We start from the raw sequence: 72,089 nt of genomic DNA, 5'->3' as shown, positions 1-72,089 counted from the left end.
TACTAGAAATTCCACTAAAAAAAAGAAGACGAAAAAGAAGAAATTAACTGCCATCTAGTTGATTCCAAGACATAGTGATCCCATAGCGTAGAGTAGAACTGACTCGGGTTTTAATCTTCGTGGGGGTGACAAGCCTCATCCTTCTCCTTTAGAGGGGCTAGTGTATTACAACTGCCACTCTTGTCGTTGACAGTCCAATTCATAACCCACTCCTCCACCAAGGCTCCTCTGGAAATTCCACAGTACAAGAAAGTTTGGTTTCCCACTGTTTCTCATAAAAGGAATGATGATATTTTTCATGTTGCTGGATGGTGAAAATTTGCAGCTCTGTCTTAGAGGCCTGAGAATCCCCTTTCCTTGTTACTGCCCCCAGTGCTAATGCAAATGCTATGCTCCAGTCAGTGAAGGGCGGAGCTAGTGTGCACTATTATTCTCCCCAACAGGGACCACTAAGCTGCTCCTTAACTCTTCAAAGCATGTATATGAGGCAGGAGGAAGAAATGCAATGAGAACCATGCAACGAGGTAGCCTAGCTTGTTAAATTTGACAAGCTTAGGCAGCAACTCAGACTTGATTCAAGGTACCAGGGACCATTCTGCATCCTCATCCTTTAAGAGCAGCGATTCTCAACCTGTGGGTCACGACCCTTTGGGTGGTCGAATGACCCTTTCACAGGGGTCACCCGATTCATAACAGTAGCAAAATTACAGTTATGAAGTAGCAACGAAAATAATTTTATGGTTGAGGGTGTGTGAACACAACATGAGGAACCATATTAAATAAAGGTTTGTGGCATTTGGAAGGTTGAGAACCACTGCTTTAGAGGCACCATCAAATACCTGGTCAGAGTCGCCCAAGAGTCCACACTTACAAAATCAAAGCTAAAGACAGATTGCTCCTAAGTACTCAAGGCTCACCTCATGAATTTGCATTTTTCTGCCTTAGGATCCATACAGATCCTTCCTGGAGATTAGCCAGGTGAATGTCTCCCTTTCAAAGCCTATACATACCCAAATGAAAATCTATATATTTAAGTCTCATAAAACCCCCCTAATGAATGGCAACCTCATGTCAGCAGAGTGTTGAAAGCTGTGACTTTTCAGACCGGATCACCATGTCTTTCTCCCAAATCACCTCTAGGTGAGTCTGAACCTCCAACCATTTGGTTTGTAGCTGAGCAACTTCACTGTGAGCACCAACCAGGAACTCATTAAGGCCCACAGAGACTCTAAATAACAGGGATTAATGTGTTTTTGAAGCTAGGGTGTTGAGATGTTATTGTTAGGACAATTATTCTTAGACTTCAATGTGCATGACAATCACCTGAGAATCTTGTTAGAATACAGGCTCAGGTTTTAAAGTAAGGTCGCAGCCTGCCTTGCTGATAAACTCACAGGTGATGCTAATACCTCCTGCACCAAAATGACACGTGGACGAGCCTAGATCAGGCCCTGGGAAAACTGCAATGCGGTGAGAGTCGAAGAATCAGGAATTGGGGGGATTTACCCCACATCTGAGGCTCTTCGAACTAATCAATACTCTCAACATTTGGAACTCAGAGGACTGGCACTAAGGCCAAAGAAAGACTAACACAGGGTACGATTAGCAGTAAAATCGGTGACCAGGCTCCAAGTACCAAGAGCAAGGACAAGAGGCCATCACTCCAGGAAGCCTCACAGTAGCCACTCTGAACAAGGAAGTTTAAACTCCTCCAACATTAGCGCAGAAGATGACGGACCGATGAAGGGTTTCATAACACACGTTAGCTGCTCCAGTAGGAGGACAAGAGAGGAAAGGACTTGTGCATATGATTTGATTGATAAAAATATTGAACACCCAATTAAATGTGAAGTGTTATAACCAACATATATAAGTATATCATAAAACACAAGGATACATGTGTATCTAAAAATGACCCCATGTGTCTGAAATTCCACCTTAACTGGTTGTCCTGTATTCTATATGGATCTGAGCTGTTTGGAGTATAACCAAAAACGAAAGAAAAGAAATCCAAGTCACTGCTAGCCCGTCAACTCCGACTCAGAGATCCTGCAGAACAGAACGGAGGAGAACCGCCTTTGGGGGCTTCTGAGACTGTGACTGTTTATGGGAGTAGAAAGCCGTCCCTCTCCTGCCGAGCAGTTGGTAGGTTCAAACTACTGACTTTGTGGTTAGCAGTCCACTGTGTAACAACTACAGCACCAGGGTCCCTGTGTGGACTATAAAGATGTTTGAAAATCTTGATGGGACTCAATTGAGAAATCTTATAACTCATTTTGGTTTAATTGGTCTGGGGTGCAGCCTGTCCACTAGAATGGATAGAAACACCACAGGTATACCATCAGTAGCCCACACAAGTACATTGGAATTAACGTTTTCATAGAAGGATCAAAAGATGAGAGATGCAGAACATAATTTTAAATTAACGTAGACTCCAGACTTTCTAAAGGGACGAAAATGTGATGAACCCCTGACATTTTTGCACTGAGATCATTCTTAAGCCACAAACCAGAAAAAAAAAAAAACCAATCCCTCCCCTGAATTATTCTTAAAACCAAATAATATGAACAGACACACACACCGAAGACACAAACCAAGTAGCTTCCATCAAATCCATTCTGACTCCTACAGACACAGTATGGCAGAGCGGAACTGCTCTCTGGGGTTTCTGATGCTGTCAAATCTGTACGCGGGAAGAGAGCCTCCTCTTTCTGCCAGTAAGAGTTCATCACTTTTAATTTGCTGACCTTTTGGTAAGCAGCCCATCTCAAAAGCCCCTATGCTACCAACCACTCCTCTTTAACCAAACAATAGATTAGTTTAGGGATCAAACCATGTCTGCCTTTAGCATATGTTCTTTGAAGAACTATCTATAGGGGATTAAGTGGATAAAAGCAACCTGAGAAATAAACATGACACCATAGGGGGCAGTGAATTTACATTAATGGGTGTTATGGATTAAATTGTGTTCCCAAAATATAGGTGCCCATTTGGCTAGGCCATGATTCTCAGTGGCTTGACATGGATGATGTAATTTGGCTGTCATGTAATGGTGCAATTCCTCTATGATATGATGTGAGATGATCAGCTGGTCAGTCATAAGGTGATCAGGGTGGATGTAACACCCCTAACTGACCTTGCAGTTAGCAGCCCAATGCCTGACCCACAGTGTCACTTGGGCTTTTTTTATTTGAGCCAGTAGAGAGAACAATTGGTTCTTCCTTTGAGCTATCAAATAAGAAAGATTAAGTTGTCATGTGATGTGTATAAATAGTGATTTGGTGATTATTTGAAGGCAATTCATTTTCAAAGGGAACTCAGGAACTGGGGAGCAGTATAGGTGGCTGAAATCCTTAAGGGGTACAACTAGCTAACATGCTAGACAGCTAAACAAAAGGCGGTAAGCTCAGGTCCACCCAAAGGTACTTTGAAAGAAAGCCTAGTAATCTACTTGTAAGAAATCAGTCATTAAAATCCAGGGGAGTCCAGTTCTATTTTGATACACACAGGTCTACCCCGAGTCATCGTTTACTTGATGGCAAGTGGCTGATATGTGATATGTGACTGTGGAAGTTGATATGGGTTTGCTGACAGTAGTACGGTGAGTTGATTGCCACTACCTTTCTAGCCCTGAAGTCCAGGATTGGTTGAATTTTTAGGTTAAAAAGTAAATGAGTGTTGTCATTATCTATGAAGATATATACAAAGTGGGGAGGGGCAGGGGAGAGAAGTGTGCGTGCAAAATACTGATGAAATTCGAGTTTCAATTAAAGCCTCTTTTCTAGTTCATTGTACTGTGGTAATGAACCTCCGGGTTTGGGTCATACAGTCGTTATGTCAGATGCCGGGTAATATTAGGTAGTGCTCAAAGCAGACCTGCTGGATAGTATTGGACTACAGGGTGGCAGTTCAGATCCACCTGCCATTCTACAGTAGAACTATGAGGCTATCTGCTCCAGTTAAGATGTACAACCTCAGAAATTCTATGCAGGGTCAATATGAATTGGAATCAACTTGATGGCAGTGGGTTTGGGGTTTTAAAGGTTGGAGATACAACTGCTAGATTGGTAGTTCAAATCGACCCAGAGTTGATTTTAGAAGTGATCTGCTTCTGAGAGGCCACAGCCTCAGAACACCCTATACAGTTTTACTGTGTACTCATGGGGTCACTGTGTTAGTCTGGGTGGACTAGAGAAACAAATCCATGGACACACGTATGTGAATAAGAAAGAGATTTATATACAACACCAATTGAACATTGAGAAAACATCCCAGCCCAGTCCAGATCAAGCCCATAAGTCCAATATTAGCCCATATTTCCAATATCAATCTATAAAGCCCTCTTCACTAAACACATGCAGTGACGCTGAATGCAGATGATCACAGGCCAGTGGGTAGAAAGTCTTGGGGCCCAGTTTCATTAGAAACATCTCAGCGCTGGCAGGGGTCTCGCTGTAGCTTCTCCGACTTCTGAGGCCTGGTTGCGTCCATGTGGCTTGTCTGTCTTCTGCATTATCTCTCAGGGATTAGCAGAGAGAGAGAGTGTGTGTCTTCTGCCTCCAAGGAGGAAGTCCCAGATTTCCCAGAATTCTCAGAAGGCCCTGCCCACACAGAAGTCTCATTGGCTCTCTCCAGATTGACAGCCTAGACTCCACCCCTACACTCTTAATCCTTAAATTGACACCAGATTAGGCGACTGCCACAGGCACCATACAACATAATCTACTCCAAAGCAACTAACAAACTGAAGGGTGGGCGTACAGGACTTGTCTGAACTATCATTGCACCTTTTTGGTAAGTCTGTAATTATTTCATAAACCAAACACCTTACCCCAACAAATCAAATGAAAACAAACCATTGCGGGGGGGGGGGGTAGTGTGGTGTGTGTGTGTGTGTGTGTGTGTGTGTGTGTGTTTCCACAGTGAGGCACCTGTCCAGGTGGTTTATGGTCTGAGCAAGGGAAGGCAGCAATGATGTGACTAGGAAGCCTGAGGTGTGTGTGACCTCCACAGCCACCTACCTATGCCTCTCACTCATCTCTTAGATTCTGGTGAATGAGTCCTGGTGGCTGCTAACTGAAAGGTTGGCAGTTCAAATTCACCCAGCAGCTGTGAGGAGCCGTTCTACTCTATTACATGAGGACACTGTGTGCGGAAGTCAAGTTTATGGCACCCGACAACAAGGTGCCAGGGGCCAACCAAGCAGACGGGGAGGATCTTTGACTTTACAACCAGAAACAGGGCCAGCTGGCCGAACTGAAAACAAAGCTGTAAGTGCTTTCCCAAGGTAGGCTGATTTCCTCGAAGAGGAGCACGTCATTATTTTCCAGTTTTAATTAGCAATCCAATGAGCTAATAATAAAATTGAAAGCCAATACAGAATCAAGATGAGGTAACAGCATCAGCCTGCAGTGCCACTGCTAGTGGGTGTTGAGGACGTATTTTTAGAGAACGACTTAGTCTACATGTGGTAATTAGCGCCCCAAGGGCTTTGTGAGTTGTTGGTTTTTTTTTTCTCTCTCCAGGGTTGGCAAGTGGAAGGAGGCAGCGAAAATTCCCACACATCTGGGGCAAACAGATACTGCACTGTAATTTCCTGTTGGCGCCTCTGGTTTCTAGTGGAATTACTTGCTAAGTAAATGATTGTTATAAGACTATGAAGATTCGGTCAATCAAATTAACCCCCTTTGTCCACCACCTCCCTCCACCACCCCCACCCCCCATACCAACAGTTCCCTTCATTTGCCTAAACTCTGGGCCTTTTGAAAATGTGTTCAAGCTTGAAGGCTCCAGCCTTCCTCACATTGGTCAAGTGTAACCTGAGGAGGCCCCCAATTGTTTTGCTAATCAAGATTATTGCCCCATTGAGGTGTGGAGGCACAGCCTGGCTGACAAAATTTGTCAGTTTCCCATGAAAATAGTTCTGTCAGTTTGGCCAGACTTTGGCAGCTATTAACATATAAATGAAGTTTCTCCCTCCTCTGTTCCCCCGCAGCTCTTACCCTTCAGCCCCCCATCCTAATGGATGCAGAGAAAATATAAACACACACACCCCAGCCCCAGCCCCCTCACCCTCTGTGTGCTGAAATCAAACAAGCTTCTTTTCTCTGGTGCCTGAAAATCCTCAGGCTTCAGTGGTTCAAAGAGAGAAAGGGAGGGAAACTGGGAGGAGGCAGCTGAAGAAACTACATTTAAGATTTGAGACTGCCAGGCCTAGTCCCCGGAGTGATAGCAACAGGAGAAGAGCTGAGGCGCCAACCTCATAACATAAATGGCCATCTGAAAACCAGGGTAGACCTCCAAGAGAGCAGCCAGTGACAGAGGCAAAGTGGAACACAGGGTTTGATAGCTAACTGTGCTCAGGGATCAACCCCCACAGTTGACATATCTGGCTAACTGGCTGGCTGAAAGAGTGGGGGCAACTCTGAGTTATTCCCCTTGGTGCGTTTCTCACATGGGTGTTAGCTGGCTCAGCTGTAGCCTGGAGTGTTGTAGCTGTGGAGGTGCTTTCCTTCAGTTGGATCTGACTCAGAGACCCCATGTTTAAAAGAACAAAACAGAGGGGACGTTGAATACATTTTAATGGTGGTGGAATAATGTGGAGAGGGATATCAAGAATGGTTGTACAGCGCAAGAGAATAATCAGTGGTGCCGAGTCATACATGTAGAAGTTGTTGAATTGGAAAATGTTTTGTTGTATATATTTTTGCCAAAATTGAAAAAAAAAAAAACCCTACATGAATTACAAAGTGCATGGGAAGGAAAATGTTCTGGAACTGTGATAAAGGTTGTACATCTCTGCTTGATATGGTTGAACTACTGAACTCTATGATATATGGATGAAGCCTTCATAAAACTATTTTTTAAAGACAAAACACTGCCTGGACCGGTACTACCCCACAAATATTCTTCTGTTTGAGCCCATCTATGCAGCCACAATGTCAGTCCATCCTGCCCCATCACTTTACCAAGCATGATGTCCTTCTTCAGGGACTGGTCTCTTGGCAGCAAGTCCAAAGTGTACGAGACCCTCCATCCTGGCCTCTTAGGAGCTTTCCGGCACTTCTTCCAGGACACTTTTGCTTTTCTTTTGACCTGGCTTAAGCAGGTCTTTTCCCCTGCACATAAAATCAGGATTACCTCCCCCACAGCATTTCTTAGGTTTGTGTATTTGTTTTTTTAGCTGCTGTCTGTTCAGTTGTTTTCATTAGCTACTATGGAGACACTTCTATCTCATAGCAACCTTACGCACAACAAGGAATCACTGCGTGTTACTATCCTGACAAGCGTGGCTCGGTTTGAGCCCCTTTTCACAGGCACTGTGTCAACCTAGCCTCTTGGGGTCTTCCTCTATTTTACTGACACTCTGATGCCATTCACAAGGAAATGAATCCTCCTGATAACATGTTTGTTAGGGTTTTAGATCCTTTTCCGAAGTTCTTGCTTCTCCACATGGAAAGAATTCACAAAGCAGAAATATGAACGTGTGTGATAGTAAAGCTTTTAATAGTACATTGGTTCGATTCCTTGGTGGGAAATGTCCATCCTTGGCTTCGCATGAGAAAGATTTCACACTGAAGCCTAGTTTGTGATCCAAGTGGGTTTTATAAAGGCTAGAAGTTTCAGGCATTACAGTAACCTTGGGGCACTGCACACCCACATAGCGGCCTGAGTCCAGAGAGCCAGAGAACATGGCCCAGCCAGGAAGAACAGCAGCCCACCTGCAAAAGAGAGGGTGGTCTCTTCGTTCGCCAGTTCCGCAGCTGCCTTCTGGTAGGTGTGGCCAAGTACTATTTGAGCCCATTGGCTGAATTAAGCCCACCTGGCCTAGTTTGGGACACAACCAGGTGTCCTGCCTTCCTGGCTCCAGGGCCTGAATTTCTACATGCCCTTTATTGGCTTCCAACTTTCTGTAGGGGTCCCCCTAGGCATGGAGAGGAATAACCCCCTATCTTGCTACCTAACATTCTCACAGACAAGAAGGGCTGTTTCCAGAGGGAGAGTAGGGGGCGCATCACGTGGTCTTGATCCTTGTGGTGATTGGGTTTTACATCAATTTCATGGTACCTGTGTGGAGGTAGGGGTGGAGTCCAATCTGTCAATCAAGTGGTAGCTTAACACTTCCTGGGGGGTGTGGCCTTTGTATAAGAACAAGAGCAGAGATGATTTCTCTTTTTCCCCTTTGCCTGCCTGCCTGCTGGGACTACAAGTCTTCAGGGGGACCCCATGTGGACTGCTGACCCTGGGAACCAACCTCCAGGTTACCTGGTGCCCTGCCATGTTGCTCTTGGTTGGAACTTTCCCTAATTTGTTGACATAAAAGCATCATTGAGCTTGAAGGTACAATTTCCTCCTTTGAAAGCTGTCAGTAAGTCCAGAGCGCTTCAATTTTGTAGTGCAATACTGCCTGAGGTGTCTCCTTACTCCTGCAGCTAGGCTACAGTACTGCTAGTCTTTCTAAAGTTTTGGAAGTTTCTTTGGCAATACCCCGCTGTGCTCCCAGGGAGGTGCCACCCCTTGCCCCTTCAGTGAAGGCAAGTCTTGGTTATGGTGAGACACTTGGGGCCCCTCAGTCTTTGCTAGAGGGTATTTACTTCCCTAGTCTTCCTTGGCAATAGGCCAAGGTTGTTGAAGTGCTTAATTATGCCTTAACTGGTTGGGGAAATTTGGTTAAAATGACATTTTTGCATCAAACAAGTCACTCCAATGCTGAGAAAACGCGAGGTAAACTGAGTGGAGCCAGTGGAAGAGTGCAAAACTGGAACTACAAAGACGTATTGGCTCCTGGTTACTGGCATTGCTTAATAGTAAGGATATGTTCATGACTGGCATTAATATAGGTCTGGTAGGGGGAGATTGGCTGCTGGGAAAGAGGTAGACTGGTTTAAGGAAAAGGGAATTTCTGGTGGGAAAATGTCATCCAAGCTTTTCTGGCCTAAGGCAACCCCCTGATAGGAGATAGACATTTGTTAGGTAAATCTTGCTTAAAGCTTTTTATACTGGTCAGGGCCTATAGGTTATACATAACTGTAGATCAATAGGGACAGTCAGCAAACCTGGCTGAATTATAAGAAATAGGTGGTAGAAATGACAAGCTCAAAGGGGACTAAGGTGTGATCCTCTGGGAGCACTTCTCTGTAGCAACATACGAAGACCATCCTCTGGTTCACATGTATGTTCATCTTGGCCTGCTTGGGCTGGGTCCAGGGGACCAATACTGATGGCCTCCATAGCTTTACTCAGAAATGGGGACTCTAGGTCCTTTTTCCTGGAACAGCAGTAGGGATAGATAGAAATGCTAAACATGTCCCTTCCTGGCCGGTTGGAGCTAGGATTTAGGCATCCATCTTTGCAAATTTTTACAAGAACTAGGTCTCCACAGGACTCAAGGGAGGTCGGTTTGCTCTTCTTGGGCCCGGGAAAGACCACAGACAGAATGTCTCCTGACATTGGTTGACTCTGGCAATATTGTTGTAATTAAGAATTCTTGGGCATCGACCACTGGCTGTTTCATGAGGAAGAGTTGTCCAGATGGGAACCCATGGGAGCTCAAACATGTAGGGAGGGTACCTTGGAGTAATTCTGAGGTGGAGTGCCACTGTTAGTGAGTCCTTCCAGTTATTTGGGTTGCTTGTGTCAATTTTCTAAAGGTCAGTTTTAAGTATTGATTAATTCTTTATATTTGTCCTGAGGATTTGTTTCCATGCATATTGGAGATGGTAGGCTATACCTAAATTCTTGGGTGATTTACGAACTGAAAGAAGACCCATTGTTACTTTGTAGTGTTTATGGAAGCCCAAATCAAGGGATTATGTCATGGAATAACCTTTTAGCCATTTCAGAGTCCCTTTGCAATGGTGCGATAGGCTTTGGCTCACCTGGTGAAGGTGTCTATGAACACTAGAAAATATATGAATGCTGGCCTAGATGGAACTTGAGTACTACCTGCCAATCTCCCCTCGTCTACAGCGCCTTGTAATGGACAGGTTAGGTGATGTAACTTTTGAGTGCCCCTTGAGAACGGTCAGTCTAGTAAATTGAACAGTAAGAGGCCACTGAAGTTAAGCCCACGCTAGGAGGCACAAAATTGTCGAGCAAGCGGAGTTTAAGAGGGTTTGCAGCTGAGACATGTAGATTATGAAAAGCTTTTGCTACTTTCCACTGTGACCTAGGTGGCAACAGGAACTTGCTGTTCTTTCCAGTTGAAGGCTGAATTCTTGAGTTTTAGTCGGTTCTACTTCTTTGGGGAAGTAATCTGGTAGGGGCAACTAGTTTTGAGAAACCAAGCCATTGATGGCAATCAATAAGATCTGTGTTGATTACAGCCTGTTGAGCTGCCCTGTCAGCTGTTCAGTTGCCTGGGAAACCTGAGTTGCCTTTTGGGTGTCCATGGCAATGCATGACCTCTAATTCAATAGACTTCTGGACAGTCTCTAGGAGCTCGTTAATTTGACTCTCGTACTTAATGGGACTACCTTGGCTGGTCAAACACTACTGTTTTCCCAAGAGTTTAGAATGCACTTGAAGGACAAGGGACCTACATTAGAATTTATGTATAGTGTTAGTTTTTTCCCCCCTTTGGCTACATCAAGGCCTGAGGAGCCCTTGTGGTATAGTGGTTATATGTTGGGCTTCTAATTGTAAGGTCAGGGGTTCAAAATCACCCGTTACTCCTTGGGAGAAAGATGAGACTTTCTATTACTGTAAAGAGTCACAGTCACCGAAACCACAGGTTTCTACTTTGACCTATAGGGTAGCTATGAGCCTGTGTTGATTCAGTAGCAGTGAGTTTCAGTTTGAGCCAAGGCTAGAGTCAATGCTCTGAGGTCAGCTAGTTGAGCTGAAGCTGCCTGGGGGCCTTGATGAGTTGATGGAGTGAAACTATGCTGTACCCAGCTCCTGACACTCCATTGTTTAAAAAGCCGCTGTCATCTGAAAAGCAAAAACATCTGCTTGGAAAAGTGATTGGTCTTTTGAGATCTGGCCAGGGGAGATTGTTAATAGAAAGTAGTTCAAAACAGGAATGAAGGGCTCCAATTCATTCTTAAGGTTGGGGAGTAATGTAGCTGAATTAAGTTTGCAACAAGATTTGACCTAACAATGGGATTTTCTCTAAGAACAATGTGTTAATTTCACAGGCAATTATAATGTTTTGCCTGTAGGACTTTAGAGATCCTGTGGTTGGCCAGGACCTCTAAAGTTACCTTCTATGGTAAATTTAACTACCTCTTGGACCAGGAGTGCTATGGAGCAATCACATGTAGGCAAGGTGGTCAGCTGGCCAAGGGATGATCTAGTCTTTTTGCTAAGTATACTACTGGTTGAGGTTGGGCGTCTTGATTTTGGATAAATACTCATGCCCTTTCTTTCACAGCCATACAGGAAAACATTTATTTGGAAGAGGTTGGAGACCCAGTGATGAGGCTTGAAGCAGAAGAGACTAAAGTTGGTGTACTGTATTCTTTTGTTCTGACTTGATGGCAGTGAGCTTGGATTATTTTGAGGAGTCCATACTAGAGAAACTTATTAATAAAAGGCTATAATATTTTGAGGGTTTATGGCTTCAAGGGTTGCTGCTGTCAGGGAACTTAGGTATGATCCTTCAGGAACATTTTTACAGGAGCTGAATATTTAACTTGGCTAGGAACCCCCATCTCATCGACTTCCGGATCTATTGTACTTTCCCACTGTTCTTGAGTTGGGTTTAGTGTATCCTCTGAAGTGAGGAACAGTTTGAAGGCTATGAAACAAGGGCTATGTGATATTCTGGGTATATTAGAGAAACAAATCCACAGAAACTCATGTATAAGAGAAAGTTTTATATAAAGGGTAAAAGCACATGAAGTAAACATCCCAACCCAGTACTGCCCAAGCCCACAAGTTCACCATTAGCCCATAAGTCTGACACCAATCCACAAAATCCTCCTCCATCTCACAAAACACATGCAATGATGCCAACTTCAGAAGGAAAGCAAAATCGGTGAGCGTGTAAACATCTCAGCCCTGGCAGGGGTCTCCACATGGCTGCTCCAGCACCCAGGGCTGCATCAGGGTAGAGCCATGTGGCTTCTCCTCAGGGACGTCTTTCAGGAAGTGAGCCTTGCCAACTGAAGCAGGGAACTGGCTAAGGCAGCTACACTCTGGTGCAGAGAGCAAGAGACGTGAGAACAAGAAAGGGGAGGCTCACGGAGCCATTTATCTCTCCGCCCTTCAATTAACCCCACATGTGTTTATCGGCCAGGTTGGCACAATAAACTTAAACTAGCTCAGGCTAGAATAAACCCCTATGACTATGTGTTTGTAATTTTGACAATATGTGTTGGCCTAGGAGTATGGGTGGACATTGAAGTAAAGGTTGTCCCACAATCACCCTAAGGGTTAGGTAAAATGTTTGACTATAGACTTCTCTGATACTCCCATGATGTGTTTTTGGGAAAGGAGTCTGGGGAAGGAGGTCAGAACACAAAGGTGGCCTCAATATCCAGGAGGAAACTCATGGTCTACTTTCCATACTCATGCCCACCCCAGGCTCCAGACTGATAACAGCAGTTTCTTGTTGGTGACTCCTCTGAGCTGGGCTGCCTCAGTCTCGGGGTAGCAGTTGGATACTCTCTGGTGAACCACGCCACTCTTTGGTCTTTTCCATAGGACAGAGGATTGACCAGTGGCCAGATTGTTTCTAGTAATAGCACAGTCCTAGTGGAGGCCTATTCTTATGCGGACATACATGACTCTTTGTGTAGACAAATGCTATTTAGTTATGGCTGCCAGGACCTGGGCATGCCTAGTCATTTTCCATTTCTTCCTTTCCTGAACCCACTCTTCTTATTCACTGTCTCCATTGTAGAAAGTAGGGTTGATAATGGTAACCATCTCGTCTATAGTGACTCTGACAGATGCCTAGACTAACTTTTGAAGCCTTTTTTCTGGCTATCCAATATAGCCTTGGTGAGGAACTTATTGTTTAATATGAATCACCCTTCATATGAGTTCAAATCTAAAGTGGTATGCTTAATTAGGGCTTCTCTCACCCTTCTAAGAAGTTTATAGGGCTTTCAATTGGTTTCTGGTTGATAGCCATTATTTTGGAGTACTAGATAATAGACATTTTGCCATCCTGACTTCAGTCCAGCATTGATAGACACTAATAAGTACTCCTATGCCTGCTTTTCCATAGAATCACTATAATCCCAGGAAGGGTCCGTTGGAGACACAGTGCTTTCTCCTACTGAATGTTTCTCATTCATCATGTGTAAGCTATCTGAAAATGTCTTGGCTTCGATTAGTACCCTCTCTTTCTCAAAACCTGTAACGACGTGTCACAAAATTACCATTACATCCTTCCAGACCAGGTTATGGTTAGGGGTAAATTGCTGGAAGGTATCTATGTATTATTCTGGGTTATATGTTTAGCTGCCTAAGTCACTTTTAATCTAATTTTCACCAGAGTGAAAAGTATATGAATCATTCAGGGACCAAATTCTTAAGCTGACTTTACTAGCGGTAGTGCTCTGGAGGGACCCTTTGCATTGCAGGTCATCTTGAGGTTTGGTTTTATTTGTGCAATCTGAGCTCTGTGGGTATAGAGTAAGATGAAGAATTCTCAGCCCCAGTCTCTGGCCCCATTATAAGTGTGTGTTACATTTAGAAAAGAGGTCTTTATTGTCCTTTAAGAAGATCAATGCTTGGTCATATTTTCCTAGCCTCTTGCAGAAAAGATCGAACTGCATCCAAGTAGGGATGCAGAGAGTGCCATGCCGTGGTCAGGATTTCCTGGTTCCGATTCCACACTGCAACAAGTCGTGCAGAAGAGCACTAATGGCTGCTTCGTTAGCATTTGAGGGTCAATTCCAAACCAGTTAGACAGGATGCAAAGCAAAGTGGTCACCTCAGGAATGGATTCATTATTGTCCATCTGTAAAACAACCAGCGGTAGGTTTGAGACCCCAGTGACTCAAAGTCTTCACCAGAGGCTCCAGTGCCTCAGGGTGTGAGGGCCTTACACAGATATCTCTCTCCTCAGGAGTGGGGACCCAGGGTTAGGTCTTTTGCCAAACCCAGATTGTATTTTCGAAAGCAAGCCAGGTATTTGGTGACCCCATTCATGAGAGATGTAATACAATTTCTGGATTTTCTGCCTGACATGGAACAATCTAGACAAGTCAATTTTTACCTGGCGTGGAACTCAAGATTTATAAGAACTTCTTTCAGCGAAATCGGTAATGGTCTCTTATTGGGGAAATTGGGATCCTCAGTTAGGTACTTGTTAATCCCGTAAAGTTGGAAACCAGAATAGAAATATCCCACTGAATGGGGCCATTTTCTGTGCAGTGAGGAAGGAAGCACAGGCAGGCCTCGAGAAGCCTCTTAAGTGTGCTTCGAAATGGCAGGGTCAACAATTTTCCCCAAACCTGACTTCCAAAATGCTGCTGGGTTAACATTTACTTGGCGAAAGGGAAAAGGGCCTGAGCCCGTCTTTACAGCCACGGTGTCAATCCACCTCCTTGAGGGCTGTGCTAGCCTAGGATGACTAGAGAAACAAATCCAGTGACACTCAGATACGTATAAGAAGGAGCTTTATATCAAGACATTATATACCAAGAAAGCAGTCCAACTCGGTCCAACTAAGTCCATAAGTCCAATACTAGTCTGAGTCCCTCTTCAGACTCACAAAGTCACATGCAATGATCTAGAATGTGAGAAGATCACAGCCCATGGTCAGTGGCGAGTCCTGTAGAACCATGGTCAATGTAAACATGGCAGGGTTTAGGCAGTTCTTAGGATCAGTGGCACAGAGAGAGGGGAAGAGTCCCCCTCCTTATAAGAAAGCCACACACCTAAGGAGACAGCATCATGCTGTGACCTGATTGACAGGTTGGATTCCACCCCTACACTTTTCTACATCTTTAAGTTAACATAAAATTATCTAACGACCACAAATGACTTCCTCTTTTTTGCTGCCCCTACACTTTGCCAAGCATGATGTCCTTCTCCAGGCCTGGTCACTCCTACAAATAGACCTAAAGTATATAAGACACAATCTAGCCATTCTTGCCTCTTAAGGAGCACACTGGCTATACTTTTCCCAAGAAAGATCAGGGTGACTTTTTAACAGTTCATGGTACTTTTCAATGTTCTTCAAATGCATTGATTTTCCTTCAGTCTTCCTTTTATATGGAATCTGATAGAAGCTAAATTCTAGACTGAGGGTTGCTTGAACTGAAAGCATTGAGTACTCTGTTGCACAAAATCTCTTTATTTATTTTCTTTTTCTTAATTTTTTTTCAAAACTTTTATAGGGAGCTAATACAGATATATCATTCTATAGTTCAATCACACCAAGGAGTATTTTACAATTGCTGCCACAATCAGTTTCAAAACTTTCTCTTCTTTGTTGAACTCCTTGCCATCAACTCCCTTTTACCCTCACCCACAGCCCCACCTCCAACACACACAACCACTACTGTCCCCCCAGCAACACTTATTCTACATTCTGTCCCTATAGGTTAATCAGTCCTAGCGTTCATGTAGTGAAAAACAGGAAAACGTCTGACAAAAATTAAAGACATCATCCCCAATGTCAGAACCCAGCTGAGATAAACCCCAATATGAACAAACAAAAAAAATACAGAAAATGTTGAAAACCAGATCAGGCTTAATGTGCATCAGAAGTCAGATGAACTGACAAAGTTTTAACTATTCAGGTCATGTTTCTCATTTTGACCTTCTAGAGTCACCTCTGTAGTGTGCTTTATTTGGTAACCACTTTTGCCCATCCCTCTATTATAGATAGAGGAAAATCACCAGAGGCTTATTTGCTATGTAGAGCCCATGAATGTATTTTCAGCTTCCATATCCTTTTGCAAACCAGATTCTCACAATTTAGGCTCTGATACTATTCCCTCCTTTGACTTCAGATGATATGATTTACAGTCCTTCGGTGAGCATCCATGGGGTGTTCATCAATGGACATTTCACTTAGATGGCTGCTTGTTTGGAATCAAGCCTTTAAGACCCCAGATGTTATTTTATCTGACAGCCAGGCACCATCTAAGTTCTTCACCACACTTTGCTATTAGCACACACATCTTCTGTGATCTCTTCCTGAGAGTGAGTATTGAGCCGGGCCACCATGTAAGGACTAACTGTTCTTAAATTAGAGATAGGATTAAGTGCAGGCCCCTAGCCCATTCCTGGTTCTAGGTTTCTGTTGTTGTTTCACATTTAAAGTGAGGGTGGGTTTTGGTTTTGTTTACATTTTATTTATTTATTTTTCAACACAGTTTTATTGGCAGGTAATTTAAGTATCAATTGAATTAATGAATTCAATAATTCAGTCATCTCAAGGAGAATGATACAATCACCCCCACATCCATTTTAGAGCATCCCTGCTTCCCCACCCCCATGGTTAAATCAACTTTAAGATGATTAATGCCATCATCATCCATTCTAGTCTTACCCCTCCCGTTTTCATTAGGTACTCTCAAAATCCCCTTTCCCTCCCTATCCCCCTCTCCTTGTATTCCTTATATCCCCTTATACCAGTTATTATGATTATGCATCCACTCCTCCTGTGCTTCACAGCTGGGAGAGCCAAAACAATAAAAACAAAACTGTGCTTAGGTGGTAAGGGTAAAAGCATAATAGTGTACAGATAAAAAGTACTAATAGCATAAGCAGGAAAAGTATCCCAACAATATTCAAAAAGCGAGGGAAGAAATTGCTGTCATGGAACCAGTGAGATATACTTGCACCCAGAACAAATTCAGATCACTTCTGTACGGTGGTCAACTGGCCAAGTGTCAAGTTCGATCCAGGATAATCAAGATTAGAATGTCTCTGGCTGACTGAGCCTCTTGCCTGTGGCTAGAGTGGATCTGCCAGTGGCTCGGTCTGACTAGATACTCTGCAAATAGGTTTTGGGTAGTCCTCCCCAAATTGAGTGTTTATAATTTTCTTCTAATGTTTTTCTCCTCACCATATTCGAGTTTCATAATTTTCATCTTTGGGTCATACAAGCTCCTTCCATGTGGACTTAGTTGACTACTCATTCAGATGGCTGCTTGTTTGAATACAAGCCTTTATGACCCCAAACACTTTCTGATTGATAGCTGGCCACCATCTGCTTCCTTCACCACCCTTTGCTGTGCGCCCTTATCTTCAGTGGTCATTTCATGAAGGTGAGTATTGAGCAGGGCAATGATGTAAGAACTGCTTATTCTTGAGATAGAGCTAGTATTTAATATAAGCCTAAAACCCATTCATGGATCTATGCCTTTGCTTTATTTATTTTTATTTTGCTATAATTTCGGGGCCAATACAAATGTCATATCATTCCATAGTTCAATCATGTCAAGCATCATTTTATAATTCCTTGCATAATCATACATGTTTTCCAAACATACTTTTCCTTCCCAGACTTCTTGACATCAACTCCCTCTTCTCATTAGACCACCCTTCCTCCAAACCCTTGTTATATTTTCTTTCCCTGTAGGCTCAACATCCCTGGGTTTCAGTTACCAAAAAATAATAAATAACACAGCTTCAAGAGGGTGAGCCCCAATAGTGATGCACCTCAGAGACACTCTCATGTAAATAATCACAAGCAGAATATAACAGAATGGCTTTCACAGGGTTGCTGGGATAATACACATTTTAATACAGTGTACTTGGCATTGAAGTACCAAGACGTAGTTTGTTTGCCAACCAACAGTACACTGCTCTTGGTACAATGGTCTTTTTCTACCTCAGACATCATGAGTTTTCCGGCTTAATGTACAGTTCACCCTGCGGAGTTCCCATTTGGGGTCTCATTGATGCAGCCTCTGGAGCATGACATGCACCCTGACGGTCAGGATTCAGTGTCCCAGTGTTCTGCAGCACCCAGACTGGTTCCATCGTTACCCTCAGATGCCCTAGGTCAATGCCCCCACACTGTACACCACTAAAGACCCTCACTACCTAATTATCCCAAGAGCATGCTCAGTCTTTCCTCCCCCAACTTGGCCATCAGCCCTCCCCCCAACAGACATGTACCTGTGTTTACCCAAGCTTGACCTTACCCTCTCCCCAATCCTGCACTTCCGCTCCCATCAGTAAGCCTCATCCCTCTGACAGGACCATCTCCTTCTCTGGGAACCTTCACCGCAGGTCCACATGGCTACCACTCAACAGATAGCATACCACTCCTTGGCCCCCTCCAGACCATTTGATCCCAGCTGTCTTGGATGCTGTCCAGCCAAGTGACCAGCATTTTACTTTCCTGGAGCGGATGGATGATGCGCAGTTCATTGGCACTGGTCTGCCTCTTTACCAGGCTCCCCCACCTTTATGGCCTGCAAGCTTGCGCTTGCATCCATTCTGCTGCTTATGCCTACCACAGTGGACTCATACAGTATTTGCCCTTTTGTGTTTGGCTAACTTCACTCAGCGTAATGTCTTCCAGATCCCTTACAGTTGAGGTATTTCATCGCTGTTTTGGGGGGATGCATTGTATTACATTGTGTGTATGTAACAGGGTTTTTATCCACTCCTCTATTGATGGGAATTTAGGCTGTTTCCAGTTTCTTGCTATTGTGAACGGTGCTGCGATGAAAATGGGGGAGCAAACACCAGTTCATGATCTGTTGCTTATTTCTTTGGGGTAAATGCCCATCAATTGCCATCTGTTTTAGGTATCACTATCTCAGCTTCCACAGTGGCTGTACACATTTACACATCCACCAGAAGTGGATATGAGTACCTATCTCACCACCCCCTCTCCAATTTTTTTTGTTCTCAGTGTTTGTAAATTGGGCTACAGTAATGGGTGTTAGGAGGTAACTTTGCTGTGTTGAATTGCATTTCCAGAATGGCTAATGACCTGGAACATTTCCTCTTGTGTTAGTCATTTGAGTGTCATCCTTGTGAATCATCGGTTCAGTTCTTTGCCCATCTTCTCAGGGGGCTATTAGTTTTTTTCTTGTTATGCCCTTGTAAAAGTCTGTAGAGCTTAGTAATTGGTCTGTTGTCTGTTATGCCAATGTGAAATATATTTTTGCAATCTGTGGGCTCTCTTTTAACCCTTTTAATAAATCTTTCAATGTACACAGGCATTTTATTTTTAATAGGTCGCATTCATCTATTTTATCTTCCGTGGAGTGTGTTTCCTTTGGTAATCTAGGTCTTTGTTAATCAGTGGTTTCTGTGCATGGAGCGAGATACTGGTCTTCTTTCGTTCTTCTGCATGTGGATATCCAGCTCTTCCAGCACAATTTATTGATGAGGGCGTCTTCTTCCCATTTAATGTTGTGGGGTTTTTTTGCCTTTGTCAAAAATCAATTGTCTGTATGTGGATGTTTTTATTTCTGGGTTTTCTGTCCTGATTTATTGGTCAGACATTTATCATTACACCAATACCAGGCTGTTTGACAACTGTGGTTGTATAGTAGGTTTTGAGATCAGGCAGTTTAAGGCCACCTACTTTGTTTCACTTCTTGGTTAGTTGTTCTTCACCTATCCTGGGTCTCTTCCCTTTCCATATGAGATTGTTAATCCATTTTCATTTATTTGAAAAATCCTGCTGGAATTTGGATCAAGATTGCCTTATATTTGTAGATTGCTTTAGGTAGGATTTACATTTTCACTATATTGAGTCTTCGGATCAATGAATGCGGAATATTCTTTGATTTTTGTACATCACTTTGGGGCTCTTGTAGTAATGTTCTGTAGTTTTCTTTATATGGTTTTTTGGTTTGTTTGGGGGGATTAGGTTTTATTCCTAGGTATTTCAGCATTTACATAGCTATTGTAAATGGTATTGATTCCTTGATATATTTTTCTGTATCCCCATCACTGGTATAGGAATTCAGTTGAATTTTGCTGGTTAATCTTGTATCCTGCTACTCTAATAAACAATTCTATTGTTTCCAGCAATCCTATGTAGACCCCCACAGGATTCTCAATATATGAGAGTATGTTGTCTGCAAATAGTGAAAGTGTTACTACCCAATTATACACCCTTGATATCCTACCACTGTCTTACGGCATTTAGCTAGGATTTCCAAAAAATATTCAATAGAATTGGGGGTTAATTCTATTAATTGGGGGCATCATTGGGTTCCCTTGTTCAGTGGAAAGGCTTTCAGCTTATCTCCATTGACTGTAAAAGTAGCTGTTGCTTTTAGGTATATGGCCTTTATTGTATTAAGGATTTCCCCTTTTAATCCTATCTTCTTGAGAGTCTTTATTAGGTATGGGTGTTGGATGTAATCAAATGCTTTTTCTGCATCAGTTGATATGATCATATGGTTTCTTTTCCTCTTTTTTGTTGATGTGGTGAATTACATTAATTGGTTTTCAAATGTTGAACCACTTCTGCATCCCTCGTATGAATCCCACTTGGCCAGTATGCATTACTATTTTTCAATATGTTGTTGGATTCTATTGGCCAGGATTTGGTTGAGGATTTTTGCATCTATGCTCATGAGAGGGATCGGTCTGTCATGCTCTCTCCTTGTGCGGTCTTTGCCACATTTTGTTATCAGAGTTACGTTGGCTTCATAGAATGGGTTTGGGAGTTTGATATCCCTCTCTATGCTGGAAAGTTTGTGTAGGATTGGTGCCAATTCTTCTCGAAATATTTGTTAGAATTCTCCTGTGAAGCCATCTGGACTGGGGCTCTTTTTTGGTTGGGAGTTTCTTGATGACCTCGTATATTTCTTCTTTTGCTATCAAGCTCTTAATGTGCATATGCATTAGTTTGGGCAAAGAGTGATTTTCCAGGTATTTGTCCATGTCCTCCAAATTAAAGTATTTGTTTGAATACACTTTTGGAGTACTGCATAATTAATCTTTTTAATTCATTGGGGTCTGTTGAGATTTCCTCTGTAGCACCCCTCATTTTAGATATTAAGATCTGGTCCTTCTTTTTCTTTGTTAAGTGTGTTGATTTGTTGATCCTTTCAGAGAACTAACTTTTTGTTCTCTTGATCTTTTCTATTATCTTCTGCTTTCCAGTTTATTTATCTCTGCTCTAATTTTCATAATTTCTTTTCTTTTGCTGTTAGTAGGATTGCTCTGTTCTAGTTGCTGAAGGAGTTGAGGTAAGGTGCATACTTTTCTTTTTTCATGTATGCATATATTGCAATAAAGTGACCTCTGATAACTGCCTTTGCTGTGTCCCACAGGTTTTGGTATGTTGTATTGCCATTCTTATTGGTGTTTAGAAACGTTTTAATTTCCTCTCTAATTTGAGTTAATACTTATTGGTTTTGAGACTTTGTTATTATGTCTCCAGGTGTTTATCTTTGTTTTTTAGTTCTTTCTATTGTAAATTTTCAACTTTATAGCACTGTGGTCAGAGAGGTGGGCTGAATGACCTCTATGTGCTTTAATTTTTCTTTAGCTTGACTTGTGCCCCCGCATGGGGTCTATTTTCAAGTATGAGCCATGTGGCATTGGAGAAGAATCTGTATTTTATTTTAAATATTGGTTGGAGAGCTCTGAAAATGTCTATTAGGTCAAGTTGTTTGTACTATGCAGATCTTTGTTTTCTTATTGAGTTTCTTACCTGTTTGTCTATCTTTCTTTGAAAGCCCTATATTAAGATCACCTACTATAATTGTTGATCCAGTAATTTCTCTTTTCATCTCTTTGAGAATATTATTGATAAATTTCTTGGGTCTTTTGTTGGCCTCATATATGTTTATTATGCTTATGGGTTGTCTACTGATCCCTTGAGCCCATTCTCATCTGTTCTTATTTCACGTACATTGAAGTCTATCTTATCCGAAATTAATATTGCTACCCCTGATTTTTTTTTTAATCTTCAAATGCTTGGTAAACTTTTCACCATCCTTTGACTCAGTTTATTTTTGTCTGTGAGATTGTGATGTGTCAGTGGAAGGCAGCAAATTGCAGGATTTGGTTGTATAATTCAGTCTGTTACCCTTTGTCTTTGAATATCTGTTTAAGTCATTAACATTCAGTGTATTTAAGTCTAAATGTAGATTGCTTGCTGCCATCGTGTGCTATTGTGTTTCATATTTTCCTTTTCTTTCCTTTATAGAAAGTGTGTGTGAGGACTTTATCCCGTCTTCATATCTCCACTGGATCTATGTTTTGTATACTATTTGTTTTCAGTGTGTTCATTTCTGGGTGGTGTTACGGCCTGAAGTGGTCCAAGGTTTGTAAGCTGCAATTGTGTTTTGTTTTGTTTTTGCCTATAAAGACTGGAAAGTATTTTTTGTAATGCTGGTTTTGTTTTTGTGAATTATCTAAATGTTTCCTTACTTGTGAAAACTTTTATTTCTCCTTCAAATTTCATGGAGATTTTAAGTGGTGGGATTAACCATAGGGAGCCTTCCCTTCAGTATAGTAATTTTGAAGGATTTGGAGAGGAGGGTTATGAGAGATGAGATTTACTTGGTAAGTTAAAGGAGGTTGTGTGTTACTGAGGTCGAAGGAACAGGTTCCAGAAGTTATCATGGTTTGATTAAGGGAAGGGTATAATGAATCTACCAAAGTCCCTTAGCAACCGGGTATATTATGTAGGAAGAGAACACTCTTTCCATTATTGTGCTAATCGCAGTGAATCCCTGTATAGCTCAGAACTATCCGTTCCTTATCCATAGTCCTAGGATGTAAATGGGAACTCTCCTCCCTCAGCAGATTACTGTGGTTCCCAGCACCCCAGGCTTCCAGGAGTCTGAGAGGGCATCTGTGGGATTCCCCTGAGGCATGAGCAGCCCCAGCCTCTTCCCCACACTGGAGCTGCTAAACTGGAGGCTTGGGTGGAGTCCTAGGGGTGGGGGAGCGCAGTGTGGAGACAGAAAAAGCAGGGAGTTGCTGCTACATCAGCAAGGGAAGTAAAACGCAGGCAAGCTCTGTGAACAGCTGTGCTCTCTGTGGAATAACTGGCAAAAGAGAAGCTTGGGGTGTTGTGAGACCCAATCTCATGTCCCAGTTCCCCAACATGGCAATCTTGCTCACAAATCTGGTGATCCCACAGTGAGCTGTTCACACAGGCGATCCTACATTGGTGCCATCTTCCCAGAACTCCACAAGATCTCTTTAAAGTGTTAGTTTGAGGACTGAGGTGTGTCTGTTACAAGCCATGGCATTTTCAAATCTCTCAAATGCACGTGAAAGTTGGACATTGTATAAATAATAATAATAATAAGAATCTATGTATTTGAATTGTTGTGCTATTGAAGGATATTGTAAATTATCATGTACTTCCAAAATAGATTTTTAAAAATCTCTTGGAACAGGTATGTCCAGAATGTTCCTTTAGAGTCAAGAATAACTTCATCTTACATATTTTGGACATGTTGTCAGAAGAGACCATTACCTGTAGAAGGACACCATGCTTGCTAAAATAGAGAGGCAGTATAGAAGAGGAGTAAAATGGAAAAGACAAGATAGTTGCCACCATGGACAAGCATGGTGACAATTGTGAAGATGGCCAAAGGCCAGGAGGTGTTTCACTCTGTGTTGTGCATGGGGTCACTATGGGTCAGAACTGCTTCAAAAGCAGCTAAAACTAACAACTTTCATCATAGCCTTCTCCAAAGCAGGTGTTCACAGTTTAGGTTCTCATACAATTCTCTCCTTTGAATTTGGATTTTATTATTTACAATCCTGGCTCACACAGGCTGGCGTGCTTCTTCCATGTGAACTTAATTGATGCCTCATGTAAATGGTAACTTGTTTTAAGGCAAGGCTTTAAGATCCTGCATGCTATCTTTTCTGATAACTGGAGACCATCTGGTCTCTTCACCACATTTGCTACAGGATCCATATCTTCATGAGGGCAAGCATTGAGCAGGGCCTTGTCATAAGAACAAATTGTTCTTAGATAGGGGCTAGAGTCAAGTGGGACCCCAAAATCCACTCAGATATCTATGATTTATAGATGTCTCTGGCTCTCTTTAGAGACATTATTAATATTTTGAGATAGAGAATATTATCAATCATTTATTAATTCAGTCAATTGCCTAGAATTGAAAACACTGTTGAGAAAAGAAAATGATACAAATATAGGCTGGCTTCAGACCACAATACATGAATTGTTGACTTATACAAATTAAAATCTTAAGTGACTGGGCACTATCTACAAAATTAATGGGAGTTGGTAATAGGGAAAAAAAGTTTTCAATAACACTCATTCACAAAGGTAGAACCATGCCTACAAAATTAATATGTCATAAGAAAGGAAGGAGGGCATTGAAGTAGTAAATATGGATACTGTTCATTGGACACTCAAAATAAGGAATCTGAACAAAAGTCCAACAACTTCCAGTTCCATAACCTTGGGATAGCGGTCATCTGCTTCTCTTCACACTAGGGAATTTGAGCCTTAAGTCCATTAATGTATGTCAGTTCCTTAAATCTGCTACAAGTGAGCTTGAGGTAAAGCTCAATTCACAGACATCAAATCCATCTGTAGAGGCCTATGAAGAATGCTGTGCACCTTGAAAGTACAGAGTCTAAATTTCCAGTAGGTCTATAGCACATATCCTGAGTCATCAAAGGCTGACTAGAAACATGGTCAAAGGTGTTCAGTTAGGTGCATAATACTGGGCGTATTCTCCCATTGGATTCTATATACGTATTGTCCTCCCCACCCCCACCCCCACCCTCAGTTTGGGGTTGTTCCTGGTTTATCCAGAACAGAAATGTTATTGCCTTCTTCAATACATATATTCCCACCTACCCCACCCCCAGTCATCCTGACGTGAATTCCCAGTACTGTGTGCTTATCACTCTTGTAGGAGTATCTGATGATTTGAGATGTCCTTAGCACAATAATGTATGGCAACAAGTGAAGACTGAAGGAGAATTGATGCTTTTGAATATTGAAAGTATCACGGATTGCTGAAGGGACAAACCTATCTGTCTTGGAAGATGCGTGGCCAGAGTGAGCCTTAGAGACAAGGATGGTAAGACTTAATCTTACATCCTTTAGATATGTTACCAGGAGAAACCAGTCTCTGGAGAAGGACCTGATGTTTGGTAAAGTGAAGGGGCAGTGAAAAAGAGGAAGGCCCTCAAGGAGGTGGACTGACAGTGTGGCTACAACAAGGGGCTCAGACATGGGAACAGTTGTGAGGATGGCGCAGGACCAGGCAGCGCTTTGTTCTGTCGAGTATAATGTCAGAACGTCTCAGTGTCACTGAACAAGACGTTTTGATATTTTCTCCTTTCCTTTCCGTTGAAGTTTGTCTCTGTTTCACTTTGTTATTGTTGTTAGTTTTTCATTGTTGTTATTTTCATTTCTTTGATTTTTTTTAGGTATATGAATTTCAGGATAGGTACATTTGTAGAGACAGTCACTGGATTGATGGCTTCTTGGGGATATGGCAGGGGAGGATGGGGGAAAATTACTAGCTAATTACAATGAGTTCAAGAAAGAAGATAATGCTCTAAAATTGATTATGGTAATGATTGTACGACTTTCTTGATATGATTGAACTAGTGAATTGTATTATGTGGATTATGTGCTCTTTAAGAAGAATGGCTGTACATATTTACAAGCTCACCAGCAATATATAAGAGTTCTATATTCTCGGCACCCTCTCCAACATGTATTGTTGTCTGTTTTTCTGAATTGGGCTATTGTGGTGGGTGTAAATTGCAGTTTTGATTTCCATCACCTGAATGGCTGGTGATCTTGAGTGTTTCCTCATGTATTGGTTAGCCATTCTAGTGTCATCCTTTTTGAATCATCTATCCATGTCCTTTGCTCACCTTAGAATTGGATGTTTTTTCTTATTGAGATGTTGCAGAATTCTGTAGATTTTAGTAATTAGTCCCTTGTCACCTGTGTCATTGCTAAAGATATTTCCCAATACTTGTGTTCACATTTTTATCTTTGATGAAGTCTTTTGATGTCCATATGGTTTATTTTTAATAGGTCCCGACCATCTATATTGCCTTCCGTAGTGTGGAAGGTATGCCTACATACCTTATTATAATTATACCCTGTTTGCCATGTACTAGAGTCCTTAAGTTTGTCCAGATTTTCTTACTGATGATATTTGTAGCTCTGAAGTTTACATTTAGGCCTATAATCCATCTTGAATTTGTGTGTGTGTGTGTGTGTGTGTGTACGTGGGTGCGGTTTGGACTCTGTTTCATTCTTCTGCAGTTGAGCATCTAATGTTAACCGCGCCATTTTCTAAAGAAGTATCCCTTTTCCATTTAATGTTTATTTGGGGGGGGGGAGTAAGTTGTAGAAAATCAGTTCATGAAGGTGGACGCTATTATTTCTGGGGTTTCTACCATATTCTGCTGGTCTCTGTATCTATCGTCGCAATGTGGTAGGTTTTGAGGTCAGATAAGGCCAGCCGCTTACTTTGTTCTTCTTTTTGAGAAGTTCTTTGCTTATTATGGACTCCTTCCTTCTCTCTTTGAAGTTGATAATTAGTTTTTCCATTTCTTTAAAGAATAAAGTTTGGGGGTTAGATAAGAATTGCATTGTATTTGTAGATGACATTACACAGTATTGGCCTTTTCATAATATTAAGTATTCCTTGCCATAGCACAGGATATATTTCCATTTGTGTAGGTCTCTTGGTTCCTCATGAAAATGTTCTGTAGTTTTCATTGAACAAGTCTTTTTATCTTGGTTACGTTTATTTGAGATATTTCCTCTTGGGGGTGGCTATTGGAAAGGGTATTACTTTCTGGGTGTCTTTTTCAAAGCTCTCTTCACTGGTATTTAGAGATTTGATCAATTTCTGTTGGTTAATCTTGTATTCTGTTACTTTACCAAATCCCTCAGTTGCTTCCAACAGTCTTTCTAGGGAGTCTTTTGGGTTCTTTCTACATAAACTTTACTGTCTGCAAATAGCAAGAGCCTCGCTTCTTCTTTCCCCAACCTTATTTCTTTCATTTCTCCTTGTTGTCTAATGGTTCTGCCTAAAACTTCCAGCACAACGTGGAATCAAATTGCTAATAAAGGGCAGCCTCACCCAGTTCCCATTTTCAGGGAAATATTTTGCTTTTCTCCATTGAATGTGATATTGGCCATTGGAGTTTCACCTGTGGCCTTTATGATGTTAAGAAATTTCCCTTCCATTCCTATTTTATTGACTGTTTGGATTAGAAATGGTGTTGGATATTGTCAAATGTTTTTTTTCTAAATCTATTGATATGATGTGGAGTTGTTACTCTTTGTCTTATTTATGTGGTTGATTACACTGATTGTTTTTCCAAGTTGAACCTTTCTTGTATTCTTACTATGAAGCCCACTTGACAATGGTGGAATTTTATTATTATTATTATTATTATTATTATTATTATTATTATTATTATTGAAGGATCTTTATTGGCCAACATTTTGTTGAGAACTTTTGCATCTATGTTCCTGAGGTATAATGGTCCATAGTTTTTGTCTTTGTGGAATCTTTGCTGGTTTGGGTATCGGGTTGTGCTCACTTCCTAGAATGAATCTGTCGGCCCTGTCTATGTGCTGGAATAGTCTGTAGAATTGGTGATAGCTCTTCCCGGAATATTTGGTAGAATTGCCCCGTAAAGCCATTCGACCCTTGGTTGGAAGTTTCTTAATGACCTTCTCTATTTCTTTTTTGTTTAGGGGTCTGTTCAGATTTTCCTTTTCTGTTGACTATTATCTACATTAATCTGAGTAGAAAGTGTATTTCTAGGTGTTTTTCCATTTCGTCTAGAGAATCAAATGCATTGGGGTGCAATGTCTTATACTACTGTGACATTAGTATTTTTCCCTGTTATACCCTCTTTTTTTGCTTCCCCTCCATCCCTTCCCTCTCCCTGTTACCACCCTCAATCCTGGCCTCCTCAAATTCATCGGTCTTGTCTATTGATGTGTAAATGTTTTTTCTTTGTTGTTGTTTTTTCTTATAACCATGGTGATATTATATAGTGATCTTTGTAAGACTGAATTTGCTAAGCAAAATGTTCTCTAGTTTAGTCCATGTCTTGTGGTGTTTAAGGTATTTTTATTGATGTATAAAAGTCCATAGTATTAATGTACCAGAGCTTGTTTATCAATTTCTCTGTAGTTGAGATTTTTAGTTATTTTCATGGCTTTGTTTACTTTCCATCTTTGTTCCTACTCTATTTTGGGGTTACTTTGAGTGTTGCTTTCCATGTATTGATTTCTGTGTGGTGTTGTCCCAACTGATACTCTCAGGTTTGCCTGCTGTTCTTGATTCTGTTCATAGTTATTTAGTTAATATTCTTTGTAATGCTGGCCTTGTTTTTATAAACTCCGTTTGTTTTCCCTGATCTGAAATACCTGCATTTCTCTCTCATATTTGAGGGGTAATGTTGCTAGATATAGGATTGTCGGCAGGCTTTTTTTTCTTTCAGAATTTGCATGTGTCGCTCCATTGTTTTCTTAGTTTCTCTTTATCCTTATGAGTTTTCCTTAGGAAGCTCTCTTCTCCAGCTGCTCTCAGGGTTCTCTCTTGGTCCGTGTGGAACCCAAGCTGTTTGCCTAGGACCTGCCACGGGGCCTTTCTTGTGAGCTCTAATCTAATTGAGGCCCCCTCAACTTCTCCAATTATAATTCTGTCCTCCTTTCTGATGTTTGGGGAATTTCTTCCATGATTTCTCATATTATTTTCTCCGTAGATTTTTGTTTGTTTGTTTCTTCTTGTTCTATGATCCCATTGAGATGTAGGTGGTTTCTCTTGATAGTGTCTCATATCATTTTCAGGTTTTCTTATGATATCTCTGTTTTTTTTATTTGTTTCTCTTATTGATTTTAGTGAAAGTGATTGTTTTCAAGATCACGGATTTAATTTTTACTTTCCTTCCATTCTATTCCTCAGTTCTTTTACTATGTGCCTAATTCTGTTATCTCATTGTTTATCTTTAGAGATGTCTTTTGGCTAAAGGATTTTAGCTTTGCAATTTCTTCCACTACTCTCATGAGTGTCACACGCTTCCTTGAAAGGCTCTAAACATCTGTCTTCTGAATTCAGTTACTGATAATTCCAGGGCCTCTTCTTCAGGGTATTTCATTGTGTTCGGGTGATTTTTGGTCATTTTTTGGTTTGTTTTTCTTGATTTTGTGGGTTCAATGTGGTTGATTACTGTTTCCTCAAGATCATGGTGTGGCTATTAATGATATATGAGCTACTACATTATGTAGAGGTAATTGATTATATCAATTAACATGTGAGAAGTCTAATATGAGCTGTAAAATGTACAATGTTGAAATAAGGAAAGGGGAGAGAGATTGGTAAATGGGGACTTGGGGGTGAGGAGGAAGAAGAGAGGAAATAAAAGGACAACAGTTACAATAATTGTGTTTCTGTCTGGTTAGGCCAACTGATTTGTAAAAATAATGGGAAGTGTATTTTAATAGAGGTAGTCAGGATTAATACATTTTATGGAAATATATCTCATGAGGAAAAGAGAGCACAGTAAGAAGGTACAAAAGAGACAAACTCCTGATGTGTGGCTTGGATATTGGTGCTGAAATTCTACTGGTGAGGCACCATTAATGTGGGCATTTCTGTGCACCACTCAGGAATTAAAAAGAAAGAAAGAAAGAAAGACAGAAAAGAAAGAAAGAAAGAAAGAAAGAAAGAAAGAAAGAAAGAAAGAAAGAAGGAAGGAAAAGCCCTTTGTGTGGGGGTGTACTTGAATCTACAGGCCTGCTTGTTTTCACTTGGGGGGAATTGTGTATTCTTAGGAGGGTGTGGTTTAACCAGAAGAGGACAGCTCAATAGAAAATGGGAGTGAGCTAGAGCTAGGAAAACAGATAATAAAATTAATATAATAGAACAAAATTACAGAAACTGAAAAAATAAAATAATGTAAAAAATAAAGCCACGTGTGGGTAGAGATTCCTGCTCCTTTGTTTGTGTTGTTGTGTGTACGCGTGTGCTGTCTGGAGGAGGTGGGTGGCATAGGGGAGGGGGTAAGGCCCAGAAGACAAATCAGGAAAGGAGGAAGGGATGCAGTGGCCCAAAGTGATGAATTGAAGCTTAGGTACTCATTATATTTACACCAAGCTGCCCGTGCAATCTGTTACCCACCAGACCCCCCAGATGTCAGCAGGTAAGAAACTTGGCTAGCTGGGTTGCTTCAGGGGCCAGAAAAAATCCGATGTACTCAAGAGGAGCAGGATTCAAAGAAGCAGCTGGTGCCACTGGTCAATGACAAAGCGGAGTCTGTCTTCTGGCAATTCTACTCTTTCACTTTAAGCTCTTGTGTCTTGTGGAAGTAGTTAGATCGTTTATGTCAACTTGAACATGTAAGAAAGTGTGGGGGTAGACTCCAACATGTCAATCAGGTCACAGCCTGAGGGTGCTGCCTTGGAGGTCTGGCAAAGATAGAGAATGAATCTGTGGAGGCCAGCCTCTCTCTCTCTCTCCTTTCCCTTCCTACTTGCTGGACATCCTCTGAGCTGCTGGAGTCCTGCCATTCTTCCACTGACATTGGATCCACTTCTGCACCTACCTGCCTGTGATCTTCCTGCATTCTGCATCATTGTGTGTGGCTGGATCTGAAGGGGGGACTTATGGACTAGTATGGACGTATGAACATAAGACCATGGTGTCTGAAATGTTCTTCCACAACACCATAATTAAATGCATCCATATTCCTGCTTTCCTTCTTCCTCATTCAGCTTTCACATACCTATGATGCAATCAAAACTACAAAGGTTTGAGTCAAATGCACAGCAGACCAAAAATGACATATTTAAAAAAAATGTTTTAACACTTTCTAGAAGTCCTTTTCAGCAGATTTCCTAGACATAATATTTTATTTCATTTTGTCACTGATGTTTCCATTGGCATTGATTTTGGAGTCACGTAAAATGAAATATTTGACAATTTCTGTTTTTTTCCCCTTTTTATCATGATTTTTGTCTATTGGTGCAGTTGTGAAGAGGGTTTTATTTTATTTGTTTTACATTAAGATGTAATCCATACTTATGGCTAGGTGTCATCCTGATCTTCATCATTAAGTGCTTCAAATCTTCTTTGCTTTTAGAAAGCCAGAGTGCGTGATCTGCATCTTGCAGGTTGTCCAGCCTCTGGCATCATTTGCTCAGCATACAGATAGAGTACATATGGGAAAGCTTACAACCCTCACATACACCCTTCTAGGTTGTAAGCCAAGCTGTATCTTCTTGTTCTGTTCAAATAACCACCACTTAATCTATTTCAAGGTCCCTCATGAGTACAATGAAATGTTCTAGAGTTCCCATTCATACCAATATTATTTATATTTTTTCTCACACATGGTCAAATACCATTGCAGTCAATAAAACACAAGTAAATATTTTTCTGGTATAATATACTTTCAAACAAGATCTATTTGATATCAAAAATGATTTTCCTTGTTCTTCTTAATCAGATTTAAACTTCTGGCAGTTCCCAGCTGATGTTACTGCAATCTTTTAAAATTATCCTCAGAAGAAGTTTACTCGCAAGTTATATTAATCAGAAGAAGTTTACTCGCAAGTTATATTAATCATATTGTTTGATGATTTCCATATTTGATAACTTTTATGTTCTGGATCACATTTTTTTTGAATGGGCACAGACACATATTTCTTCCACTCATTTTCCCATGTCTTCCAATTTTTTTGTCATAAATAAGTGTGTGTTTCCAATGTTGCTTCCTATAGCGAGACTCGTAATGCTAGAAGAGATGGCCCCTTCAATGAAGTAGTCACTTTCTCTGTGTCCTTGAGCCCACCTTGATACTCTTCTTTGACACATAGGGTACTTTCAGAAGAACCAGAGGCATTGTGAATGCTCCCTTATCAGAATAACACGGACCTAAAAATGAGGTTGCCTTTTGGTTAGGTTACTGTCCTGATGTGACCACCTCATTCAAACTATAAAAGATCCCCCAGAAGGCCAGCCCTCCTTAGCAGGAACTTTCTTGTCAAGCTTACTGTAAGTCTCCAACGCCCATACAAATAAAATGATGTCTCTCAGATTGCTTCTTGGTCAGTTCTTTGGTCTCATATTTTCTTGTACACTCTGAATAGTGTCTCCCTCTCTTGGAATTAAGCCTGAACGTATCCATTTGTTGATACGTGCAGATTGGTATTCTGTACATTTCTGGAAGCTTGTGTTTTGCTAATCCTTTCAGTGGACTTTATACTTCTTCCTACAATACCATTGATTCTTGATCCCATGCCATCACTGAAAATGTTGAATGTCAACCAATTTTTTTGGTACTAAACGCTCATTGTCAGTGAGTCAATGGTAAATCACAGCTGTGCCCCTGTGGGTTTCTGGACTGTAACTGTTTATGGGAACAGAAAGTCCAGTCTTTCTCCTGGGGGGCTGCTGGTGGTTTCAAAGCCCTGACCAGGCAGATTGCAACCAAACATGTAACCACTACACCACCAGGGCCCCCTTCTTTTTGGTTTACGACTGTAATCTTTTGATGCTTCCTGCATCATTCAATATTTTGTTTACAGACTCCTTCACTCTTGCACCTCGAGACTTGAATTATTTTTTCAGTTCTTTCAGCTTGAGATATGCTGAGCACATACCTCTCTTTTAGTTTTATACTTGGCCTTTGTACATTTCATTGTAGTCGTTGACTTTGTCTTTTTGAGCCATCCTCCGTAATTCTCTGTCAGTTCTTTTACTTCGCCTTTTATTCCATTCACTTTGGCTACTCTGTTACATAGAATACTTCAGAATCTCTTTTGACATATAATTTGACCTTTTCTTTCTTTTCTGCCATTTAGCGACCTTTTACTTTCTTCATGTATGAGGCCCCTGAGGGCAACCTACAACTCAGCTTTGGTCGTTAGTGTTCAATGCACCACATCTGTCCTTGAGCCCATTCAATACTCCCTCCCACATTATGCTAACCCCACACATAATTCCCATCTCTGCCATCCTTATGAGCAGAAACTGATGGGCTCTTTGTGAGCCATAACATTTTCACTGGCTGGTTTTAGGAATTAGATCACGAGGGCAGGCCATCTTGGGCTAGGAGTTCCCCTGATCTTGTTTGGAGTCCTAGCAATAGGCAAACTTCAATTGCAAGAAATTGAACTCAAGTTTCCCACAAGGAGGAAAGAAATCTATGACTGAACAACCAATGCATCCTTGACTTTCTTTTTTTTTTTTTACAATTTATTGGGGCTGATACAATTCTTTTCACAGTTCATACATATACATACATCAATTGTATAAAGCACATCTGTACAGTCTTTGCCCTAATCATTTTTTTCTCTTTTCTTCTTTTACATTTTATTAGGGACTCCAACAACTCTTACCACAATCCATACATATACATACATCAATTGTATAAAGCACATCCATACATTCCCTGCCCCAATCATTCTCAAGGCATTTGCTCTCCACTTAAGCCCCTTGCATCAGGTCCTCTTTTTTCCCCCCCCTCCCTCCCCTTTCCCCCCTCCCTCATATGCCCTTGGTAATTTATACCTCGTTATTTTGTCATATCTTGCCCTATCCGGGGTCTCCCTTCCCCCCTTCTCTGCTGTCCCTCTCCCAGGGAAGAGGTCACATGTGGCTCCTTGTAATCAGTTCCCCCTTTCCAACCCACTCACCCTCCACTCTCCCAGCATCGTCCCTCACGCCCTTGGTCCTGAAGGTATCATCCACCCTGGATTCCCTGTACCTCCAACCCTCATATGTACCAATGTACAGCCTCTGTCCTATCCAGCCCTGCAAGGTAGAATTCGGATCATGGTAGTTGGGGGGAGGAAGCATCCAGGATCTGGGGGAAAGCTGTGTTCTTCATCGATACTACCTCACACCCTAATTAACCCATCTCCTCTCCTAAGCCCCTCTATGAGGGGATCTCCATTGGCCGACACTTGGGCCTTGGGTCTCCACTCTGCACTTCCCCCTTCATTTAATATAATATATATATACACATACATATATACATATACACATATATACACATACATACACACACTTATATCTTTTTTTTTTTTGCATGATGCCTTATAACTGGTCCCTTGGGCACCTCGTGATCGCACTGGCCGGTGTGCTTCTTCCATGTGGGCTTATTTGTTTCTGAGCGAGATGGCCGCTTGTTCACCTTCAAGCCTTTAAGACCCCAGACACTATCTCTTTTGATAGCCGGGCACCATCAGCTTTCTTCACCACATTTGCTTGTGCACCCATTTGTCTTCAGCGATCCTATCATGGAGGTGTGCAGTCAATGATATGATTTTTTGTTCTTTGATGCCTGGTAACTGATCCCTTTGGGACCACTCGATCACACAGGCTGGTGTGTTCTTCCATGTGGACTTTGTTGCTTCTGAGCTAGATGGCCGCTTGTTTATCTTCAAGCCTTTAAGACCCCAGTCACTATCTCTTTTGATAGCCGGGCACCATCAGCTTTCTTCACCCCATTTACTTGTTCACCCACTTTGGCTCCAGCCGTTGTGTCGGGAGAGTGAGCATCATAGAGTTCCAATTTAATAAAAGAAGGTATTCATGCATAGAGGGAGTGTTTGAGTAGAGGCCCAAGGTCCTTCCGCCACCTTAATACTTGACCTATAAATATCGACACAAAGATCTATTTCCCCAACCTCCTATATATATTTGCATGTACATGTCTTTGTCTAGACCTCCATGAATGCCCTTTGACTCCTAGCTCTTTCCTCCATCTCCCTTGACCTTCCTCCTGCCCTACTACCATGCTTCATCGCCACCTGGGCTAGAGTATACCTCTTCTCTAAGCAACCTTACCCTTGATCATTTCCCACCAGGCCTGCCACTCCCCCTTCTCTACCCTTTGGGGAACCATGTTTTTCCCTTGTCCCTGGGTTTGTTAACACCACTTCCTTACCCCCCCTACCCCCCACCCCAAGTCCCCCCGGAACTGTCGGTCCCATTGTTTTTCATCCAGATAGTTCATCCAGCCTGTCCTATTCAGACAGACCTGTGGAGTCACTAACATGCACGAAAACTAGACAGAGGAACACAAAGCAACAGTATACAACCAGACAACAAAACAACCAAAACAAACCACTTAAAAAGAACAGAACAAAACAGTTCACAAGAGAAAAGCTTGTAGTTAGTTCAGGGATCTTTGCTGGCCCTTAGGAGCGTTTTTCAGTCCAGTCTGTTGGGGCACCACGCCCTGGCCCCAAAGTCCACTTTCAGCATTCCCTGGGGACCTTGCCACTCCATTCCCTTGCTGTTCTGCTGCACTCCCCCAGTGATTTGCCTCGGTGTGGTGGGATCAGGTCAGGTGCAATTCCCACACTGTGTCTCCGGTGCTGTCCCCTGTATCGCCCTTAGTCACTGAGGGGCATCATGTCTCATAGTAGGGCCAGCCATGTTGTTCTCTCTGTGGACTGGCTGCGCTACTCAGGAACATCATCATCACGGCCTGGTGGGCCAGGCTGTGCTCCACTCTCTCCTCCTGCCCCTTCATCTGCTCCCGTGTGCTCTGATCAAATATGTCCATCTCCCATAGCTGCAGAGTCAATGTCGTCCTTTGGAACAAATTCTTTTCGGGGGAGGGGCAGGAATCCACTTAATTTATGGTGCTGGGGCCAGCCTCCCAGACCTCTCCACCGGTTCCCTCCTCCATGCCGGGATATTGCATTCACACCTTGCGACACTGGGTTGAAGTCTGGTCCCTCTTTCCCTGTGGAGATATAAACCATACCCTCCCCTTGGGTGGATTAATGCCCCATTTCTGTCATGCTGATTGTACTTACCTCAGGGGACTCATGTTGTACCTGTCTCTTTGGGTCTGGCTTACCTCGCTTAACATAATTCCTTCCAGCTCTTCCCATGAAATAACGTGTTTCATGTGCTCATCGGTGCTTTTTAGTGCTGCATAATACTCCATTGTGTGTATGTGCCAAAGTTTGCTAATCCACTCGTCTATCGATGGAAACTTAGGCTGTTTCCAAGTCTTTGCTATTGTGAATTGTGCCGCAATAAACATTGGAGCGCATATGACTGGTCGTGTTTTATTTGCTGCTTCAACCGGGTATATGCCCAGTAGAGGGATGGCTGGGTCGTAAGGTAGATCAATTTCCATTTTCTTTAGGTATCGCCAGATTGCTTTCCACAGTGTCTGTACAAATCTGCACGACCACCAGCAGTGGAGGAGGGTTCCTATTTCACCACAGCCCCTCCAACACTTGTTGCTCTCTGATTTACTGATCTGGGCTAGCCTCAGGGGTGTTAGGTGGTATCTCATGGTTGTTTTGATTTGCATTTCTCTTATGGCAAGGGACTTCGAGCACTTTCTCATATATTTTTGGCCATATTGATCTCCTCTCTAGTGAAAGTTCTTCTCATTTCTTTTGCCCACTTCCTTAGGGGGTTAACTTTTTCCTCTTTTTGCAGGTCATGATGGTGTTGTAGATTTTAGTAATGAGCCCTTTGTCTGACGTGTCATTACTAAAAATCTTCTCCCAGTCTGTGGGTTGCCTTGTCACCCTCTTGGCAAAGTCTTTCGAGGTGCACAGGTGTTTTATTCTTATTAGATCCCATTTGTCGATTTCCAGATCACCTGTGTGTGTCCCCTTCCCTGTTGCAGTGAGCCTATGTGCTCCCTGGGCCAGTGCTCTGAGATTAGTCCCGATTCCCTCCTTAATGGTCCTGATGGTTTGGGGTTTGACTTCTAGATCTGTGATCCACCTTGAGTGTATTCTTGTGCATGGGGTGAGGTAGACGTCTTGTTTCAACTTTCTACATGTGGATATCCATTGTTTCCAGCACCACTTATTAAAGAGGGCATCTGCTTCCCACTTGACGTTTTTGGGACCCTTGTCGAAGATCAGTTGTCTATATGCTGATGATTTTACTCCTGGGCTTTCTATTCTTTTCCACTGGTCTGAGTGTCTATCATTGTGCCAGTACCATGCTGTTTTGACCACTGTAGCTGTGTAGTAGGCATTAAAATCAGGTAGGGCGAGTCCTCCAATTGTGTCCTCCTTCTTGAGGAGTTCTCTGCTAATTCTGGGTTTCTTCCCTCTCCATATGAAGTTGGTGGTCAGTTTTTCCAATTCTTTGAAGAAGGTTGATGGTAATTGGATTGGTATAGCATTGAACTTGTAGAGTGCTTTAGGAAGAACTGTCATCTTTACTATGTTCAGCCTACCTAACCATGAGCAGGGGAGCTTCATCCATTTGTGAAGGTCACTTTTGGTTTCCTGTAATAGGGTTTTATAATTATGGTTATAAAGGTCTTTAGTATTTTTTGTTAAGTATATTCCTAGGTATTTCAGTTTGTTCTTGGCTACTGTGAAGGGTACTTCCCTCTTAATCGCCTCTTCCATGGCCCTGTCCGATGTGTATAGAAACCCTACCGACTTCTGTTTATTGATCTTGTATCCTGCTACTCTTCCGTATTCCTCTATTGCTGTAAGTATTCCAACTGTGGAGTTTTGGGGGTCTTCAATGTATAGGATCATGTCATCTGCAAATTTGACTTTCATAGTCAAGGAAAGAAGGAAGAAAATAAATCCCCCGTGGCTCTGTTTCTTTGGGATACATATGAGTGCTCGAGGGAGGAAGTATAAATCATTCATTCAGTTTGGAAGCTTGAACTTATATTTACCACAGTGCTTGAGGTATCTGAATCTGCAAGTAAACTATACTAGCCATCTAATGTTAAATTAGTTTTCAAAGGAAAATTCTTTCAAGGACCTTGTGCGTTAGAGAAGTATTCAAGATCACGCTGGTAATTGTTTTAACAGTCGGTGGTCCAGTGTCTTCCCAGAGGGAGAGCAGGGTTCAATTCCTAGCCGTCGACCCTCATGTGCAGCCACTGCCCACATGTTAGTAGAGGCTTACACATTGCTATGAGGCTAGATAATTTTCAGCGGAGCTTCCACATGAAAGATGGGAAGGCTCTCTTATGAGTGAGTCTGGGTTTAACTCCATGGCAGGTAACAACTCCTGTCTTTACAAGGCAGGGATCCACTGGAGGGGATCCTTCTATCACAATTTGTTTTTATCTCTCAGAACAAAAATTTAGATGACAGACTAGTGAGCCTCCCCACCCCTCACTTCAAATTGTTTCCATTTTCCAATTGACTGCTTCCCTGTCTGTGGAGAAAGATGCCTAGTATTTGAGGAGTCCCAGGGGAAGCTGTCCAAAAAAATGGAAATCTGGCAAAGTGGTTCCAACCTCGTGAATGTGCTGCAGAAGTGAAAGAGCTTAGACACTGTGAATCCCTCATCGTGTCCCTTAGAAACTATGAAAGGCCTGGGTCGAAATGCTTTTCTGAAGCCTAGATGCTTTAGGAATCAGAAATCATGTTCTGATTTGAGGTTTCACCTCAAATTTCACTGTAAGAATGTAGGAAAGCAATGTATATGAATTTCCACCCTTAAATCTGTAGAAGGTAGCTCTTTGCTCAAAGTAGTCTAATTGCTATGAACTCTAAACAATCATTAAGGATTCTAAAGCAAAGCTGTGAGCTTTTGGAAGCAGAGTGCCAGCCTGTCTTCTAAGACACCTCTGGGTGAGTTTGGACCACCAACTTTCAGCTCGTATTAAAGTGCTTAACCATTTGAACCATTCTGGAACTTTCAAACAAACACCCAGAAAACAAAGACATTAAATCTCCTTTCATCTGCCTATCAGTATGTATCTAACTCTCTATGAATTTATCGTATCTAATCACTTTCTATTCATAAACAAGTTTTTTTGTTTTTTACTTGCTTGGTAGAGATCTAAGTTCTTCTTTTAAAATAAATATATTTAAGTAAGAAATAAAGTTAATTTAAGGAAATATATGAAATATAGTACAGGAATATTAGTATGGGAAAAAATCAATAAATGATAGAGAATTGTTGAAATCTGAAAACACTTATAAGTGATCAGTTATTGGGAAAATTCTCAGATATAAGTCTAAAAGGCAGCCAAAGATTACCATGGAATTCTCTAGTCCCTGTTAACACTGATCACATGCTTTTCAATTTACATATTTGGAATTGGATTTATTTGGGTGATGTTAAGATATTTTGTCAGGAGGTTCTTTACGTAGTTGGAGAGAATTCGAACTAAACATTGATAATAATAATAAAGTATTGACTGTATTGGGATCAACCCCATAGCTGTGGACCCTCATTAGTGATAACAATGCAACTAAGCAGGGCTAGAATATACTGACTTTAGACTGGACACGATCTGGACCACAGCAGGGATATCCCTTCATCTTCAACAGATGGGAATGACAAACTAAAGAGATGTGAAAACTCTGCTTGGTAGGTACCCCCAACATTTGGGGACCTCATGTCCCCATAAGTAGTCCCTTTATGGGGACTACTAGACTAGAATAGCCTTCCTGTGTGATTTTGGGAGAATTACTTATCCGCTGTATGTTGCAGTTTCCACATCTCGCTCTCTCTTTTTCCCCAGAGACACAAAAGCCGCAGTTTAGAGAGATCATGTAATTCAGGCAAGGGCCCTCAGGAAGGACCTTCCAGGTCTGTTACCATTGGGGTGCCTCTGACTCAGGAGACTTCAGGCATGAAGGAGTGAAATTGCACTTTACAGATTTTCGAATGGCTAATTTTTCATGAGCAGATATCTAAGCCCCCCAACTTTTTTGAGGCACCTCTGGATGAATTCAATTTTCCATCTCTTCGGTTAGTTACCAAGTGCATTGATCACCGTCAGCAACTTTCATAAGTAATGTAAAAGTTGTATTTAGAACTTGGGTCTTTCTGCTCTGCAAGCTTGTTTTTGCTTAACCCGCCATCATAGTCTGCTGGCAGCATTTTCCCCATTAAAGAGGCTTTATGAGGGATGCTTCCATGGAGCTGGAGAACAGCCTAACCTCCAATGCTACATCAGCCTGTCTGCAGGCCAAATTTTCATCACCGGGATCATTTCCTAAAATGGTTTCAGTTTTACCAATGGGCTCGAGGCTTCGCTGGAAGTGGCCCATGTTGACAGTATTCGATAGTTAGCCTTTCCGAATGTTAATTTTCATTTCTCCCCTTTGCCAAGGTAAAAACCACTGCAGGACACAAATTACTTCTTCTTTTTCATAGATCAGCCCCAGAAAGGTCTTAGTAAAGAAGACTTCTGACACACCAGGAGCATCCTCTCCAGAACGTGTTATGAAGGTTGGCCTGTCCCCTCCTGGTCTAGCCCAACCCAGTGAAGGATGGCTTATCAACACCACGACTCAGCTCTTCCCACCATGCCAACGGGTCACTGGAACATTCTTTTTAGGAATTAAGGAGAGAATAAGTTGGTAATGTTGCCATTTTCAGATTAGATTGGCAATTTAAAATCCCTTTTGGGGGGCTTATGAGTAGGGAACTAAGGCGCTACTGACCCTGGTCATATATTTTTAGTATCCTCTTATGCATGTGGAAGATAACAATTATTCTTTATTCAGGAAAACCGCAAAAGAGTCCATATATTATAGTGCTTGTGAAGAATATTCAGAGTGCTGTGGATTCCCAGTAGAATAAATGCATCTTGTCTTAGAAGAACAAAAGTTAGAATGCTCCTTGGAAGCAAGGATGGGGAGACTTTGTCTCATTTACTTTGGACACATTATCAGGAGAGATAATTTCCTGGAAAAAGACCATCATGCTCAGTGAAGGAGAGAACCAGCTAAAAAGCGGAAGGCCGTCAAGGAGATGCATTGATACAGTAGCTGCAGCCAAGGGCTTCCATGTGACCACCATTGCGAGGCTGGTGCAGGACTGCCAGTGCTTCTTTTTTCTGTAGTGCACAAACTCGCCCTGAGTTGGAACCAATAGGCAGCCCCAATCACAATGGTGGGCTAAGAGCACCAGCGACACAGTGGGTAAAGCAATTGACTGCTAACTGAAAGGTCAGTAGTTGCCCTACTGGCTAGCTGGAGCACATCTAAACATTGTGGCAGACTGCTTCTGTAAAGATGTAAGGCCTTGGACACCCTATAGGGCAATTGTCCTCTGTACTATGGCATTGGAACCAACTCTGTGACTATGACCTGTGTTTGTGTTTAATCTTAAAGCGTAGTAGCAGGTTTTGAAATTTCTTGTTTAAGGCTGTTCCATGGGCTATTTAACATAATTCTTCCAAAAATGAACTTGTTACCTCCCTGCCTCACCCCTACTATGCTTCTCTAGCCTTTTCCTGTAAAAGACACAGCATCCATCACGTTACCCAAGCAAACATCTTGGGGCCATTTGAGCTCGTTTGTTGATTTTACCTTCTAAATTTCTCTCAAGCCAGCCCATTTCTCTCCATTCTAATATAAAATATCATTATCACTTTAATAATGCACTGTTTTACTAAGTGATTTCCTTTAGCCACTTTGAGCCTTGCCCATCTTTGCTACCTGCAGCTAGTGGAATGATCCACCCACCTCCTGCCCCAGCTACAATGAGGGATAAATGACATACGGTAAACTGTATGTATTCAAAATATACAGTTTGATAAGTTGTGACATAAACCGGAGAATAAGTAAAAATAAGTATCGCTATTAGGGTTCCAATTCATACACACATGGTTTATTCCAAACAAAAGTGGTTGAAATACTGCCTGTGAGCAGTGGAGGGTTGCAGACAAGTTCTTTCAGTAATGTATTTGTCTTATTCTTGTTAAAATAACTCCAGGAAATGGTCCAATCAAAATAGTGGTGTCTGAGTGGATCTGCTGGATCACTTCAATTGGATGCAGAATGTCCATCTCAGAAGGTTGTAATGACTGTTTGTTTGGGGGACTCCAAAGAGGTTAGTCTTGAGATTTTTCTCAGGGGACAACAGATACTTACAGTGGTTTGTGAACAAGTTGAGAAAATTGAAAACCTGATTGCCGAGAAAAAGACATCCAAGAAAGTTGGCCAAAGAACTCTTTTTTCCCCATCTCAACACCCCTGTTCATTCGTTGATGGTAACTAGGTCTGAAAAACTGCATTGAGAAACCTTATTCTGTCCAAACTATGACACTGATCTTGCCACTTGAGACTTCATTTCGTTTCCCAAATACAACAAACAGCTTAAATGAACATGATTTGAGTCCCTCAAAGATGACAAACTACTGTTTGGATGGATGTGTGAATCGAAGAGTACGGAATTCTTCAGTGAAGGCTTCTTGTCTGCAGGTGGCCACAGGGCCTAACCCAGTGTCATAGTGAAGGGTAAACTCATGGCAGTAGAGTGCCTCATCTTTCCCCCAAGCAGAGGCTGGTGAATTTGAACTTCTGACCTCGTGGTTAACAGCCCAAAGAATAAGTCACCGTACCACCCTGGCTCTTTCTCAGTGAAGGGTTAGGGAGAAGAAAGTGTTACATTCAGAAGGACGAGGAGGTACCATAAAACAAAAACAAGATGGAATTTTTTTTCAAAGCTATACATTTACCTTTTTAAAAAATCATACCTAAGGATCAGCAGACAGACGTGGAACCATTCGCAAGGATCAACGTATAACCTCCCCACCCCCACCCACCCCCCACTCACCAGGGGAATGAACAAAAGATACCAGTGAAGTGAGATAGCAGATGATGTGAGATATGAAAGCATAATGATTTCACAAGGTGGGAGGGTGGTGGAGGGAGGGAGGAAGGGACATAGAGGAGCTGATACTAAGGGTTCAAGTAGAAAGAAAATACTTTGAAAAGGATGATGGCAACATATGTACAAATGTGCTTGATGCAATTGATGTATGGATTGTTATAAGAGCCCTCAATAAAATGATTTATATATCTAAAAATTTCAGTTGCTTTGCATGCTTCTCACCATTTGACTTCTGTTTTTAAATTTTCAGACATTTTTGGTGGGTATGCTAACACACTCAGGGAGCCCTGGTGACATAGTGGGTTCCATGTTGGGCTGCTACTGTAGTTTGGTTGGGTTCTTCTCATGTATAAATGGAAGACTCCTGTCTAGAGTAGTGGGCTAACTGCTGAGCATATAACCACAAGGTCAGCAGTTCAAACTCAGTAAGAAGCATTAAGTAAAGTACAATGTGGTTGGTAACAAAGTGGGTCACACATTGGGCTTCTAGCTTCAAGATCAGAAGCTTGAAACCAGCAGCCACTACACTTTGGAGAAAGATGAAATTTTCCACTCATAAAAATGTATACCTATATGGTTGTTCTACCCTGCCCTGTAGGTGGTTTGCTCTGAGATGGGATCTATCGATGGTGAGGAGAGCTGGTGCCACAGCCGCACTGTGGTTATAATTTGATTTCGTGCTTTTTGTGTTGCTTTGTTATCATTTTTCGTTACGTGTTTATTAAAGCACTTTATCCATTTTCAATTATGTTATTTATTTTATTATGGAATTTGAGGGTTATTTATATATTCTAGATATAAGCATTCCAACTTCTTCATTTTTCCAGAGATGTTTTCAGAAACCCTACTGCTCTTTTTCTGGAAATGTTTGGTAGTACTTACCAGTGAAGCCATCTGTACGTGGAGTTACTCTGTTGGAAAAACTTTAACTACAAATTCAATTTATTTTATAGCTAAAGGCAGTCCCCGGGTTATGAACAAAATCCATTCCTAAAAGTGTATTTAAGAATTGGTAGGCCAGTCTGAAAAAGTATGACTCTTATTTGGCTCGGACTTTGGACTGTGAACTTCAAGGTCAGTGATTTCAACTAACAAGCTGCTCTTCTGGGGGGAAAAAAAATAAAATTCGGCTGTCTGCTTGTATAAAGATGCATAGTCTCAGACTATCTATGTAGGATCACTGTGAGCCAGTCTACTTGCTGGCAGCAGGTTTGTTTTTGTTGTATAGTTGAAGAAAATGCTGGAAATCTTTCTAATAACTTAAAAGCTGCACTTGCAATAAGTGACAAATTTATTGGGTCTAAGCATTGGTTCAATCATTTCAAAGTGACGGTCAGTTTATCCAACATCAAAGGGCAAGTTGACGGTTGTCCATAAATCAGTTAATCCCCATAGGACTGCATAGGACTACCTAGGACTGCCTGCATAGGACTACCTAGGTTATCTATTTCTCTTTAAATAAACTTGATAATCTGTATATTTCAGGAGATGTGTCCATTTCACCTATCTGGACAAATTTATTGTTATAAGTTGTTTATAATATTTTCTTATTGTTATTTTAATATCTGTAGAATCAATTATTATGTATCATTATTTTTCCTCATGTAGATAATCTGTGCCTTCCCTCTTCTTTTTCTTATTTACTCAGACTAAATGTTTATCAATTTTATTGATCTTCCAAAACAACAGGTTTTGGTTTCACTTATTTTCTCTATTGATTTTAGTATTGCATTTCATTTAATTATTCTTTGGTCTTTTTAATTTCCATTGTATTGCTTCTTTGTATTTAATTTGTTCTTTTTGCCCCCCTGGCTTCTTAGGAAAAAATATGAGATCATTGATGTGAGGTCTTTTGTCCCCTTCTCAAAGTGAGCATTCATTACCTTAAACAGTGAAAGCTAGAATGAAGGATAATAAAATAGACATAAAAATACATCTGAGAATGACTGGTGATGTTTAAGCATCTGAATTCAGTTATACCTGAAAAGATATACCCCTAGATCTTTCAACCATATGAGACAATACATTTTATTTAAACCTAGTTTTGATCTCATTTCCAAATTGAAGAGTCCTGTCTAAATCCACTCACTGTTCTGTAGGAGAAAGATGTGTCGGTCTGTTTCCATAAAGACATAAAGTCCTTGAAACCCCAAGGGACAGATGTACTCTGTAGAACGTGACCCAATGGCATTGAGGGTTTTTTTGTTTCATATTTTGGTGTAAAATCAAAAACCCCAGAGTAAGCAACAGGAAACCAATATTATTTAGTACCCACATGAATCAAACTTGGCAGTAGATATTTGATATTTGTATTCTCATGTAAATTTCACAATTAGCCTGAAAAAACTGATATTTATTACATTTTTAATGTCTTTTAAAAGCAAATTTTAAAATTGTGAATTAGGGCTATTTCTGTAAACAGTAACAGTCCCGGAAATCCACAGGGAGGCACTATGAGTGACTTGATGGCAGTGAGTTTTTGTTGTTGTTGTTAAATTTCAGGTCATCAATTTTTGCATCCAGTAATTAAGGTACTTATCAAGTCCCTCCAATAGCTTCCTCTATCCTTCATTCGATTTCTCTTCTCCCTCTTAAGTAATATTATCCTACCTGTGGTAGTTAGATAATAGTTTAATTTGAGAGGATTGAGTGGGGGTTTGGAGTCTACCCTGTCAATCAGGTCATAGCCAATGAGGCCTCCGTGAGGGCGTGACCTTCTCCTGAGAATTCTGGGAACTCCTATATTCCTACTTGGAGGCGGGAGACACTTTCTCCCTCTTGGCTCACTCCCTGCGAGACATCCCTGTTGAGAAAACACATGGAAAAAGGCTGATGGCAATCAGAGCCTTGGAGTTAAAGGAACCACGTGGAGACCCCTGCCAGCCCTGAGATGCTTATAACACCACTAGATCCACAAGACTTCCCACCCACTGTCCTGTGATCTTCCTGAATTCAGCGTCATTGCATGTGTTTCATCAGGCTGAAGAGGACTTTATAGATTGGTTTGGGACAAAAACGCTAGCATCGAACTTATGGACTTGATCTGGACTAGGCTGAGATGTTTTCTCAATGATCAATTGCTCTTGTATATAAAGCTCTTGTTAATACGCATATGAATGGCTATAAATTTGTTTCTCTAGTTTACCCAGGTGAACACACACCCTTCATCCAAGTTAACACCTGGTCATGCTCAGCCTGTTGCTTCACCTACTCTTCCTTGTCCTCCACTGCTTGGGAACCACCAATCTGTTTCCTGTTTCAATATAACAGGAAGACCTTTATATTGAAGTTTTCTGTATAAATAGTGGGCTTATACAATATTTCCTATTTTTTGATTGACTAATTTCATTCAGGATAATGTTTTCCAAGTCCCTCCATCTGATGCCGCCCTCCCTGCTTTCATCATTGTTTGTTAGCAGTGCATAGTATTCCATTCCCTGTATATACCAAAGGGACCTACTAGAAATAAAAAGCTTAGGCACATTAAAAGAGTAAACAGAGAACCCAGAGACTGAAGCTATTCTGGCAGTTATTCATTAAATAAAGGACTGATCTATAAAATAAACAGAAAGCTTCAGCACTTCTAAAAAAAAAAGATAAATAACCCAGCTTAAAAAAATAGGCAATGGGATTGAGCAGAGAGTTCACAGAGAAGTCATCCAGTTGGCCAACAAGTATATGAGAAAATGATTGTGATTATGAGCCTTCCAAGAGATGCAAACCAAAACAACATTGAGATAGCACCTTACACCATTGAGAGCAAAGTGAAAAACAAAAACAAAAAAACAATGAATGCTGAAGAGGGTGTGAATTGATTGTAACCTTCAATCCTGCTTGTAAGACTACAAATGTGCAACCATTGTGGAAAGTGATACGGTGTCACCTCAACAATGGGCGATGTAAGTCCCGTATGGCACAGTCATCTCTGCTGGGTATACAAAAAAGTAAGCATCCTAACTTGAACGTACATTTTATGGATTAGGAAACCCAGTGCCAGAAGAGAAACTGCCAAGATTACACAGAAGGTGAATACAGTTGGAGTTTGAACCTAGAACTTTCCAACGACAAATTTTCCCATGTCTCCCACACCTTGAAGTTGAAGAAGCCACTTAATTGCATCCCACCAGGGTGGAAGAGTCAAGGTTATCACACTTCATGATTACACATCTACGCTTGGAAAAAATGAAGAAAGCCTTCTATATTTCAAGTTTTTCTTTGTAAAATGTCCATCAGGCAGAACTCAGCATGCTCCAACCCTAGTTCTCCTCTCAACAAGATGTACAAGAGCTTCAGGCCTAGTTTCTGCTGAGTTTAGTCTAACGCATGCGTGCCAGAGTAGAACTATGTCGCATAGGGTTTCCAATGGGTGAATTTCAGAAGTAGAGCACCCTCCTGAACTGCCTTTGAGTGATTTTGTGAACCTTTCATTTAAGGGCATTAACCACTTCAACAACCAGCGTAACCATGAACTGGAATTGACTGAGTAACAGTGTATTACAGTACTTGATGCAAAATCAGTGCTCAGTTATTTTTGTTTTTATTGTTGGGTGCCATTGAGTCGCTTCTGGCTCAAAGTGAACCTATGTACAACAGAATGAAGCACTTTTGGGTGCACTGTCACCACAATTGCTGTTTTATTTGAATCCATTGTTGAAGCCACTGTTTCAATTCAACCCACTGAGCAATGATTATTATCACTCCCTCATCAATGGTACCTGTACATCAAGATTGCCCTGCTTCAGTTAGTGTTATTTTGGAAACAAAATAGTCTCCTTAGTGAGATTCTTCTGGATACCCTCCCCTTTCTTGAAAAACTGTTTTAAAACTTTTTAAAAATTATTTTGAATACAAGTATGCCACACTCATTTCTTAATCAGCAAGACTATTTTTCCTATCTGAAAAGCCAATAGCTGAGACTTGCATCTTATGAAATTCATCCACCAATTCATCTTTATCTGATGAACTGATGCCCATTACTATTCTTACTCAATAGAAAAATCTCACATAGCTAACAAGACGAATAGAAGAATTCAGTAAAGGGACCCACAGTATAGGACCCACACTCAAAAATCAGTTGGGTTTACCTACACTAACAAGGGGGAACTTCCAAAGAAAAGAAATACCATTTATATTCACTTACCAAGGACAGAGTACCATAGAATAAACCCTGAGAGGAATGTAAAGGCCTTATACAAAGAAAACTATAAAACACTATTGCAAAGAACTATAAGAAACATAAATGGGAAAATAGACCATAATCATAGTGTAGAAGGCTTATCATTGTGAAAATATTAATACCACTCAAAAACAGCCCATAGAGTCAATGCAATATCAATCTAAATTCCAATACCATTATTTAATGAAATGAAAAACTAACCACAAAATTTATATGGAAAGAGTACCCAAATAGTCAAGGAGCCATTTAAAAAGAAAAAAGAAAGAGGCACTATAATTCCCTCCATACTTCACACTTTCTTATACAGCAGTAATAAACAAAACAGTATGGAACTGGTTCAATGATAGACATATGGCCAAATCGAACAATTGAGAACCCAGAAATAAATCCATCCAGCTACTGGCAGCTAGTCATTGATATGGTTCTAAGGCAATTCAATGAGGCAGAAACAGTCTCTTAACAAATGATGCTAGCAAAAAATGGATATCTATTTGCAAAACAAAACAAAAACAACACCAGGACCCATGCCTCATACTATACATAATAACAAACTCAAAATGGACCAAAACCTACATGTTAAAATAAAACTATAAAATTTGTAGACAATAAATAACAAAACTGAGGCACCTAACTTAGGTAAAAATAGTCCATCAAACACACTGACAAAAACAGTAGAAGACACATAACTGGATCCTCCTAAAACTTAAATGCTTATACCTATGAAAAATTTCTACCAAAAGAATTTTGGGAGTCTGAAAAAAATCTCATCTCTAAAATATACAGAAAATATTAACAAAAATATTTGTCTCACAGGACAGCTTGGTCAATTGATATAGCGAAGCTCATAAAGTTTATATTCTACATATTAGTTTGATGAACTCAAAGCAAAAACAAACAAACAAAAATCTCACTGCCAGCAAGTCAATTCCAACTCATAGCAACCCTGTAGGATGAAGCAGAACTACCCCTGTAGGTTTTTGAGGCTAATTCTTTACAGGAGTAGAAAGCTTCACATTTCTCCCATGGAACAGTAGTTTTGAACTGTTTATCTTGGGGTTAGAAGTCAATTCATAACCCACCATGCCACCATGCTCCTGTTTGGTGAAGTAGGCATCTTAAACTCTTGCAAACAGCCATCTGAGACACAAGTCTTTATGTCTACATACCTGGAATCGATGGGAATATAGGAAACCAAAGGCTCCAAAAGAACCAGCCTGTAGAAGTACTAGTCCACACAAGTCATGGCCTCATCTCATCTGAGCCCAGAAATACATGGAGCCTGGTAGCACTATTGATCATTCTGACACTGGATACCCTGGAAGGTTCTGGATAAAATGGGTGAAAAATATAGAACAGAGCTCCAGCTCCTTAAAATGACCAAACTCATTGGACCAATGAAGACTGGAGGAATCCTTGACACCATCAACTTCAGAGGCTGTCCATACTTTGTTATGGTACAGAGTCAAATGCTTTTGCGTACTCAAAACACAAGTACACATCTTTCTAGTATTCTCTTCTTTAATCCAACACCCATCTGACTGTCACTGAACACCATCTGAGTCTCTGGCAGTTTTCAGCTAATGTACTGCTGCCATCAGTGTTGCATGATCTTCAGCAACATTTTACTTGCCGATGATATTCATGATACTGTTCTATAATTTGTACATTTTGTTGGATCATCTTTCTTTGGAATGAGTACAAATATGATCTCTTCAAGTCAGGTGGACAGATAGCTCTCAGCCACATTTCTTGGCGTAAATGAGTGAGTGCTTCCAGTGCCTTGTTAGATGGTTGAAACATTTCAATTGGATTCTATCCAATTGAAATGGATTCTATCAGTTCCTGGAGCCTTGATGCAGCTTGGATTAATAGATAAACTTGCAAAGAAAGGGAATCCCAGAACACTTCATGGTGTTCATGCGGCTCCTGCTCATGGATCATGTGAAAACAAGACAAAACTGTATAGTTTAAAATTAAGGAAGGTGTGCTTCAAGGTTGTGTCCTCTCGCCATACTTATTCAATCTCTCTGCTGAACAAATAATCAGAGCAGCTGGATTACCTATAGAAGAATGCAGCTTTAGGATTAAAGGAAGGCTTATTAATATCCTTCAATATGCAGATGACACAACCTTCCTTGCTGAAAGTAAGGACTTGAACCCCTTCCTGATGAAGATCAGGATTGTTGTCTTTAACATGGATTATAAATTCATATAAAGAATAGTAGTATAAAAAAAGAATTCTCCCCACTGGACCACTAGTTAGCAACATAATGATAAATGAGAAAAGGTTGATGTCAAGAATTGTGTCTTGCTTGGATTCACAATCAATGCACATGGAAGTAGCAGTCAAGAGGTCAAATTGCACTGGGAAAATCTGTGCCTAGGATTTCTTTAGGGTGTTGAAAAGCAATGATATTACTTGGAAGACTGGAGTGAGACTAGAGGACCCAAGCAGAAGATTTTCAATCTCCTCATATGCGTGTGAAAGTTGGACATTGAATAAGGAAAACTGAAAAAGGATCTATATAGTTGAATTGTGGTGCTATGAATATTGAAAATAACATGGACTGCCACATGAGGCAGGTACTTCTTGGAGGAAGTACAGCCGGAATGCTCATTAGCAGCTAGACTGTTGTGACTCTGTTGCATGTACTTGTTATCAGGTGAGACTAGGCCCTGGAAAAGCACATCATGCTTGGTAGAGGGGCAGTGCAAACGAGGAAACCCTCAGTAAGATAACAACGGCAACAATGGGCTCAAACAATTAGGAGATGGCACAGGACCGGATGGATTCCCGTTCTGTTGTACACGAAGCTACCATGAGTGAGAACTGACGTAACAGCACCCAACAAGAACAATAGCAGGAGTTGGGAATTCCCCATTCCTGGGAGTCACAATTTGCTATAAAAATATTACTGCATTCTCACTATCGGAAAAGAAGATTATGATAGCTAAGCAATCTTTCTTCTACCTAAGAACCTCTTTTCTTGATAACAGCTAATAACTCCTTCCTTCTGAAAACACAAAAAGACTTTTGCTTTCAGCACACCTATCATTAGATGGCATTTGCTAGCCTCTTTTGGCCATGTTATCAAGTTAGGGACAGTACTGTTGGCTAGTCAAAGGTCTGTCACATAACAAAATGTCCCACACAGCCATCTGCTTTCCTGGTCAACCCATTTCCTAGCTAAATAAAGAGTAGACTAGCCACTTAAAAATGAATGGATTCACAAGATGGAGTGAGCTTTGGTGTCTTAAATACAGGATGGAACACAGTAGCTTTTTAATACCCAGTTTGAGTTGGACTTTATATGAATAAGAAATAAATGTCCTTTATCTTATGTCTATAGGATCCCTGATGATGTGATGATTTAGTGATGAAATAAAGCACTGTAGGGGAAAACAACCTGGTAACCTGGTCCCATAGAGGGAACCCAAAATTGTGCTCTGTCGCATGGGACCATTTGAGTAAAAAATGTATTCTACAGCATTGAATGTATTCTACATGCTAAACCTCTGAGATATTATTTAATCTCAATTGGAACAAATATTATTTCCTTAGTTTATACAAAGGCTGATGCACAAAGTGAAGCAGAGAAAGAGAGCAAAATTTTGCTGGTATGGCAATTAATAAGCTAGTGTCTACCATAATTACCTCCAAATAACTCTTACGCAAATAGTGACAAGTCATGCGACATGGTTACCCATGTTTCTGGCTGTGTCACCATAGATTTTTATGTATTACAAAATGCAGAACAGCTCAACAGAAAACCTATATTTGACACCGCACTCTATGACTTAGACCACTGGTGTGACTTAGAGCATCTAGGATGTGGAATTGATTTTCCAGGGCCCACATATCATATTCTTATCAATGTGATTTTAAGATATGATTTGAAAAGCCAATAGTAAAATAAGTGGCTATAAAAGTTCCATTATCAGTGTACAGTTGAGCACTGCCAGGCAATGTCAACCTGTACTCTTGACTCCACCAGCCCAGTGCCTCTTCTTTGTAGGGTAAATGCAGAGACAGTGGTCCAATTTTCTCAAATAATTGACTTTGAAATCATCTCAGATGCAATGTTGTTGGGGGGGGGGGGCGGTAAGGGTTTCCTCAAAATTTCCTAAAACGGTCATTTTAAAACGAAGAACTGAAATCTGAGGGCAAAAGCATAGCAAGAGCCAACTTACTAGTTACTATCAACTTGTCTGACTCATCGCCCCTCACCTTCTGTGTCAGAAGTGTGCTCTGTGGAGTTTCACATATTTTAGAAGTGGATTACGATATTCTTTTGCTGAGGTGTCTCAAACTAACAAACTCACTGCTGTGGAGCCGATGCCGACTCATTGCCACCCCACAGAACAGGGCAGAACAGCCCCCGTGCGTTTCTGAGACTGTGTTTATGGAAGTAGAAAGCCCTGTCTTCCTCTCTTAGAGAGAGGCTGGCGGTTTCAAACTGTGTACCTTGTGGGTCGCAGCCCAATGTGTAACCACTATGCCACCTGGGTTCTTCAAGATGTCTCAAATCTAGATGGACTAAAGATTTGGTTAGCAGTAGAGCTAGTAAACCTTCTGCACCATCCTGGGACTGCATCTACGTACAACAGGATAATAAATAACATGAATCATGAGAAATTGAAAAATTTAGAGTAAATAGGCTTCAGCATTTCAAAGAGAAATGTTTAATCAGAATAAAGCCAATACATATCAATTGGCATCACTTGTGGGGATTTCAATCCACTCTCTTCTGGAAAAGGAATCCTGGTGGCACACTAAATTAAGCATTAGAGCTTGAATCACAAGGTCCATAGGTCAAACCCACCAGCTGCTTCCCAGGAGAAAGAGGGGCAGTCTGCTCTTGTAAAGATTTACGGTCTTGTAAACCCTTCATAACTGTTCTTCTTCATCCTTATAGGCTTGCTATGAATCAGGATTGACTCAATAGCAGTGGGTTTACGTTTTGGGTTTATATCTTTTTGAAATACAATATGTCTTTTCATACGCATGAGATCACACCAAGTCTTACAACCCACTAACAAAATACAGGCTCCCCTTGATCCATGTCCTGGTCCTGCCATGTAAACTAGGGAGGTGCAATCACCACTTCGGTTTTAAATCAAGTGTGAGACTTGGTGTCTCTCTTGAAAGTTGTTAGCAAAGAGTTAACCAAGAAACTAGACACAAGTAATGGAAACAATATGAGATCTAACATCTCAAAAACTGCCAAGGCTAGTAAATAGTCAAATTCTGATCACAAATGTCTCCAGATATAAACTGACACCCTGTACCAGCTTAAAAACTGCCAATATATTTCTTAAATCCTCCGTCTCCACTCATTTCCTGACCAAACCTTGGCAACGAACTGACTCACAAAATTTTAGGTTGTAAAGGGACTGAAAGATTAACCAGAAGAGAAATTTTCCAATTAGGAAGAGGGGATGATACCATACCCTGGGGGAGTAAAGCTTATTAGAATCTGGGAAAATAAATATTTTCTAAAAATATATCCATTAAAAAAATTATATGCTGGAGGCAGGTGAGTATTTTTGTTTTCTAAGAACAAAATACACCGAAAAACATTCTGAGAAGTCCTTATGGCTGGTGGAGAAATGTAGACATCCTCTAGGGCACCCAGGATAATTCCGGTGGAGAAACATACCTGAGTCTCATCCAAGAGATGAAAAGGTGGTATATCAGATAGTAATGTTGCCCTAAGGGGGCATTATTGGAAAAAGAAAAATGGCTAATGAAGAGTAAACATTTTTTGCCTACTGTATATACTCAAATATAAGCTGACCCGATTATAGGCCAAGGTACCTAATTATTACCTGGGAAACCAGAAAAACTGATTGACTCGAGTATAAGCCTAGGGTGGAAAATGCAGAAGCTATTGTTGGGTTTCAATAATCAAAACAAATGAAAATAAAATTACTAAAAATTGAGACATCAGTGGGATAATGTATTTATTTTAAATAAAAAACTTAAATAAAAGGGCAAGTCACTTAACATTAGTAAGCCAGCACAGTAAGTGGAAAATAGGTTCAACAAAAACAATAAGGTATCAACAATGATACCTTAAGAGTACTATTCCCTGAGCTCAATCGTCTGTATACCAATGCAGAGCTTCAGCTGGTGTGAGGTCATCATAGATGCTGTCCTCACTGAGATCGCCGTCATCACCATCACTGCTGTCATTTTCATACAAAGCGCAGTCTTCACTGCCATCCATAGCATGACTAATACATTTCTGGAAGGCACGTCGCACCATGTCTTCTGGAATGTCTTACCATGTATCTCGAACCCACTTTGCTATTAACTCTGTGTCAGGTTTCATGAGATTTCTTCCTTTTGTTAGTCGGGCTTGACCAGATGACATCCCTTCATGCCACTGACCCATGTATAAGCCGAACCCCGGGTTTTCAGCACATTTTTGTGCTGAAAAACTCGGCTTATACACAAGTATATATGGTATTTAATAATGTACTCATTCATTCATTTAATTCAGTAAATTATAATGGAATATCAAACTGCACCAAAGATGGTGAGCAAAATTGGGTAAACAATGTTAAGGAGGACCAAATAGCAGTTTTCCAGTAGTTCCTATTCCACACGTAAAGAGAAATGGACATTATAAGATTTGTTCTATAGAGATAACCCGTAATCTTATTTCTTTTAGGTGCAACCAAGGCAGTTCTGACTCATAAAAACCTCATGTGACAGAACAGAACTAACCCATGGAGTTCTGTTGACTGTAATCCTTAAGGAAACAAATCACACTCAGAGCTGTTGGTAGGTTTAAACCATCAAACTTTTGGTTAGTATTCATGCACTTAACTAATCCATCACCAGTGCTCCCTGCAGTATCCCTGTTGCCATTGTTGTTAGGTGCCCTTGAGTCTAATTTCAACTCATGGAGACTTTGCAAGACAGAACAAAGCATTTCCTGGTCCTACACCATCCTTACAATGGTTGTCATGTTTGAGTCCATTTTTATCGCCTCCTGGTGAATCCATCTCAGTGAGGTCTTTTTCTTTTTCACTGAACTTCTACTTTACCAAACATGATATGCTTTCCCAAGAACTGTTTTCTCCTGATAATATCCAAAATACAGAGACACCATCTTGCTATCCTCCTTTTTAAATGGAGCATTCTGCTTGTACTTCTTGCAAGACTGATTTTGTCTTTCTCTCTGGCAGTGTAGCAGAAATCCTAGATGAGGTCAAACTTGACTGCAGAATGGAATTGAAGAAGGCTTCTCTGATGAAGTGATATGTTCCCATCCCCATCACTATCCTCTCAGGATCTTTACTGACGTCCCATGAGCCAGGTACTGTGTTAAATATCTTAACTAAGATTCTGTGACTTGCAGCCTCTAAAGTGGTCCCTAATGGCCCTGCCTCCTGATATTTACTCCTGTGTAAAACTTCACATTGAGTTATGACTGGCCCAGTGGCTCAGTTTTAAAGAATATAATGTAGCTAAAGTAATGGTATGTCATATCTGAGATTAGATGGCAGAAGGACTCAGGTTACCATCTCTTTCCATGTCTTCTCTTCTCATCTCCTCTCTTCTTCTCTTGTCTCCTCCCCTTCTCTTCCCTCCCCTCCATGACCCTCCTCTATCTCTTCTTTTTCTTCTCTCTCTGTCTCTCTCTTTCCTCTTACTCTGGAAGAAATCAGCTGCCATGTATGTAGTCCATTGAAGCGATCTAAGTCCTATGACCTCATCCCCCATGAGAACCTTGGTCTACCTCTCCCATCTAGCTTTGGAATGACTATAGACAACCCACACTGGCATTGAGCTAATGACCTTGTGCAATACCTTGACACAGAAGCACTTAGCTAATCACCCAGATTCTTGACCCGCTCCCCCACCCAAATTGTGAGATTATGATTGTGTGTTGTTTAAAGGCCATTGAGTTGGTTCTGACTCATGCTGACTCCATGTGAGTCAGAGTAGGACTCTATTCTACAGGGTTTTCAATGACTGTGTTTTCTGGAATAGATCGCCAGGCCAAATGACTCCTAAAACTATTGGAAAGTTTGCTAGTAAGAACCTGCCTGAATCTCACTGGCATTTATATCCTTTAGGACAAATTAGACAATCCTGGAGCTGGGAATTCTACAGCATTTATCTGAAAAGAAGAAGAGGGGAGGCCTGTGGGTTCTGTCCCCTGACTCCCTAAGTGGGAGCCGGCACAGCCCCTCTGCAGTGGGCAGCCACATTTTCTGAACATAGAGGTCTGTCGCAGGGTAGAGCACAGTGCAAGACAGGCTCCCCCGGGGCTTTTCCATTGCGTTTCTTGTTTTATTACTGGAAACATTTTCTTCTGTGCATTAAAAGGGTTAGAGTTTCTCCACGTGTTTAAAGCCTTCCCTTTTCCTTCCCTCTCACAAGTTATCATGGGAGTTTTCCCCTTTCCTTTTTTATTGGCATATAATTCACATAGCATACACCAGTTCAAGCCGATTAATCATCACCACAATCAGTGTAGAACATTTTCTATTTCCTCACAACCTCCCCTACCACATCCCTAGATTATTATTAATCCCATTACTGTCTCTTCAGATTTACCAGTCCTGAATTTCAGACACAGAAAAAAACAACAAAGCACAAATAAGAAAGAAAAATAAAACCCAACAACAATGACAAAATAAGACAGAGAAATGCCTCAAGCGAACAGAAAGCAGAAAATACTAAAACTGAAAGAAATCTGAAAAGGGTCATCAGATAAGGTGGTACACTTTAACCCAACAATAGCTGCCAAAACAGACTGTCCAATGCTCTCTTTAGGACAGCAAGGCTGGATTACAATCAGAGGGAGTCACCAGAGGATGAGTCCGAGTGGGAACCTTACAAATGGATTTGGGGCCTCCATGTCACCTGTACACTTCTGTAAACCACATGTTTAGAATTCAAGCTCTGATACAGTTCCCTTCTCCAGATTTAGATCTTATTTTTTTATAATCATTGGATCACACAGGCTGGTAGGCTTCTTTCACGTGGGCTGAGTTGACGCCTTATTTAGATGGCTGCTTGTTGGTAAAGAAACCTTTAAAAACCAGTCACTGTCCTTTCTGATGGCTGAGCATCATTTGATTTCTTCACCACACTTTCTATCTCTTCCGTGATCTCCCCAGGAGAGCAAGTGTTGAGTAGGACCAGGGCATAAGAACTAAACGTTCTTAGATAGGGCTACAACTAAGTGTGAGCCCAAAGTCCATTCATGTATCCATGGTTTATATATGTCCCCATAGGCCATAAGGTAATTCTATAGTACCGTTAGTGTAGTCAGTGGAATAGAATTTACTACTGTTCTCATGGCTTTTCATTCAGTACATGCTTTCCTCCCTACAGCTTGCCTCCATAGGAACACGGTACCAAGGCCCTTATGGTTCAGAAAGGTTTACACTATCTTCGCGATTCCAAAGGTGCTTTGACTATTTGGAGCAGAGACCAATGGTAAAACCTTCATTAAAATCTAACGTCAATGATTAGACGTGACCGGGAATAAATATTATCTTTGAATTTTGTCCGGGGAAAAGATTTAATAGGTGAGTTTTGTGTGTGTGTGTGTGTGTGTGTGTGTGTGTGTAACTAAGTCAATTTTATATTATCACCAACCTTGGTGAATATGGCTCCTCTCTCATGACACAAGTCCCTGGGTGGTGCAAGTGCTGCTAACTCAAGGACTGACTTTTTGAATTGACCTTGAGGTGTTTCAGAAGAAAGGCCTGGTGATCTTCTGGGAAAAAATTCCATCCTACAGACCACAGTTCTACTCTGACATGGTGTTGCCATGATTTGGGATCAATTTGACATCCAGTAGTTGGTTTCCTTGTGATTAAAGAGGAGCCATCTCCCATGGGTAGTCAGAATAGAGTTCAGCACCTAGCACTCAGCCTGACACATGGCAGTTACTGAATTGGTACAGCTAGACTAATGAAATACACAAAATATAACCCAATGCCTTTGAGTCAAATCTGACCCATAATATTACGATGTAGTTTTAAAGGCTGTAAATCTTTACAAGAGCAGATAGACTCATCTTTCTTCCAAGAGTGGCTAGTGGGTTCGACCACCTATCTTGAGGTTAATAGCCCAAGACTTAACAAACAGTGCTTCAGGGGCTCTTTCCACCCTGCCATCAAGCCGATTCTGACTGATAATAATCCAATAGTTTAGGGTAGCACTGCTTCTGTGGAGCCACCACCTCACCAGGGCTCCTTTACACCAAATATAGAGTGACCCACTTCCAAAGAATGAGAACACTTAACACTAAAATAAGACGGAAAAGATATAGTTTCAGAAGTGGTAGGGGGACATTAAGCATGTCAGAAGAGGTATTACACAGATTTAAGTAATAAAATAATTTCTGTATCAATATATCTTATGCGTGTTGGTGATTACTATTGATCTTTTATAAAGTCTGTAAAGAAACTTATGCATATTATTTATTTTTTCTTAAGAAAATAGAAATAATTTTCATTGCATTCTATTATACACATTTTAGGGAGTGCTGGGGCACAGTGGGTTCAAGCCCACCAGCTGCTCTGCAGGAGGAAGGCGTTGCTCCCATGCACGGGTACAACTTCAGAAAGCACAGGCTAGGTAGAGTCTCTGTCTAACAGGGTAGATATGAGCCAGAATTGAATTGGCAGTAGTAGGTACTTTATGTCGTTGCAGTCTTTAGCGGTGTAATCAGTTCACACACACATTTACTAACCAAAATTCTGGTCCTCAAGGACCCTTGAGTGCCTCAGCAGAAAAGCCTGTTGATCTACTTTCAAAAATGTTGCCACCGTCTTAAAGGCTTGAAGATAAACAAGCGGCCATCTAGCTCAGAAGCAACAAAGTCCACATGGAAGAACACACCAGCCTGTGTGATCGAGTGGTCCCAAAGGGATCAGTTACCAGGCATCAAAGAACAAAAAATCATATCATTGACTGCACACCTCCATGATAGGATCGCTGAAGACAAATGTGTGCATAAGCAAATGTGGTGAAGAAAGCTGATGGTGCCCGGCTATCAAAAGAGATAGTGTCTGGGGTCTTAAAGGCTTGAAGGTGAACAAGCGGCCATCTAGCTCAGAAGCAAATAAGCCCACATGGAAGAAGCACACCGGCCAGTGCGATCACGAGGTGCCCAAGGGACCAGGTATAAGGCATCATGCAAAAAAAAAAGATATGTGTGTGTATGTATGTGTATATATGTGTATATATGTATATATATATCATATTAAATGAAGGGGGAAGTGCAGAGTGGAGACCCAAGGCCCAAGTGTCGGCCAATGGAGATCCCCTCATAGAGGGGTTTAGGAGAGGAGATGGGTTAATTAGGGTGTGAGGTAGTATCGATGAAGAACACAGCTTTCCCCCAGATCCTGGATGCTTCCTCCCCCCAACTACCATGATCCGAATTCTACCTTGCAGGGCTGGATAGGACAGAGGCTGTACACTGGTACATATGAGGGTTGGAGGTACAGGGAATCCAGGGTGGATGATACCTTCAGGACCAAGGGTGTGAGGGACGATGCTGGGAGAGTGGAGGGTGAGTGGGTTGGAAAGGGGGAACTGATTACAAGGATCCACATGTGACCTCTTCCCTGGGAGAGGGACAGCAGAGAAGGGGGGAAGGGAGACTCCAGATAGGGCAAGATATGACAAAATAACGATGTATAAATTACCAAGGGCATATGAGGGAGGGGGGAATGGGGAGGGAGGGAGGGGGGGAAAAAAAGAGGACCTGATGCAAGGGGCTTAAGTGGAGAGCAAATGCCTTGAGAATGATTGGGGCAGGGAATGTGTGGATGTGCTTTATACAATTGATGTATGTATATGTATGGATTGTGGTAAGAGTTGTTTGAGTCCCTAATAAAATGTAAAAGAAGAAAAGAGAAAAAAATGATTAGGGCAAAGACTGTACAGATGTGCTTTATACAATTGATGTATGTATATGTATATGTATGAACTGTGAAAAGAATTGTATCAGCCCCAATAAATTGTTAAAATAAAAAAAAATTAAAAAAAATGTTGCCACCATCGACTCTAGAGAGCAGAATTCTACTCTGACATACATGGAATCAACTTTACAGTAACTGCTTTACATGTCCTTAGCTTGCTTGATTTCTTTCTAACACGGACTAGGATTAGAAATTCCCTCTTCCAAATGCGGGTGGATGCTCAGGAAGCATAGCACTAAACAAAGCCGCAGGCTAGGTAGGTCTCCAGGAATGGAGGGGTGAACGGAGGAGTATGTAGAGCCCCTCTGCGCAAGCCAACAGCGTTGCTTTCTGAAGAGACCTCATATTTCCCTGATGGATCGACCCCGTGCCAGTCAATAAATGAGATCTGATGAGACTTTAATTTGAAGTGGCATTTCCTGCTAAGGTTCCTCTCAATCTTTAGTGGAGCCACAGATAACAGGAGTCAAACAGAAAAAGAAAAATTATAAAACTGAGGAGACCACACTCGTTCCCCGCTCAAAGGAGAAAAAACCTTGACATTCATCTTAAATTACCTAAGACTTCAAATTTAAGCTCAATTTGCTGTAAGAATTGTATCCAAATCTGGGATAACTCCATTCCTTTTATTTGGGTTCAATTTTTTTCTACTTCTGGTTTTTATTTTTAGCAGTGCTTCAATTATTTTAAGATGATAATAATCATCAGGCTTTTTCAATTCTGAATTAAGTTGAGCAAGGCCAACAGTTCTCTTTTTCAAAGTCTTCAATAACCCAAACTTTCACAGCCCCACATTCTGCTCCCAAGACATTAACTCTAATTAAGCTAATCAAACCCATACACAGTTGCAAGAATAAAAAGTACTAAAGAACAAGACGACTCTATGAGAAACAGATATTATACAATGAAAATAAAACGAATTCTCCAGACTTCTTTAACTACTGTTCCATTAAATACATTTATTTTTTAATGGGCTTTGATCTCATTTCACTTCATAGACTAAGATGTTGTCATTAGAGGGATGAATTACTTCCTTTAGGCTGACCTCATTCATATTCCATACCAACCGCCAGTCCTATTACAACTGTAATTGAACATAATCCAGTTATAATTTTTATTTCAAAATAGAATATGATCCCTCTGTACTTGACAACCAAATCTACACCAAGGCCAGCAAAAAACGCAAAGATTCCCATTGGTATGAATCAGAACAAACTGTCTCTATGAGTTGGTTTGGAGTAAGTGGCGCCCGAGAAATGGCAATATCAGCTTTCTGTAGCCACCGAGTGAAACTGTACTTTTTCTTCTAACAAACAACCTTAAGAGTAAGGGTCAGAGGCCCTCTGCCTTAGGCAGACAAGTGCCGGCATGGACCATCCCCCGAACGACCTTTACTGATAGATTTGCCATCATTTTTCTTCTCATCTTTTATAGACCATCTTTCTCATTATAGTGCATTATGTTTTTACTCTTATAGAAGCTTTACAGCTGCTCTTATCACTCATTATTTTCCTCCAACCTCTAGTCCCATCTTTTTTATATCACTCAATGCGAGCTTTAGCCTAAATACCATTCCACAAATGAATAACCTTTTTTCCCCCGTGCTGAGTAGTGTGGGGAAAGACAGACTTTCAACTTGTCCAAGTGTTCTTGACATTGGGCTTCTTGAAACTGTCTTATGAGTTCATCAGAAAACAGGTTATTTTATTTACTTGGTTTACCACCCAGGATTATTGCAGACGTTAAATAAAAAGTATTTTAAAAAATAAATTGTATAAAAGTATTTTATGCAAGACTGACAATTTGACATTGAGTAGTTCTAGAAGAAAGCCAAGAGGAGGCATTTCTAAGGAATTTGGATGATTACCCTCTGGGGTATACAATGATAGGCAGTAGTCACAGAGTGAAATTAATGGATATATTTGGAAGTTGATGGCACTGGTTGGTATAAATGGTCAAACTAAACATTCAACTGCTAGCTAACAGATGGGCCGTTCAAATCCACCCAGAAGCTCTTGAAAGACATGCCTGGCAAACTGCTTCCAAAAGATCTTGGAAATCTTATGAATCAGTTCTACTATACACACATGAGAAAACTATGAGTAAGAATCAACTTAAGGATAGTATGTTAGTCTGGGTAGACTAGAGAGACAAATTCATAGACATATGTGTACAAAGAAGAGATTTACATATAAGAGCAATTGAATATTGAGAGAACATCTCAACTCAGTCCAGATCAAGTCCATAAGTCCGATATTAGCTCATGTGTCCAATACCAATCTATACATTCCTCTCCAGACTCACAAAACACAGGCAGTGATGCCGAATGCAGGAAGAACAGTCTAGTGGGTGGAAAGTCTTGTGGATCCAGTGGAGGTAGAGGCATCTCCATGCTGACAGGGGTCTCCACATGGCTCCTTCAGCTCCAGGGCTCTAGCATAGCTCCATGAGCTATTTGTCTCCTTAGTGCCTCCAAATGAGGTCATCAAGCTGCAACCTGATTGACAGGCTAAACTCCACCCCTTTGCTCTTAAATCTCAAAGTGACAACAGATGATGTAACTACCACAGATGGCTAACAGTAACAAGTAGACGGGCAGGGATATTAGTGCCTTAGTGGTAAAATTCTCACCTTGCATATCAAACACCAAGGTTCAATCCCTGTCAATGGACTTGATGCACAGGTACCCCCCTTCAATCAGTTGAGGCTTATGTTCCTATGTTGCTGATCAGGTTTAACAGAACTTCCAGACTAACACTGACTAGAAGAAAGGTTTGGCAACCTAGTTTAGGAAATCAGCTGATAAATCACAATGATCTGATGTGCAACTAATATGGAGACAGTGGAGGCCTCAGTGAAATTTCTTTCTGTTGTGCTCAGGGCCACCATGAGTCAAGGGTGAGCTACATACACCACAGCTAACAATAAGGCCTAAGGATCCAGGGGAGAACCAAATGTGAAGAAAGCACAAGTAATAAGGGCAGAGAAATGCTGAGAAAAGTGGTTGTTGACGAAAAGGATACCCATGAATGTGTGTGTGTGTGTGTGTGTGTGTGTGTGTGTGTGTGTAGATAAAGGAAAAAGATCTGAAAGGATATACACAAACAGTATGTGCTACTTCTGGGGTGTGGGGTGCAGTATTAGTTGAGTTTTTTAACCATAGCTTTTATCATTGTTAAAAACCAATCATAAAAGAAGAAGCAGAGAGAAGGAAAGAAGAGTAGTCCGTTCCAATTTGGGGAGGGTAGAGTGACACGGAGAAGACACACCATTTGCAGACTTCAGTGTCTTACTTTGACACCCCTCCCTCGGACTTTGCTATCTACCTTAATAGGCCAGCTCTACATAGCAGAAACACCACAAGTGGATGCCTTTAGCAAACACAGACTTAGTTTCTCACAGGTTAGGTGTGAAAGCCCCAGAACAACAGAAAGCCTAATGGCTTGGGGGAAATGTCTTTGCCCTCTCGGCTCTGGTTTCGGTTCTTTGGAGATCTCCATGTGGCTTGCATGGATCTTCCCCCAAATCTGCTGACTTCATTTATTCCTTTTATGTTTTGTAACTCAAAGCACATCCCAAACTAATTCTACCCTATTAATATAACAAAGAAGTCATTCCCAAATGAGATTATAACCATAGGCCTAGAGATTCAAATTTACAACACACATTTTTAGGGACCGAATTCAATTTGTAACACCATCTACATTTCTGGGCAAGAACTCAACTTTCACCTTATTTAAGTTGCTTCCAACTCAGCAACCTGTTAGTGCAGAAATCCCTGAGGGGTGCTGAGATGATGACTCATTAGGGCAGCGGTTCTCAACCTGTGGGTCGTGACCCCTGTGGGTCAACCAATCCTTTCAAAGGGGCCACCCAATTCATAACAGTAACAAAATTACAGTTATGAAGTAGCAACAAGAATAATTTTATGGTCAGGGTGTCACCACCGAATGAGGAACTGTATTCAAGAGTCGTGGCAGTAGGAAGGCCGTCACCACTGCCTTAGGGAGTAGAAAGCTCCTCTTTCCCCCACAGGACAGCTGGTGGCTTCAAACCACAAATGACAAAGATTAATGACAAGAGTAAAAAAGTGAAAAAATTAAAATCAAGCTCAGGGAATATTTTCCACTACTATCGTCAAATTGGTCCTTTTTTACTTCCTCTGGCTTTGCGGTCATGTCAAAGTGATTGCTGAAGCGGGGCCGTGTCACCATGGAAGTAGACATAGAAGGAAGAGAAGAGCACATGCACTAGAAACGTAGAATGTTCTCTTCAGGAGAACAGTGGGAGAAAGAGGAGTCCGCTGGAGAGCCAGGGGTGGTCAATAGAGAGGAGCATTGTGTTAGAGATGTGCAAGGAAAACCAAGAGGTCTATAAAGCACTGTCTTTAATAACCATCCCCCAGCCTCCTGCCAGCAGGTCCCCTTGGGATGACTTCCATGTTGTTATGATGCTGGAAGCTGGGCCATTGGTATTTCACAAAACATGAAGGTCACCCATAGTGGTCAGGTTTCAGCAGAGCTTCTGACAGACGAGAGAAAGTCTTGGCAATGCAAAAAACTTAGCGAATGAAAACCCTTTGAGTTGCAAGAGAAAAGATTATGCAATGTAGTGCTGAAATTTGAATCTCAAGGCTGTGAGGCAATCAGAACAGTTTCAACAATAGATTCAAATATATAAGCAAGCTTAAAGGTGACCCAGGACCAAGTAACATTTTTTTAATTACACATAAAGTTGTCATGAGTTAGAGCCAACTCGAGAATAACTACCAACAAAACAGCATTATTAACTCAGATTAATTGGTTTGCAAGTGAGAGAAATGAACTCAAATTGGCTCAGCAAGAAAATTATGTATTTTCTCCAATAATGAAAATATCCTGGGATATACTGGCTCCACTTTATCTAGAACATTCTGTCTGAGAAGCATACGGACACCATTGCATTTTCTGGTTATACCACCATCCTGAACCACTTATAGAATGTGCATACCTCTATGATATATTACAGTTTTAAGCTTGTTAGTTGGAACAAAAAAGCTGGAGATGGATTTGATTTTATGTCCCGTTATTACTAAGAAGCAGTAGACGGCTAGTAAAAGCTGCAGGGAACCTCTGACAGAATGCAGCACATTTGTGGACAGACACTAGCATGTTGCCTGACGTATAAAAAGGACTGTGTATTTCTAAAGAGGACTCTCTGGCTGTATCACGTTACTTTGCACTTGAAACTTTTAAAGATGAAACAAAGTTTTTCGTGACCACTTGATAGGACTGAAAAAAGGACAGGAATTCTGAAGTTTTTATGTGTGCTCTGAATCTAGCGGCATAGGTGCATTTCCAACTTTACATCAACTCCTCGAATGCACCTAAGACGTTACTTAGCTTCTCTGTACTTTGGTTTCCTCCTCCTTAAAATGGGATAACCTCAATGCCTTCCTTTGTTAGATGATATGTATTCATTTTCAATGGGACTGTGACATTCGCTCGCCTACTTGATATCTAGCTTGGTCATGTTTCTTACTGTGGCCACAGAAACATTGGCAGAAGTAAGATGTGTCACTTGCAAGCATAAGCTCTTTGTTAGTTCTGCCATTTTTAACTTTTCCTACTGCCAAGAGACCTACAGATTCCCAGTAGGGGTGTTTCCTTCAACCCGGGTATTCAAGTCGAGCAATATGGAATAGAGATGAGGTCTACTTGGAACAAACCATGAATATAAGCACAAAATACATGTTTGGGGGATGGTTGTTACATAAATATACAGTATAAGTTGACTGATAATACTACTTAAAATGTTGTGAGGTCTCGATATGATAATGCTTACATGTTCTAGACATTACTGAAGCATTATTATTTTTACCGTCTTCTTAAACTTTCCCAAGTTGTACAAGATGCCCAGCTGCTGACTAAAAGGTTGGTGGTTTGAGTCACCCAAGAGACATCTCAGGGCAGGAAAGACCTAGTGATCTATTTCAGTAAAATCAGCCATTTAAAATCCTATGGAATTCTATTCTCATATATACAAAGAATTGGAATCAACAAGACAGTAACTATTGTTTTGTTTGGCTTTTATTGTCTTTTAAACTCGGGCAATGTGTCCCAATTACTGAGAGGCTATTAGATGCACACCATACACCTGCCACTTCCTTGCTCCTCAGAACTGATCAGCTCCAGTCCAATAACTTCTCATTCTAGGAAATAAGTAATATTTCATGAAGAAGGGGAGAAAGACTGCATAAATCAATTCCTCATTCCATATATTACATTTTTGGCACACATGCCCCCCAAATTCTGGTCCCAGAAACTATAACAACTCATGAATTCATATACAGGTGGCATATCTCCTTCTGAACTCGTATTTCCAACCTCCTCCTGTACACCTAGTGAGTCCCAGTAGCACAGTGATGAGGCACATAGCTATTAACTGGAAGGCCATGGGTGGAAACTCACCAGTCCCCTATGAGAGAGAGATGTGCTAGTCTTCCTACAAAGATTACAGCCTTTGAAACCCCTAGCGCAGTTCTATTCTGCCCTACATATTCTCTAAGACTTGGAGTCTACTTGACAGCAACACATTTGATTTTTTCCTACACATCTCAACCTAAATGGTGCTCCACCAATTCAAAATTGGCAAGTCCAAAAGGAAACTCAATTTCATAATTTTCCCGAAAAGGCTGTCTTGCTTCTTCTCTTTCCTATCTATTCAATAAATGTCTTTCATATCTTTCCATGTTCTATGTGTCATTCTAGAGACTAGACCATCAACTGGCAGTTGTCACTGAGTTGACACCTACTCATGGCAACCTATGTGCATAAAGAACTCTTCTTACGTTTCTTACTTCTTTAAAAAAACTGAAAATTGGGTGAAAGTTTATGAGCAGATGATCACATTTACCTTCAACAACTCAAACACATTTATTTTCATTTCAATCATTGGAATTCCCTCAATGTACAATCACTTATTCCACTCCCTTCCTGAGTTTGTTTGCATCCTTCCTTCTTTCCCAATTCTCTACATTTTGCCCCTGAGTACATCCTGCCCTTTTGATCTTAGACGGTTGATGATTCTAAGGTATGTGTACCTAATTAGTGTTGTTCCCCTTACACATCTCCCTGTTGTTTGGCTGAAAATTAAATGAATTTGTTTCCAAATCTGAAGGGACTATGCACTAGAGGCTTGGAAGTTCCACCAGATTCTGGCTGACTAATAATCCCTGTTCACTTTTGTGATTTTGAATTATGTTCCAAATTTTCCCCCACTCTATCCAGGACCATCAAATGTGATCCTTTTCAAAGCAGTTTCTAGGGTAACTGGGCACCAGCTCATTCATCTGGTCTCAGGCTTAAGGAGATTAATGTTCATGTGTTCTCTTAGTCCCTGGAACCAATTGTTTCCTAATGATAAACCAGCCTTACATACTAGTATGCATTCCACTTTTTAATATGCATTTTATATACATTAAGTATTATTGAGAATTTTCATATACATTTTCATGAAGCATATTGCCTATAGTTTCTTTTTTAATGATATTTTTTTACCTGATTTGGTATCAAGGTTATGCCTGCTTCATAAAATAAATTTTGAGAGTCTTTAATGCCCTGGAATCGTTTGAGTAGAAATACTGTCAGCTTTTCTCTGAATGTTTGGTAGAATTCGCCAGTGAAGCCATCGGGTCCCAGGCTTTTGTCCATGGCTTATTTTCACAAATAAACTGCCATCCTTCCTTCTGACACACCTCTGAGCAGACTTGAACTTCTAAACGTTCAGTTAGTAATTGAACACACTAACCATTGACACCGCCCAGAGACCCCTGATGGCCAAGATCAGAAGACTATAGAAGTGCAAACAGCACCAATTATATTGTGTTCTTTGTAAAAAGCTTGCAAGCGACCCGATGAATCTGCTCACGGCATTTAACTTCTAGTGGGGAAGCTAGCAAAAAAAAAAAAGTCAATTACTAAGTTGAAACAAAACTTTTGATAGTGATAAGTGGTATGCAGAATATAAAACAATATAAATAAATAAAATGTTTGTAGAAAATAAAGTGATACGGTAAAGAGTAACTTGGGTTGGGCGAATTTACAGTGGGGTACCAAGGACAGCATCTTTCAGGAAAAAACTTGAGTCATAACTTGGATGATAACAAAGAGTTATGTAAAAGTTAGGCAGACTGTTTCACATAAACAGAAACCAGGAAGTAGTAATAACCTGGGTATTGGAGAATGAGAGTGGAGAACACTCTGATGGGAAAACATGAGTGAAGAGAGGGTGGCAGAAGATGAGGCCTAGGAGCAGGGTCTAGGTCAGGATGGAATTTGCAAGCCAGTTGAGACCTCTATCCTAGGCCTAGGCCAGGGAAGATTTTAGGTAGGAAGTTGCTAGCTTAGCTGCACAACTAAACAGTCTGTGGGCCAAACTTTGACCCCTTGATCTTCCTCTCTCTCCTCTAGATAGCAAACTTTATTCTCTCATCGAAATGCACCTCAACTTATGCTTTCTTTTTTCACTGTAGGGTCCTTGTCTTTCTCACTTGAACTTTCTCTGTGGCATCCAAGGGGCTAGATACTTCCAGAAATCCTCTGCCCTTGCTGCCAAAATTAAGCTCTATTCCCTTAAGAACTTGGCCCAGGCTTCACTGCTCCCAGATGAAGGTCCAAATCTGAGCATTGCTCCTAACTTCCTGATACCCTCCCATCCCCAAATACCTATCACCTTTAGGCTCTCCAAACACCTTCCTTTGTCTGAAACATGCATTCCTGTCCAGGTGCTACTATCTATATATGTTCTATACCTCATGTGAAGGTCTTTCTCCAGGTAGGTTAGTTCCCATTGAGTCAACACTGACCCATTTGGTGAGCCCACTGTGTCAGAATAGAACTATCTTCCATAGGATTTTCAGTGACTGTTTCTTTAAAAAAGTAGACCACACGGACTTTCTTTTGAGGCATGTTTGGGTAGAATTTCCCCACCGATCTTTGGTCAGTTGTGGGATGTGTGAGACCCTTGCACTGCCCAGGGACATTCTCATCTGACAAATATTAACTTACTCGTAACGACCCATTTTAAAGATGCTTGTAAGAAGCTACCCCTCATTTGCTCACACACAGCTATGTGTTGGCACAGCACTTTGGGCGCTGCCCACTACAGCCTTTGTCAAGTTGGTGTCAGAGTTCTCTCGGCACAGGGGCAATGTTCTCACTCTTCAAAGGTCCTGAGAACAGACAGCAATGCCAACACCATGCAGGTGACCAATTAATAATCACATGGTCCACAGAGACCCTACAGAGAGAAGGATGTACATCTGACCATTTTCCATGGCATCTTTGCATGACCATCCTTGGGTACAGCTTTCAACAACCACGATGATTCAAATGCTGTCATCTAAGTTCTTCAACTGCCTATTGGGATTTGGACAAGGCGGAAATGCTGTCTCTCCTTCCTGGCATCTCCGGAACCCATTAAGTTAAATCAGTCTGTTAATGACCACAGATAAAAGACTAGATAATTTGTAACCAGTCATCAGACCACTTGTCAAGACAAGCTAATGACAAGTTTAGTTTAATAGCACACACATCAGGGTGGACAGAAGTATCACACAGACCTCCCATAGCTGACTACTGCCATGGGAATGTATGTGTGTGTGTGTGCACAAATGTGTGTGTAAGATATATATTTAAGCAAATTTATGGTCATGCATATGATCATACTTGGGAGGCTCCCCAAGTGGGTTTATGAAGAGAAGAAAGCAGACAGTGCAACTGAAAGTCTCCATCTATAGGCTCAAATTTCTGTCTTTTCTGTTTTTTTAATAGCCTAATAAAATACCATCTAGAATTCTGAGTGAATGCTTATTGGCAAATAATAATCATTTTGATTATTATAACAGTCAATATTTACTCAGTGTGAGCCTGGCGGGAAGGATAAAAATGATAGTATGATGTGTGAACTCAATATGCTCAATTCTATTAGAGCAGAAGAGGATAACATTCTTATTGCCTAATAAGTCTCTTGGAGAAGACCCAGCTTACTCCTCTTTCCAAGATGGGGAAACTGAGGTTTGTCACCACTCAGCTTATTGCCAGAAAAGACTAGAATTTAAGTACATAAGTAACTCCAATGCTCACCAACAATCTGTATGATTTTAGTACTATAGTGACTTATTTGTTACTCTGGTACTGGAAGTTAAGTCACCAGTATTTCAAATCCACCTATGGTAAACAAGTCCCAGTGGACCTGCTAGACTAAGAGGGACTAGGAAGAAAAGCCTGGAGATCTACTTCTAAAATTTAACCATTGAAAACCCCATGGATCATAGCAGAACATTGTCCAATAGAATAATGGATAATGAGTGTCGAAGGCTGGAGGGTACTTAACACACAGATTCCCCCACCTGCCAGTGAGCCTATGAGCATGGCATCACCCAAGGGTCTGAGTCCCAACCAGCAAGTTACTCAGGAAGTCCTGCCTATAATGTAACCTTTCTTTACAGAGGAGTGTACAAGATGAGAGCAGCTGTGTAGTAAAGATCCAGCTCGTATTCTCACTGCCCCGGAAACACCTACCAAATAACAGCTGCCTGCATATGCCTTTGCTCCCTCACCCTTTCTCTTCCGGTTTTCAATTGTGCTCACAAAGGCTCACCCCAATGACTTGAAACATCTCATTGGCAGTCACAAAAGCAAGGGAACTCCAAGTTACGGTCACAATTCAGCCTCCAGTCTCCCCATTGTGCCTAGCCACGGCAGTGGTCTCAGAGCTGTCGGGGGTCTTACATATCTCCTACATGAAGCAAAGTGGGGGAACAATGTGACAAATTATGAACAAGCTCGGAGCCCAGTCTGTGGAATTCTTCCCTTTGTGAGCCTGCATCATGTGTCAGCTGGGCTGCTGGGCTGGAGGGGGACACAAGGATGGGGAACATCCTATCAGCAGGAAGCCAACCCAGTGCTTGAATGCTTGTCATACTTGGGAACACTGCCTTGTCTCTGCTTGTAGTCTCTCATTCTTGCTCTTGCTCTGCTTATTTTTAAAAAAGAAAGAAAGAAAAGTTTTGTTCTATCATTCTCTGTCTGATGGGACTTCCAAGGAAAACAAAAAGTATTTTCACTCATTAAAAAAATTATATGCATAATTTAAATATCACAACCTTGCCACAATACTTGATTCTAACCCTTCCATGTCTTAGAGAAATGACTCTTCTCCTAACGTCCCCATGTCTTGGTTTCCTTATCGGTCAAGAAACTAGATAATCGGAGTACTATCGATGTGGTAAGAACCCCTGGTGACAGTGCTCCCTGCCTTAGGCTGCTAACTGCAAGGTTAACGGTTGGATTCTACCAGTGGCGCCATGGCAGAAAAATGAGGCTTTCTGCTCCCATAAGGGCTTACAGCCTTGGAAGAGTAAAGGTTTGGTTTGGCTCTGCCATACAGGGTTGTTCAGTCGGAATGGACTCAGCAGGGGGTGCCACATACGCCTGCTGTAGAATTGCTGTTTTTCTGTCCTGACAGGGATCACCTTAGAACGTCCTGGATAGAGTTAGAAAAATATGTGGAATAGAACCCCAAATAAAAGAGACTTGGGTTGCAGATCAGAACTTCTGAGACTATGGTCCTAGATTACTCTTTAGTCTGAAATTGATCTCACCTCAGTGACTCAATTATCAGCCAAATGTTAGACAATATATATCAATTTTCAGTCAAATGATAGTAGATGGGAAAATTAAAAAGTGATTTCAGCAATACATCAACAGGGAACTGCTAGAAATTCAGGCCAGATTTAGAAGTGGATGTGAAATAAGAGAGATTGTTGCTCCTGTCAGATGGATCATGGCTGAAAGTAGAGAATACTACAAAAAATTTTACTTGTGCTTATTGATTATGCAAGATTATAAAAAAGACACACACACACACGCACATACACCCTAAACTTCAGGTAGCACTGAGAAGACTAGGCATTCTAGAATACATTATTGTGCCAATTCCTACTCATATTGACCCAAAAGGACAGGATCGAAATGGTCCTGTGGGTTTCCAAGACCATAACCTTTTAAGCCTCATATTTTTCCCATGGAGCCACTGATAGTTTTGAACTGCTGACCTTGCAGTCAGTAGTCCAACACATAACCACGTATGCCACCAAGGCTCTCAGGAGACACCAGCCTTTGGGAAAGGATGCCATGCCTAGTAAAACAGAAGGGCAACAAATTTGGCAAGATGGATTGACACAGGCGGCAACGTCTGATTCAAACATAACAATTGTGAGGGTGACGCCGGAACAGGCAGCGTTTTATTCTATTGTACTTAGGGTTGCTATGAGCCAGAACCAATTCGATGACCCCTACTAACAACAACAACAACATACAAAGAGCATTAAAACCCCCAAACTCATTGCCATAGTTCATTCTGACATCACAGCAACTCTGTAGGACGGAGCAGAACTGCCACTGTGCATATCCTGCTCTGTAAGCCTTTGGCCCCTTTTGAAACTCAACCATTTAAGAACACAAGAGCAG

The sequence above is a fragment of the Tenrec ecaudatus genome, chromosome 18 (genome assembly GCF_050624435.1).
Source record: "Tenrec ecaudatus isolate mTenEca1 chromosome 18, mTenEca1.hap1, whole genome shotgun sequence".
Classification (NCBI taxonomy): Eukaryota; Metazoa; Chordata; class Mammalia; order Afrosoricida; family Tenrecidae; genus Tenrec; species Tenrec ecaudatus.
The sequence above is the reverse complement of the archived record's forward strand: the minus strand, read 5'-3'. Positions refer to the sequence as shown.